The following is a 72,089-nucleotide window of genomic DNA, read 5'->3' as shown; positions in this document are numbered from 1 at the left end:
CGTTTTCTCAGATCGGATAGCTATCCGATCGTGAAAAGACCAGGTGTAAATGCCCTCCGAAACGCATTCGAGACGGATTTGAATCCGATCGCTCAAACCACTTCAGGAGGTGGTCTGGGCCGCATTCCAGACAAAACTGGACAAGTGTAAATGAATCTGGTTGTTGAAACCACATATGTAAATTGTACTCCTCCCAAAAATGCTAAAAAAATAAACGTGTGAGAGCGTGTTATAGGCTATATGTAATGTTATAGCCAGATATGACGACGCTACTGGAACACGCATCACCGCAGATGAGAAGCTGAGCATCTATTCATTAAGCCAACGTGCAAACTATCGCAAATCAAAGTGAAAGTAAGTCGCAGACGCTTAACACACAATCATCATCATTAAAAGTAGAGAAACGAAATGATCTTACCAGGGCTGTTGCCGCTCTCTCTTATTGCGGTCTTTGATTTTGAAATTTTAGCTGATGATCAATAAAATGCAGCTCATATCTGTTGCTTTCGGTGACGTGCACTCCATTAAATCTGCATATAGCGCGGGAATTGAAGATCGGATTTAAATCCGTTTCGCAAAAACACATTTATGTGACCAGGTGTAAATGGAATCGTTTTGATAAATCAGATAGCTATCCGATCTGAGAAAACGCATGAAGTGGCCAGGTGTAAACAGCCCCTAGGGGTCGCCTGCCTGAGAGCCCCAAACACTTCTGACGTATTCAGAAAAGGCCAATGGAATTGGCATATAATATATGCATGCCAGGCCACGCCCCCGGACATACGGGTATATAAAGCAGGCCGGCTTGCACACACACACACACACACACACACACTTCCGCTTTGTTCTTTGGAGCCTAAACCAGCATCTCTTCACAAGAGAAGCAAATCCTTTCACCTCTGCGATAGAGCTTCTGTTGCTGGATTTCAGCACAGTACAGAGAACTCCCCTGGGTGCATCAATTTCCTTTTATAATAAAAAGCAAATTCCTCTAATGGCGTATCGGATCTTTTTTAAAGATGCATTTCCGTTTGTGTATTTCCTGGGTGCGGTCGATATCTCTCATCCTCAGATGACCACGATCGCTGCCCTTATGTGTCTGGGCACACCCTGAGAAAGCTGTCGTGGATGGCTCATGTTCTCACTGCGTGAACATGACCATGCCAAGTTGCAATTGCATTTCTCTTTCCTGGCAAGAAAGAGAGAAACCTCTGGTTCTCAGGGGGATGTGAGGATCTTTGTCTGCTTTGGAGGTCAGCAGAAGGGGAAGGCTGTCTCTAAACAAATAATGCCCCATTGGATTGTAGATACCATTCTCTGGGCTTATCAGGCCCAGGATTTACAGTGCCCATTGGGAGTGAGGGTGTTTCATTTTCGAATGGTGTTTTATTGGCAGACATGTGTAAAGCTGCGGGCTGGGCTACACCCAACACTTTTGCGAGATTTTATAATATACGCATAGAAACAGTTTTATCTTGAGTCTTAGGTAACAGGTAAAACACGGACAAATTGGTTGGGTGTAGTACTTGCAATAGCACCTTTCCCCTCTCTGAGGTAATAATGTGCACTTTTCAGGTCCAGTTACAGTTTCCCTTCAATGGTGATACATACATACATACATAAAGTAGAACACCAGCTATTTAAAATACATACACAGCATCCCTCGAACGCTACAGAGTAAAAATAAGTCTTTAAACTACATCTAAAAGCATCTAGTGATAAAGATGCCTTGATGATCAGAGGTAGACTATTCCAGAGCTTTGGGGCGACTACAGAGAAAGCTTGATCACCTTTTGTTTTACGAGAACATGAGGCCGATAAAAGTAGCTGATCCCACAATCTTAGTGACCTAGAGGCTGTGTATGGCCTTATAAGATCACAAATATAATCCGGGCCAAATTGTGCAGTGCCCTGTATGCAAAAAGAAGGATCTTAAAGTTGACTCTAAATTTTATTGGTAGCAAATGCAATGAGGCAAGAATGTCTCGGTTACATATGGTAACCCTCGTTCCCTGAAGGAGGGAACGGAGACGTACGTCAGACCGACTAATAGGAATCTACAGCAGAGCCCAATCTACTTCGAGTGAAACTAAACGAACCACTGCACATTGGCGTGCAATCATTTGCATCAGCTGTTCAGCCACACAGCGAGGGTATATAATGAGCAGAAGGTGCGATTGCACTTCAGTTTTTGCTGAGGAGTCGAGCCGATGAGCTGGCTGCCCCGGCGGGTCCGTTCCCTCCTTCAGGGAATGAGGGTTACCATATGTAACCGAGACGTTCCCTATCAGTCAGTTCACTATCGACGTACATCGGACAGACTAATAGGAATCCCTACCAAAGCGCCACAACTGCTGCACCCCATCCAGCGCCCTGTGTAAGCCTCTACCCCTTCTTTCTTGGAAGGAAGATAGGAGAGGGCTTACACAGAGTGTATCTGTCACTGTTGTTCCATGAACACTGGGAAAGCATGCCCTTTCTATGTGAAGGGGAATGCTGCGGAAGCCACATTCTTCGAAGGAGTTATTTGGAAAAAATACATATGGAATAGCCTGACTAGCCCTGCATATGAATACTGGGTGACTTAGCCCAAGGGAAAGACACATATGGAACCCAGCCTAGACCCGGTTCTCAAGGATTCAACGGATAAAGGCCTGGCACCGGACACTCTGCCATGTCTGGGCCGAGGGTGTTGGAGGACTCACAGAAGGGTGCAGCAAGTCGTCAGAGCCGGACCTCTCAGTGCTTCTACCAGTTTAGGGTGAGAACACGGGAGGAGACCGGCTCTACACGTAGGCCATAAAATCTAGCCAACGTGTTAGGTATCGCCCAGCCCGCAGCTCTACAGAAATCTGTTAGAGAGGAGCCAAGTGCCAGCGCCCAGGAGGATGCAACGTCTCTCGTGGAGTGAGCATACAACCTGAGCGAGCAGGGCATGCCTTGAGCTTGGTAAACCAAGGCGATGGCATCCACTATCCAGTGGGCCATCCTCTGCTTGGAGACAGCCTTTCCCTTCTGCTGGCCTCCGTAACAGACAAAGAGCTGGTCTGAGGTCCTGAGACTGAGTTCTGTCCACGTACAGATGCAGAGCGCGAACGGGACAGAGCAAAGCAAGGCCTGGGTATGCCTCCTCCAGGGGCAACACTTCACTTGCAGGTTCACCACCTGGTCCCTGAAGGGAATGGTAGGAACCTTGGGCACATAGCCAGGCTGGGGTCTGAGTACAACATGGTTGTCACCCGGCCCGAACTCAAGGCACGATTCGCCGACCGAAAATGCTTACAGGTCCCCTACCCTCTTGATAGAGGCCAGTGCAATCAGCAGCAAAGTCTTCAAGGAGAGAAGCTTTAAGTCTGCTGATTGCAAAGGCTCAAAGGGAACATCCTGAAGTGCTCGAAGCACCAGGGAAAGGTCCCAAGAGGGTATGGAGGGGGGTCGAGGAGGGTTTAACCATCTCGCCCCCCTAAGGGACCTGATGACCAGGTTGTGCTTTCCTACTGATTTGACATCTAAGGGGTCGTGATTTGCTGAAATAACGGCAGCATGTACTTTTAAGCTGGAGGGAGACAGCCTTCGCTCCAACCCTTGCTGCAAGAAGGAACGTGGGGTTCTACACAAGGCACTCTGGTGGTACATCGGGGGAGGCGCTTCAGTCTGCTGTTGACTGCGGAGAACTGCTGGGCCAGTTCTAAACAGTGTCGCCAAGAAGGCCACCTTGTGAGATGGGAGCATCGAGAAAGCGTACTTTGACGACCTCTCGCACCTCTGCAATGACAGCCAGGGGTGCTTCTGGACCACCAAGGTGGACATTGTCTGACTGAGGGCCTGCTCTGTGACTTGAACACGGTCAGTCGACAAGCGCAGCTCAACCCCGGCTCAGAACTACCCTCGTGCAATAAGAGTGCCTTGGCCTCACATGCAGGGCAGAGGTGACCTGCCAGAGGCACAGCCACCCCACCATCGAGGGTAGTGAGAGAGGTGAAAACTTTTATGCAGAATTTGGAACTTTGGGCGTTCCACATTTTGGCACCAATATAGCTCCATACTGCTAAGTTTTCAATGCACATTCAAGAAAGACCCAGGAAAGCATGGCTGTCAGCTCTGAATCTGATTCAGCATAAGCACACACACTATTACAGTGGGAACTCAGAATCATTCTCATTTCCAGAATGAAACAGCCCCTCTCTCCGATGCAGCAATCGACATCTGCCCTCAGCTGGAGCCCTGAATGAAACGCTAAGGACCAGCAGTCCCATCCAGAAGCTGCACAGCCGTGACAACCCGCGCTGCAGCCCGGCAGCTCGACGGCACATGACACACCGAGGAGCAAGAGACCCGTTGGTTTTGCCAGGCGGAAGCTCTCGTTAATCTCCACGGCCTCCCAGAGTGTCGAGCAGACCTGCAGCTGTGCTTTTACACACAAGCAGCAGCTGGCCAACAACAGAGGGGACTCAAGTTTTACGGAGAAAGAAGAGTCAACCGGCATGCTGACGTGGTCATGTTCCCTTGCGAAAACATGAACCACCCACAAACACAGTCTCACATGTTTCCCAGGCATGCGAGACAGTGATCGTGGCCGTCAGTGAGGGCAGGAAACGACCGCATCCACAAACACAAGGGTGGAATGTCATCTTTAGAAAGACGCAACTCACACCCATGTAAGCTCTTTCGGGGGAATGCTCTCCTTGGAACTGAAGCACGCAGGGGAACGGTTGCAGCGGACACAGACAGGAAATGTGCAACCTGTTGTGCACTGTCTCTCTTCACGGCGGCCTTACCAGACGTAAGAACGGTTATTCAGCGCTCTTGGCGCACCGTTACCAGCTGTGAAAACAGCCTTTTTGTTTTTCTCAGTAACACCAAAACAAAAACAAAAGAGAGAGAGAAAGAAAGTCGACCTCGCTGTCGCGCTGTATCGCCCACACCAGACACGAGAGATCCTCCTGAAGAGCTTGCTCGTTGTTTGATCACTCAATAGATTAAACAGCATCGAAACGCTCGGCTCCGAAGCAAAAAGCTGAAGTGCAATCACACCTTCTGCTCATTAAATACCTGCGCTGCATGGCTGAACAGCTGATGCAAATGATTGCACGCCAATGTGCACTGGCTCGTTTAGTTTCATTCGAAGTAGATTGGGCTCTATAGCGAGATTCCTATTAGTCGGTCCCATGTATGTTGAGAGTGACCGACTGATAGGGAACAGGTCAGGTGAGATATGATCCCTTTTCTTAGTTCCTGTTAACAATCTGGCTGCTGAATTTTGAACCATCTGTAACCGAGACAGTGCAGATTGTGGTAGGCCATGTTACAGATAGTTACAGTAGAGGGCATTACAAGGGTGAACTCTTGTAACCTGGCTAGTGCTCCGTATGTAGTGGTTCCCTAACGGTGACCCCATATAATGTATTTTCCACAGTTCAGTTTCCCTAGTGGTGAACCCAGTGTCTTCCCCTGGACAAAGCTAGCTACACCACCACTCGCTGAAAAGCCGGTAGTTTCCCCATAGTCAGGTGGAGCCCGCCACAGGAACTCTTTCCTGTGTAGTACTCCCATCTGGTAAGGGTGAACATTATTTCACCAAGTACAACATGTTCCTGGATCAACATCTTTGATTCAACCAATCAACCAATCAGATTTAAGGGGCAAGTTTACAGTTTATGTCAAGTTTAGGCTTACAATCCCACATCAATGCTTCTACATCAGTGTTATTCTATTTCTTAAAATATGTAGATCCTGCACTGACCTCTTCCGAGGTTATTAGGTCCCCTTGAGAAGGAGACCCAAGGTCATTTACCCTGGGTGTTGGAAGGTTGTGAGTTAGTGTAGCTGCACTTGCCAACAGCATTTGCATTTGCACCCCCATGCCTCGTGACGCAGTTCAAGTTGTGGCATTTAGTATAGGGACCCCTAGTGTCGGTATTTTGACACAACGTCGAAAGTGACAGACAGAAAGAGAATGTCTAGGTTACTGGTCTAACCCTCGTTCCCTGATAGAGGAAACATAGACGTTGATCCTGGCACAACTTGCACTGTCACTGGGGGTTGAGACGCTGTCTCAGCTCTTCAGAACAAAACTGAAATGTGTGTGAATGCAGGCTGGCCTTATTTACCCATAACCTTGGAAATGGCCTGGCATGCAAATTCCACACGCCAATTTCATTGGCCTTTTCTGAATACATCAGAGGTATTTGGGGCTCTCAAGGACGACTCCTAGTGTCTGTATTTCGACACGAAATGAGGGTTACACCAGTAAGTGAGATGTTTTACCTAAAATATTTGTGTTGGGACAAAATCATTAACTGAACCAGGTGTTATTTATGCTTTGAGCAAGATGTAAATGGAGGGAAATTCGTAGTGTTAAATGTTCTGTTATGTTAGGACTTTGATAATGTTGGTAGTTAACATCATGCTGAAGAGTGGCACTGATAATGGTTTAACGAGTTTGTTTGTTTTTTATTGCTGAATGTTGCTTTACCCAATAAGATGTTAGTTTGTAAATATATCAACTAGCACCATAACTAGTCTTTTCTTTTGTTTTCTGTCAACCACTTGCTTTGCAAAAATGCAAACGCTGATCCAAAATGTATAAAAGCAACGGAAGCTCTGCCCAAACATGAATAAAGACACCTTTTTCAAACCAGTTGTAAATGTTTTCTCAAAAGTCCAATCTATTAAATGCAGTCTTCATCAAATACCAGTGTTGGGGAGTAGTTAACTACAAGTAGCGACGCTACTAACTTAACTACATTTTTCAGTAGCTTGGCAGTAGCTCAGTTGCTTTTTAAACAGTGTAGCTTTTCCAGTAGCTAACTACTTTTTGCAGCAAGTAGCGGTGTAGCGCGGGCAAAAGCTACATTGCGTTTTGTCGAGCCTGCGCGAATCAGCGCGATGCAAGGATATTCTTCTTCTTGTTAGATTACAAACTAAAATTTTGCCATTACCGCCACCTGTTGTTTAATCACGCATCTTGCGGCTAACGGTTCACTGACGTACAGAAGTGGGTTGACACACCCATATAGGCCTTTTCAGAATGTTTGTAAACAATAGGCACCGAGATACTTCCGGGTGGCAGAACGCGAGCGGCTTCCACTGACTAACTGAAGAGATCCAGCCGGCGACTGCAACAGTTTCCTACTTTTGTTGTTTTGTAACGGCTCTGAGTGGACGTCGTGTCGTCCAAACTAGGAAATCTTAACGATCCCCAAAATTATATGATTCATCCAACGTTTACATGTCTGCTGCCAACCCTGCTTGCCCTTCAACTCTGCTTCGTGTATTCTCAAAAAAACCGGTCCATCTACAAAATCACAGCAGAGCATTTATCTCCGCCGGGGAAATTCGAGACTAATATTAGTAAACTTGTCTCTTTTGAAGATCAGACTCATTGCCAGTCACTGCCTGAAGTAAAAGAGGGCTGCCCAGTGCCCACTCTCACGCACTGACCGTGAGACTCACGCTTCACACGCTCTCACGCCACACATCCATTTTCTCACGCAACTTACCGAAATGTATATTCCTCATACATAATATCGACCAATCAGTGTTTTTCAACCGCTCTGTCGCGTTCACTACGTCACGGGTGTTTCAACAGCAATGTAACGCAGGTTAATAAGTGGGAGGTTCACTTACCTGATTAAAGCACGGGCCAGTCAAGAGTTGAAACGTAGACCAGTAAAAAAAAATGGTGTGTTAGAATCCAGTATGAATGAGCACGAGCTATAAGCGGGAGCGAGTACTAGTTTTGGCATGTTGTTTCGTCAGGAGAGATGCGCCAACGGTAAGCTGCTGTTTCTATCCATTGAACCAGCGGTTTGTCTGTAAACAGTATATGTGCAAACTTGCGCTACCGCTGTGCTGCCGATTGTCTGTGCGCAATTGTAATGCTTGATAACTGTTACTTTGGTCACGCTGATAAGACCTTGTTTGCGGTCTGATGTTTATCATTGTCGGCTCGATAGTATCTGTGTATATTCCAGCGAATGTTTGAAATTGGAGCGTTTCACTATCACACGAGTTACTTCCTGGTTGCGGTGCTTGATGGGTAATGTAGTTAATCGCTTTACACTGGATGTAATGTAATGTAATGGATTGCTATGCTCAGCGTTGCTATTTAAAACTACACTCACTGGTTTTCACTTTAGGCCAACATACTGAGAACACTTTTGTGGTTTTGGGCTATTGGTTTAATGTGTAACATTGACATTCATGTACATTTGGTGTGTGTGAAATTGTTGCATTTCTGTGTTTAGATGCATGTGCTTTGTTTAGTCATTCAGTTTAAACACTAAGTATATTATAATATTTATAATACTAAATACTGACTATATTTGGAATTTATATTTTTATTTATATTTGTGTATTATTCGGATTTTATGGTATATTATGTATGTGGCTATCAATATTGTTGTTTACACCATAGCTTTTCTATTTCTACAGGTTTATAACCTGCTATTTGTGGACTAATCAACTGTATGTGAAAAAATTAATCAGAGTAAACAAAAAACCACAACGAGTCATAACAACGTGTCTTCTCCTGACGCCCCGTTCGGTGGGGAGATTCTTATAGAACCGAACACGCTCAAAGGTGAATATTACTGCTGGAGAACAATTATGTCACATAACATTTACCTCAGGAAAGCCATTTAATGACCATGATATGCTATAGCCTATAGCACGTTATTTTGGCTGGAAAAAAGAGCTAGAGAGAGAGTAACGTTATTTTGCTAATTATGTGTAGGCCTACTATATTACATATTTATTATATTTTTAACTTATATCATTAAACACAGTTGTTATTATGATTAAAAAAACACATTATATTAAAAAAAAAAAAAAATTATTACATTTTTGCTGTCGACGGTGGGTCTCCCTTCCAAGCAATTTACTAATTTTACTAATAAATTTACAATTTTGTTTTAAACACTAAATATTTTACTTAAAACATTCCTCAGACACTTATTCAGTTATTTATAATATACGTTGTTAAAAAAAATCAAAAGTAGTTTCAATGTAGCTAGCTACTTTTTTATAGTAACTTGTGTAGCTAACTACTTTTCCAAAAGAGTAGCTTGACTGTAGTTTAACTACTTTAACTTACGAGTAGCTTGTAGCTTGTCAAACTACAGTTTCAGAGTAGCTTCCCCAACACTGTCAAATACCAATTACTTGTGAAGTGTCTGTATAATATGGTTTCCTTTATTATTAATTTATAATGTTTCTTTTGAACAGTTAAAACCATATTTTAGACACTAGTTCATAATTGCCCTCTAACGGGAAACCATAAGAATTCTGAAACCAAGGTTCGAAAGTAGCCTTGTTTGCTGAAATCACATGATTTGCCAATTTTGATTTGTGCTCTGAACCACTGATTTGAAAAATTGATTTTTTTGTCACACTTTTGTTAAACCGAGTTCATAAATTTGATTTTATTTCTAAATTATATCTAAAGAATATCTGTCTCCCTTTAGCTCCTCTAGCAGCATGGAACATGGTTTCGATATCAGCTTTTAAAAATCACACAGAACAGACTGAAACATTTATAATGTCAAATTAAATAAATGCATTGATGGCATTTACTAAAGTGTTTATTTGCATCTGTTACACATTAACTTTGACAGTACTAATGCTAATATCTCTGTTAAACCTGTTCAGGCAATTCATTTAATTGTCTTTAGATTTGTCAATAATAATATTAGTATTAATAATAATAATAGCAATCCTTCGATTTGAGTCAACATGTCATCAATAGTTGCACATGCACATCTTTGAAATAACATCAGTATATCAGTAATATGAACAGCATTTTCACAAAGTCTTTCAAGCCTGTTTGTTCATAATTTTATTTTATAATTTAATTTAATTAAATCTAGGATTATCTTTTCACAAATCATTAACTTGATTTTAAATGCATGTGAAGCACCTCATGAAAAGCTGAATCTAAGACAATGTGCTTCTTGGATCCTGTTGAGTATAACAACAAATGAACAAATGTCTTTTTGAAATGTCATTCAGCCGGCAGCCTGAATATCAGTGAAATAAACAATAATCTGCTTTTTGTGCCAAAGTGCCTGTGGTGTCATCATCAAATGATGTTACATTTTGGAACACAATAAATGATCAATTTAGACCTTTTGAATTTTTTTCTGTAGTGAGTATAAGTCACAGAAATTCAAGAAGAACGTTTTGTTCTGTAATAGTATTTACTTGTCTATTTACTTGAGTTTTCTCACAGACTCTGCAGATATTCCACTGAATTTATAAAGCCATCAACATATTGCATTTATGCATCATTTGTTGTTCCAACCTACCATTAAAATATGCACAGTATGCTTGGTGAGGCAAATGGTTTGTCTTTTAAAGCTGATATTCTTTCACAATTCAACCAAAGTGCTTCATTGAATCTAATTTTCATATACTAATGCACATGCACAATGACACAGAAGTCTCAAACAGGCCCCCTGATAAAAGACATTTCTAGAATGTGCCTTAGTCCTGTTATGTCATAAATGGCTCCTGCTCTGACCACTAAAAATCCCAGATGAGTATTTGGTGTATAAGGGGATTATCTAATAAGAGATGCATTTAGAACCCAGCTAAGGGATCCCCAAAAGCAATTCGTTGGCAATTTGAAATCCAGCATAGATTGGTTCTTGTGAGTTGGGACTTATTGGGTCCTATTTATTTCTGTCAGGCTGAACTTGTCTCACAATCACCTCCTCAGCTATACCAGAATCAGATGTTTGGCTCACCAGCAACTCAGTGGGTCAGACCTCATGCTTTTCTGCTCACAAAAAGAACCCTAAATCGTCTGATTTTAGTAGGTTAGCAGGCTATCATAACCATAGCGCCAGGAGAACTTGAATGAAAATGCAATTAATTGAAAAGATTAAATGGTCATGCCTGTTGGAATGACGAGTTAGAATGCATAAATCCATAAAGCAACTTTTTGTTGAGTGCATATAGTATGTTAAGTATACGTAATCTGCCTTACTCTTTATTTCTAATTTAATTAATTTCTGATGCAGTTGCATTCTGGGAACTGTATGCTAATTTTCTAATTCCTCAGGCTCTTCATTACAGCAAAGCTCATCAAACAGTTCAGTTTGAAGCAGGTGTAGGCTCTCCCCTAAGGGAATGATTCCACTTGTTGTGATCAAGAGGGATAATGTAGGACTACATATTCCTTCAGGAGTGTAACATTTTAGTTTTCTGTAGAGAAACTAGAGAGGATGTAGTTTAAAGATAAAATTGTGCAGGTTGGGAATAGTACCCCTTTAGGTCCAAAAAAATTTATATATATATATATATATATATATTTTTTTTTTTTTTTCTTTTTCTTTTTTGGACCTAAAGGGGTACTGCGTATGCAGCTGGTTTTTAATGTTGAAAGCGGTAATGTTGTCAAAGTAACTTTTTTTTTTTTTTTTCTCAAGTCCAACTAACCACAGCTTTTAGCACAGTGGTGTCCTCTTTTTTTTTTTTACTTGTTTATGTCAGCCAGCAGAGTGCCCTGGATTCTTAAAATGGCTTTTTTGGAGGCAATACATTTCTTCAGTGTATCTAAGATCAGTGACCTCTATAACTTATTTTCTTAACTTTATGTGTTTAAGGATAATACTTTCTCTCCCTCTCTCTTTCTCTGTCTTCTAGCTCTTAAGAATGTCTTGTTTATTCACTGTTAGCCTAAGTAGTTTGTATTAGTCATGTTATCTATTTAAATCCTCTGTGTGTGAAAATTTGAAAAATTAGAAAACAGTTGCTTTTTTGTTTTTTTCATTTTTTCCCAAAAAAATGAAAAACAAGAATTCGGCTTGATTTTTCGTTCTAGAAAAATGAATACACAGCTTGAATATTCGATTTCTACATGTGGGCGGGAATGAAACGCCCCTTTCCTCTGATTTAATTTCCTCTGAAATAATTTGCTATTTTCCTATATTTTCCGGACTGTAAAGTCACGTTTTTTTTTTATTTATCATGAAGCACGCTGTGATTTATTCATAAGTGACTAATGCATTTTACCTCAAATAATCGAAATGTTGACTTTCAAAAATAGGCGCGCCAAGATCGAAGGCTGGTCCGTGTAACGCTTTGCAGTTCTTTGTTCAATTTGAAATTTAATAATCAGAAATGAGAAAACGGCCCCTTTATTCGTTTTTCGTTTTTTCAAAAAAACGAAAAAACGAGATTTCGGCTTGATTTTTCGTTTTTTGGTTCACACAGGCAAAAAAACGAATAAATGACTTCAAAATTCGTTTTCCACATCTGGGCGGCCTGACATGCCCCCTTCCGCCGATTGGTCAAGCAAATCTGAGCATGTGACGTCATCAGTTGTCGCTCAGGGGTGCGTTTCCCGAAAGCATCGTTGGCCAACTATGGTCGCAAGTTCCGTCGTTACCAATAGAGTTCAATGGACATTGCGATGAACTTGCGACCATAGTTGGCCAACGATGCTTTCGGGAAACGCACCCCAGGGGTGCGTTTCCCGTACAACTATATAGTTCGCTGCTTAACTACCATAGTACGATGCATCGTTGGAGAAATCAACTAGCTAGTCACGACTGTTTCCCGAAACCGTCTGTCGCAAAGTATCGTTCAACCACGTTGGTTTATGACGTCTCGCACGTGGTGGACTAATAACTTATTTTAATTCATCTGTTTGAGATCGACTTAACGCTAGATTTTGTCATATAAGTTACAGACATGGCATCTAAAGACCATTTCTAATTTTTCTCAGTTATTTTGCTTTATTACCAGACTCAATATTTGGCTCGTTCTTACATAGTAGAGCACGTTCGCACATGCGCAGTCTTCAAAAACGGTGCTTTAAATCTCTTGACAAACTAAAAGACGTAAATTACATTTATGTATTCTAAATAAATAACACGGGTCCTACTGAATGTCAGCTTGCTTATTTTGCTAAAGATAAGGATTTATTCAGTCTACATCTCATGTAAACTAGAAACTATGCTTCTAACGACAGCTCGAGAGCTGTCGTTCCAACCACACAAGTTTGCGATGCTGTTTGCGAACGTTCGTTGGAACGATGGTTTCGGGAAAGACCAAATCGTTGAACTATGCTGATAACGACGGAACTTGCGACCATAGTGGCTAACGATGCTTTCAGGAAACGCACCCCAGGTCAGGTCTGTTCAACAAAATAATAGTCCTCTACTATGGCTACAGATTCTTAAACTGTACAGGGCAGGTCCTATTGGGCTTTCTTCTGTGCAACTTTACACGTTTCACAGAAATCATTACATCAGAAATATTAATTATTAGTCTGCCACCAGCCTGTTTTATTTAGCTGTGTGTGGTGAAGCTGCGCTTGACAGCGCCGAGCGGGAGAGGCTCACTGACCAATGTCCAGTCAGCAGTCAGAACTTTTCTTTTAGACGCTCGATCCGTTTTGCCACGGGATGGTGATTGCAAATACTGTAATGCCAATCGGCTGATGGTGAAATACATTTTTACTGAAACTGTAATCATAGCCGCGACCCGTGAGAATGAGACAGATGATTGACAGGACGATAGCGGAGGCAATTAAAGGCGCAAGATAACTTATGTTAACAAAAACATAAATAAAAAAAGTGTTTAACCATTTCATGCATGAATTATGATAACCTAAGTCAGGATTTTTTTTCCTATGTGTTTTTATTGCTCTTAGGGCATGGAAAACAAGATTTTATTTTTTATTTTTCATTTTACAAATTTTTCAAAGAGATTTTCAGATTTTCAGGCGTTTATGGTTTAAACTGAAGAGATATTGTATTAAATATAATACAATAATCAAACAGATAAAGTATGTGTATTTAACAAACTAATCAATTAAATTATATCAAATCATCTGAAAACTATAAAATATAGCCTATACAAAAATATATAAATGCAAAATATTGCAAAGGCAATTGAACTCCATACGTTTTCTATGCAGTATCCTGACATTTCATCTCTTTTTGAACGTGCTGTCAATTTCCACCAAGAAGAGTTCCAAAATGCTTTGAAAATGTTAATTGATCCTGTTCATCGAGTTCATGCTTAATAGTTTGCCTTACTGTCCTCTGAATTAACACAAAGTAGTTATTAGTAAAAATGGGGGAAACTGTATCAAGTTCCTGTGGAATCAATAAATGTTCTTGATGGCATGCATTGTTTCTCGTTTTTATTGTTTGATTATACAGCCAGAACTGGACTTCTGTTTGGGTTCCACCAGTAAGTGACATACCTTCACACACACACACACACACACACACACACACACACACACACACACACACACACACACACACACACACACACACACACACACACACACACACACACACACACACACACACACACACACACACACACACACATATATAGCCTATATAATTTTTTTTCATGGTATAATTATGTAATCTGCTTATTGTGAGCCTAAATGAGTAAATTGGTATTCAATCATTATCAGGCTGACTTGCTTTTTTATATATTGAAAGTAGTGTTCCATGTTGTCACTTCACATTTAATGGCCGCTTAGAATGAAATTGCTATGCAAATTCACAGTGCCTCCTTTGAGCTGCATTAGACAGTGTGTAATGTACATCTAAAAATGCAGGGTCAGATGCTGCTTCTGTGCCACCTATACTGCAAAGCTGTGTGTTTGTTCATAGTTCATCAGACAGCCTAAAGCCTCTTACGTTGTTGATTTATATTTTAAACAACAATTCGACATTTGCTCGCAATGTTTTTCTTCCAAAAAACCTCATCATTCTGCAGGACAATTGTCTATTACAGTATACAACACGCTTTAAGAAAAGTTTATTTCCATCACACTGTAAAGTGTTTTTAAATATTACATATAGATATACCAAAGATTTTACATGTTAATTACAGTTAGTAGTAGGCCTACCATGGGAAGTAGGGGTGCTGAGCGTGGAGCATGAAGAAATATGGTTGGGGATGAAAGTTCACACAAACAAAACCAAAAAACTGTGGTGTTTTGCCTATATTACGTGTGTTTGTTTTTATTTATGCTGTATTATAAAATACCCATATTATAATAAATAAATAAAATATATTTGAAAATTGCCCTTTAAAACGAAGGCTCAGTTTGTGGTTCACAATTATTTGATTAAAAACAACAAAAACAATAAAACAAAGACAAAGTCACTTATATTAAACACTTTTTTTATTTATGTTTTTGTTAACAAGTTATCTTGCGCCTTTTAATTGCCTCCGCTATCGTCCTGTCAATCATCTGTCTCATTCTCACGGGTCGCGGATATGATTAGCCTACAGTTTCAGTAAAAATGTATTTCACCATCATCGGTAGCCACCCTCAGCCGATTGGCATTACAGTATTTGCAATCACCATCCCGTGGCAAAACGGAGCGTCTAAAAGAAAAGTTCTGACTGCTGACTGGACATTGGTCAGTGAGCCTCTCCCGCTCGGCGCTGTCAAGCGCAGCTTCACCACACACAGCTAAATAAAACAGGCTGGTGGCAGACTAATAATTAATATTTCTGATGTAATGATTTCTGTGAAACGTGTAAAGTTGCACAGAAGAAAGCCCAATAGGACCTGCCCTGTACAGTTTAAGAATCTGTAGCCATAGTAGAGGACTATTATTTTGTTGAACAGACCTGACCTGGGGTGCGTTTCCCGAAAGCATCGTTGGCCAACTATGGTCGCAAGTTCATCGCAATGTCCATTGAACTCTATTGGTAACGAGGGAACTTGCGACCATAGTTGGCTAACGATGCTTTCGGGAAACGCACCCCTGAGCGACAACTGATGACGTCACATGCTCAGGTTTTGCTTGACCAATCGGCGGAAGGGGGCGTGTCAGGCCGCCCAGATGTGGAAAACGAATTATGAAGTCATTTATTAGTTTTTTTGCCTGTGAACCAAAAAACGAAAAATCAAGCCGAAATCTCGTTTTTTCGTTTTTTGGAAAAAACGAAAAAACGAATAAAGGGGCCGTTTTCTCATTTCTGATTATTAAATTTCAAATTGAACAAAGAACTGCAAAGCGTTACACGGACCGAAGGCTGTTCGCTGTATTTTGGTTCATTCTTGGTGTGAGCCAGAAAGATAAAGCAGCGCATCATGTTGTTTTCTTTATTTTTTAAAGGCATGACATTTTGCAGTCATTTTGAATGTACACAAATAAAAATATACATTTTACTGTTTCAAATGACAGAGTATTAAACAACAGAGTATTACGTTTTTTTCCCCAGCTGAGGAACAAATCCAAGTGATGGCGCCTGCCCAGCAAACATGCTCCTTTGGGGCCCACTGCGGGCCCAGAGTGAAATGCGGGGCACATGTGGGCCCCACACTATGGGGCCCAGGTGGGTCCCCATCGGGACAGCCCAAAGAGTGAGCTGACTGTGGACTGGCCCACACTAAGTAGAGTGGGCCCCCATTGGGGCCAGTTGTGGGCCCACAGCAATGAAGCCCAATGAAATTATCAGTTCACTTCTGGCATTGCTAACTTGACATCGCAGCCTGTTCATTATTAAAATAAAACAGTCAACCAAACATATAAAAAGTTATTCTGCTTAATTTAATTCGTCTTTTGTACAATATAAAGGCTGTGCCAGTCAGTCATGACTTGCTGTTATTCCAAACTAATTTCCCTTGAAGATGCTGATTTAGCCTTTGTGTATAATATGACTCGACGGAAGTATGAAGCTTTTTTTTACATTAATAGTTAGCATCCAAATGTTACATTGCAAATATGGAAACGTTGGACCGAATGAGAGATGCGCGAACCCAACGTCAGTACAGTTTCAGTTTAGATTCAAATAAATTCGTTTAGGCTTGAAGTTTAATATAGGCTAAATGTTGTTTGTAATAAAGGGCACAATAGGCTATTTTTATAGCTAGCTATGTATATTTTACTATATATATTTTTATTCTTGTTGTTTTCTGATTACCATTTGGATTTGACATCTAGGCTACAGTAAAGGGGAAGTAAAATACGCATATGTTATCAATAGTGTTTATAATGTTCATTTTGTATTTTATTTACCGGTCTTTTACACTATTTCTGAATAGACTAATAATAAAATGTTACAATGTGACACATGCGTGTTTTACTCTCAACATGACCCGCTGCGCCGCACACAACAAGCGTGCATCCTTACAAATTATAGGCTAATAAATTTTAATAAAACACAAGGCCTACATCATAAAACCCAGAAGAGTATGTATTTAAATATATCTGTTGTTCTCTGTTCTCCGGTTGTTAGTCAGTCGAATGACAGTTCATGCGTGAATGTTAGGCCTGTTATATAGGCTAGTCAATGCATTATTCTTTCCTTTTTGCATTAGTGTTTAAAATATTTAATTTACAATTAATTAAATATATATTTTTTAAACTTACTGGGTGAGGGAGACCCAGTCATTACCATTATTTGAACAGTCAACATTTAGATTATTTGAAGTAAAATGCATTATATAGGCCTAAGTCACTTATGGATAAATCACAGCGTGCTTCATGATAAAAAAACGTGACTTTACAGTCCGGAAAATATACTGTAGGAAAATAGCAAATTATTCCACGGACCCCCTGGCATTTGAGAACTGCTGGTCTACACAGAAGAAAGCCCTGTCTAGGCTCTTCCCCGGTACGGGTTGCGTCGAGCCATTCGTCTGGTTATTTGATGAGAAAAAGATGAAATGTAGTTGCAATAAAAGAGATAAGAATCCGCACATCAGATGCAGCAGCGGAGGACTCTTATTCTGCTGTGCGGAACTGAGGAAGAACTGATGACGGAACAGTTTGATCTTCGGCTGACAAATCAGAGGAAAGGGGCGTTTCAAAAAAAACGAAAAAGGAACTGTTTTCTAATTTTTCTACTTTCAATATTAAATCAAAAAACGACTGAACAAATGATACACGGATTACTCGCAGATGTTTAACTTGATTCTGCTGTGACTTGTTTGGAACTATTCATTGGAGGAGCAATATGACTTTAAAATGTTTCTCAATGTTAACTGCCCTGATATTGCTTTATTATGAGAAAATCCTTAATTAAACATTATGTTTAGAGTGTGCATATAAAGTTCTGCCACAATGACAGCAAAGGGACTACAATGATGCAATTGAATGGTAAATTTTAATTGGATGTAAAATCGTGATTGATTTGTGTTCATAAAAACCACATCAAGTGAAAGGACAGTGTGAGTAATAAATTGATGTTGATGTGGTCCTGGCCCTGGACAACAAAATGCCACTGGTTTGTGAGTCGATGGTTCTTGATTGCATTGATCTCCCTGCAGATCCTTTTGTTCTTTCAGGTAATAAAGCTGCACATTGATTTATTGGCAGAAGACAGCTACCTTTTGCCTGCCTCCTGTTCACTGCAGTATCAGGCCCTCTAGAAACCTATAGTGAGGCCCAAGATAAAGTTTGTGTCAAGTTAGCAATGCATCTTCATTGTGAATTACAAGAACATAACAATATTTACATTGAAGAGATCAAGGAGGCAACACGACCACTATTGATCAAGCTTTGGCGCACTGCCTCAGAGTGCTTAGTGAATAAAGAGCTAACCTACTAAGTTGATGTATGCTCTTTCTTTAATCTCTGTCTGTGTTGGAAAGTTTTCCATCTTCATCAGAGGAGCTGCACAGTAAATATAATGCAATGCTCAGTCTTTTCTTTTCCACAGCTTTTTCACTACAAATGCAGCAGCATGATAAATTGTTTGTCAGGCTGCGAGAAAGACAGACTGCCTATGTAATGTTTTGCCATTTCTTATTGTCATATTTGTCATTACAAGAACGTGTCAACTCATTTCAGCACAACTGACAAGCTCTCATTTTACAGGCTCTCGGTGCAGCGCGCAGGTGATTTGTGTATGCATTCTGGCAGTAACTGCTCCCTTGGTCATTTGTGTTCGCAGAGTAATTGCTACAGCGTGGGGTGTTTCACATGTAAAAATGTTGCAGTAGCTGCATTGCGGTTAGATGCTCGAGGAAGACATAAAATTAGTGTTCTTCACTCTAAGAAGCTTCTTTTCTCTGGAAGCACAACTGTAGATCATTTACTCTTTTGGATTTTACAGAGTGCCTCTAAGATCTTATTATGCATCTAAGTGCATCTAAGATCTTTTCAAACGGCACATACAATTTCCTTTGGCGTACAATCCTTTGACCTTTACATTATGCAAACAGTGTAAATATCAGATTTTCTACATGTAAAACTTTCCTTTGTCTGCAATTTATATGGTGTTGTTCTTGAAACATTTTCTTTATTATTCTGCACAATAATATGTAAACTTTGAAAAAGGATGTAGCTAAGTGAGTTAGGTAAGGCTCATTTTATTTATTGTGCTAATAGGTAAAAGGTGCAAACACAGATTATGAAGAGGCGATTGACACTTTTTTGTTGGCATTAACGTAATCTGTCATCATGTGTTGATTTAACTAATTAGCATTCACACTGTCTAAATGAATGTACTGTAATGCAAGAAAAAGTGAGAAATAGCTGAACCGAAAAAAAAAAAAAAAAAAAAACCCACATTAATTTCCATTTCTGACAAGCGTGAACCGCAAAAAAATATGCATTATAAACTGAGGTGCACAAAATAAGTAAAGCAAAACTGTATACTGTGTATTCACAAAGGCACACTGGATTCCACAATCTTTGCCCCATTTTGGCATCACTGTTACATTCCAATGTAAGGCTCATCTGTAATCATATATATATATATATTATGGTTCAGAGAAACGGCTTTGATAAAAGTTCTGATGTAACAAAGTATGGTAAATATAAGCCAATTTTCAACTATGAAAGATATGAAAAGATATGAATTAAAAATAATGAAAACACACTTAGACAAATACAAACCCTGAATTCCAAATTGTGAAAATAAACAAGGTTTAGTTAGAATGTAAATAAAAACATACAGCCCCAAAAATTGCATATATGTGGTTCCATTCAAATTTGACAAATATTATATTCACAGACCCCTTTATATTTTTTAACCACCCTCCATGTCTTTAAAAATGACCCTAATAAAAAAAAGCAAAAAAAAAACCAACAACAACAACAACAACAACAACAACAACAACAACAAATACATCTACCTATACCTTCTCTGGGTCCGAAATCGCATAACTGTCTGAGTAGGTACTACATTTGAATTTGAATTTGCTTTGTGACCATTAAAAAGTATGTTCTAGGCCTATAGTATGAATATGGGTAGTATGAATGAATTTCAGACATACTACATCTGGCATGTTGCTGTCACATGACCTACAAGCATCAAGTTATTCTCTTCGCTGAAATTCATAAATCAAATGCGCACTGCAGAATATTGGTGGAAGCAGTAGGACATTTGTGTACTTTTCGCCTATTGTTTTTCGAATACGATGTACATTCTCTTTTGTCATATTGTTTTTTGCATACTATATAGTAGGGGAGTATTCGATTTCGGACACAGCGCCTGTCTTTTATTGAACTTTTTGAAAAAAAAAAAAATGTTCAAGGCCAACTTCTAAACGAGTAACATGCCAATGTGGTTCAGATGGGACATATAATATAGGGGGAAAATAATATCAATAAAATAACATCTAATAAAATCAACATAAAAAAAACTTCTACTGCTAATGTACAGGACATTGTTTCTATAGTGAATTTTAAAAAACACACTGTAATGCTTAGAGTAGGCTAAAAGAAAACTACATTCTCTCTTCCAATGAAAGATGAGACATGGATCTAACAAGCATAATTATATTAATAAATCTGTTTCATTATTATTTTATCAAAGTTGTATATCATGTTTAATGTATTTAATTCCTCATTAAGTGCACTCAATTGCAAATATAAAATGTGATTCATTTTCCAATAAACTAAACTGTCACATAGCAATAAAAATATGCTGATAAATAATGCAACCATTACTCCATTACAACCATGATGTTTTAATAACAATTTATCTACAAAATTGACTGACATCACTGTATTATTTCCAAGGAAAGTGCACTGTCACTGAAGCAAAAGAAAGAAAGAAAAAACATATAAAAATTACAAACAAACACATCATATATTTTTCAAACCTCCTCTTTGATCTCAGTGTACTATACAATAAAAATGAGTCTGTTCTTTTGAGCAAGATGATCTACTAGTGAACGTTAAGTCACAAAAAACTTTTGTCAGTGTCCAAAAGTGTCTCTAGCACTGAAAGTCATTGCAGCTTTGACTTTAACAGTCTACTCTGCATTTTTACAGTTGTTCTATTGCTTTCTGCTATGATGCTTTAGCCGTTAGCTACAGAGTTTAGTGGTCTCATAATCCAGAGAATTGGGGAGACGGGAATTAAAGGACTGGAGTGAGGCGTGAATCCGGACCACTTCATTAGCTGTCAGTTTGAGACGGTGGCGTAATAAGCAGGCGAACAGGTCCAGAGGTTGCTGGCCTGGTGGGGATAGTCGGTTGACCCGGTCTCGGATCTCCAGCAGCTGGAGCAAGGCCGAGTCCTGTGAGCCCTGCGTGTACGGGTAGTCCAGCTGTAGGATCAAGTCCCGTATTGCTTCCGGGTCAAAATGCATACTGTAACCGAACACTTGAATGCTGTTGATCTTCATATACCCCAGATTTCTTGTAGGGTCGGCCATTTCCAAAGGCTCCAGGTAAACGCTCTCATTGATGCCGGCGCCTGGAGTTTTGATGCGGCTCCTCAGGTAAATGTGGATCGTCTCAAAGAAGGTCTTCCACTTGTTGCCCAAAGTCAAGGTCCAGTTAAAGCACTCAAGCGGAAGGTCCAGCTTAGCAGACTTCCAGTCTGGAAAATTGTTCTCGTTCACAGGAATTAACCAGCTCTCTGAATGGCTCCCTCCGAAGGGATTGATGAAGAGAGTGAGTGCAGGTTCCAGAGTGCTGTTTTTAGTAAGGCAAATTTGCATGGAGATGCCTAAGAGCATATGGACTAGGTTGGATTTGTATTTGTTACTCTTTAGTGTTAGCAGCATCCTCTTCCTCCATGAAGGATCGAACCAGCTATTCAGACGCATGTCATTGCTGATGAAGATAGCATGGACCTCCAAGCGTCGATCGGCTCTCTGTAGGAGATAGCGTAGCTCCAGATCTTGAAGATCAGTCTCAAAGCCCAGGTAGTTCTCTGTGGAATCCGCCACCATTGGTCGACAGGACCCTTGACTTAACATGTAGCCGACATTGCAACTGCCGCAGCGAGTATGGTTGTCGCTAGCACAAGCAGCGCAAGCAGTACCTTCACCCACAGAGCATGGTGTAGGTACCTGGCAGGAACTGTGGTCATATGCACAAATGCAGGTGTGCAGCTCTTCTGAGAAGGAGCCTAGATGGTTGTTCTCAGAGCAGTATAGTAAAGACTGGAAGTAGTTCAGCCAATACAACTGTGGCCTATATTTTAGGAAAGATAATATAAAAATCAGTTAGTCTGCCTAAACGCTGATTGTTGAGATTAAATTGTCATGTATCCGAAACCGGTACAGCAGCAGATGGCAAGATTAAAACTAGCACAAACATAATTCTGTTCCACAAAAATAAAACTTTGTCTACAAAGAAAGACAAGTACAGACATATATTGTTCCTTTTAATAAAGGTGCCAATTTGGCAAAAATGTTACTTAGCATCTCACAATTGCTTCATGTTTTATGTTTGCAAACCTATAAATGTTCTGATACCAAAGGAATTTGAAAGCCTAAAAATTTCGAAGACTGCATTAAACCGCAGGTTCTCAACTGGTGGGTTCACAAAATGGGTGGCATCCATCCATCCATCCATCTTCTTCCGCTTGAAAATGGGTGGCAATGATACAATAATGATAAAATAATTTTAATTAATAATTTAAATGATAAAATAATTCTCTGATTAATTGATTTGGGTATTAAATATGTAAATAGTACATTTAGGATTTATTTATGAATTTTACTGTTAGACGAAATCCGTGATTAATCACAGAAAACTGTGATTTAATTAGTTAAAGGCGTAGTTCACCCTAAAATGGTTTTTACTCACCCTGGTGTTGTTCTAATGTAGTATGCCCTTATTTATTTTATGGACCACAAAAGGAGAATTTCAAAAAAAAGTCAATACAACGACAAAGAATAGCAACAAGCATTACACTTTTTTAAAAAGATGTACAAGTATTACAGAATGATCCCATATGACACATGCCATATATTCCAATTATTCTGGGGATATAAGATAGGGTTTTGTGAAAAACAAACCAAAATTGTATGTATTATTTAACAAAACGTTTGACCTATTATGGGTTTGGTCTTCTCTGCATGGCTGCACGGCGTGCACATTCGTGAGACTCTATTAGTGACGCAGTTCACTCAGTGTCGCCCAGAAAAAAAACACAAGTTGTGAGAAATCAAGATGAACAAAAACGCAATTTTTTTTAAAAATAACTAACTAAATAAAATCCTTTTCTGGGCCATAAAAGAAAAAAGGGCATACGACATTAGAACAACACCGGGTGATGAAATTATGATTTAATTTTCATTTTAGGGTGGACTATCCCTTTAACATTTTTCTTATTAACCATATAACTGTGTATAGTTTGGATAGCACAATAATCAGGCTTGTAAATATTTGAAAAGGGAGGAGAAAACACTTCCTATATCATTTGTTGATGTCAGAGGCTGTATGACATCAAATGCAAATGCAAATACAATCTAGATTACATATTGTTTAAACTATGTTGGTGTGAAGTATCCAATGTAGCTTCTGAAGCAAAACCAGTTGAGAACCACTATACTAGCTCTAGTCTTATTGATCATGGGTAAACACAAAAGAGACAGGAACACTCGTGCTTCTTTTCACTCTGAAGCACGCTGACAAACATTCCTCTCTGCAACCCATGGAGTCTGAAATGCGGGCCACTCAAGAACACAAGTAATGATGATAAACACTATGTGAAGACTTTCCTCTCTTGATGCAGTAAATGGGGACATTATTCCATTTCGGAATTAAGTATTAGTGTATTTATCATCACAACAATGAGGAGATAATGAGTCTGTTGTGTTCACCTTTCACGCGGTAAGTTGATGTGGGGCTGCTTTTGGCACCTCTTGCTGAGGCTGAAGAGCTTGTAAACCACTCGTTGGGCTCGCTTGAAGATACTTTTCATGCTGCTTTCCAGCTGCTCATAGCGCCGCTGAAACACACCATCCAGCGACCACAAATGCTGGATCATTGAGGAGTTGAGGAAGAAATTCTGCGGCAGCCTCATCAGAAATGTTTTGAATTCATCTGTTGAAGAAAGGAAAAGTTCTTTCAGATATAGGAGTGTTGTCATGTAAACTTGACTGAACAATGGGTAAATGCCTGGATGCACTGCCTTTATACTTCACTCTGCTTGACAATAAGAAGGAATTGTTTCACTGAAGAGACATTTTTCGAGCAGTTCCTTCAAAGCATTTCATTTTAGCTAATGGGAAAGAATGCTGAATGCCTTTGATGCCTAACAGAAGGACACATCTATGATACTTGAGAAAGTATGTATACCTGGCCCTTCCTGATAGCTTTAATAACATAAACGTCGAAAGTAATTGAACTCAGGGTTATTTTGGGAAGTCGGAAAAAAAGATGAGAGTGTGAAATAAAAAAAATCCATGCGTTTTAATTTTGCTCAAGCATTAATGGTCACTGTGGGTTGACCTCGACAGGCAGTAATACAGTACCTAAACATTATGCTAAGTGCTCTCATTCATACGCTTGATGAAAGATGCTGGATGGGCAATAAAGCATTTTATGGGTGATTAATCCTGCTCAACATACTGTAAGGCAATATGTTGAGCAGGATCTTTTTTCTAATCCAACGTGGTCTCTGAAGGGCATTGTGTGGCGAATGTCAGGATTCACAAAAAGTTGTTCACGTTTCATCAGTCTGGCCTATAGAGCAAATTACATAGAAATTACACTTTATTGAAAGTACTAGTTAAGTTAGTTAAGTAATTAATCATCAGCAATGATTGCACAGGAGTAAATTACATAATTATATAAAATACAATAACAAATATTTATGTTTATATTTTCTAAATATGCTATAATGCGCTACAATTAATACAAATGTATTGCTTTAGGTCAAAGAATGTGCAGCTAGCAGGGAATGTTCTCAGAACTTTGACTAATATTTTGGCAAGGTTCTCTCAGTTATGAACAAAATTATTCTTTTGTAACTTTACTGTCATTTTTGATCAATTTATTGCATCCTTGCTGAATAACGTAAATAGAATGTTCTCTCAAAGTCATCTGGTCTATAATAATAATGTTCTCAAAACGTAAGCACAAAAACAATATTTATCTTTTTTTTTTTTTCTGAAAAGTAAAACTTTGGATGTTCATCAAACTTTTTTTGAATGTTACTACAAGTGTCCGAATGTTCAGGGAACGTTTAAATGTAATGTTCCCATATTCTTTGCAAAATTATCAACTGTAATGTTAATGGTCATATAAACAAAACAAAAAAAGTTTTAAAACATTTAAAAAACTGGCCATTTTGAAAGTTCAGAGAACATTTAGAAATAACACTTTCATAAATTAATGGGAACGTTTGTAAAACATTTTTAAAACATATTTTTGTTAGCTGGGCTGGTGATTGAGACATTTCTTCATGAGGACAAATGAAACTGAATGAAAAGTTCAATTATTCAATTGAAATATGATTGAATTTAATCTCTTACCTGAATCTTCAAACTCTTTGTATGTAAGAGCCCATGATTCAGAGATTCGCAAAAGGCTTTCCTCCATGGCCTGAATATCCATGTATGGGCAGTTGCACTCTGGGAACTTGGGATCACACTTGCACCAGCAGTCATTGTCTCGGCAGACAAATGTTCCCTCTCCATTGCAGGCAATGTAACTAAGAGCTGCTTGGACGAAAGTGTCTCGGAGATAATCTGGCAAAATGACCTGTAAGCCTTAAGATACAAAGAAAAGAAAGATTGTTATGAGAATACTGGGTCACCTGAGTTAAGTGGTTTGATAAAGAGGGTCATGTGGTCACCTAGTGCACACATACGTACACTACCTTTTTAAAAGTTTTAAATCTATGCGATTTTTATGTTTTTTAAAAGAAGTCTCTTCGGCTCACCAAGGCTGCATTTATTTGATCTAAAATACAGCAAAAACAGTAATATTGTGAAATATTTTTACAATTTAAAATAACTGTTTTCTATTTGAATATATTTTAAAATAGAAAACCGTTATTTTAAATTGTAAATGAGCCTTGGTGAGCAGTAGAGACTTCTTTAAAGACCTAAAAAAAACAACCTTTTGAACGGAAGTGTGCATGATACTTGGATGTTTGTTGCGGTGCCTGAAATGTGGCACATGCCAAAACTTTTTAACAAGTACTTTTGCTATTACACTCTCAGAAAAAAAGGTACAAAAGCTGTCACTGGGACAGTACCCTTCAAAAGGGTTCTAATATGTACCATTTAGGTACTAATATGTACACGTTTGGTACCAATATGTATCTTTAAGGGACTTAAATGCACTCTTTAGGTACAAAGGTGTACCTTTTGAAAAGGTACCGCCACAGTGACAGCTTTTGTACCTTTTTTTCTGAGAGTGTACAAAGATTTTGACTCTGTTCCAAAACCTAGTGAGCTGCCTCTCAGCCTGACATATGCATACACTTCACAATGTCAAAATGGAGTTATGAGCAAAATCAGGTATCTTACACTATGATTTGTCCTGTCCAGAGCAGTAATTTTATGGGAGCTCCCTAGCTTTTGGAAAGAGCCTTTTGTGTTTCACATTAAATAAAATGTCTCTCACAGTATCAAAACTTAAAATACTAGATTTGAACAAATTATTTTATACCTTGCAAATGGACTTTGTTCTCGGGACTCTGAACCAGCACAGAACTGACAGAATCAAGGTTGTCATAGTTACTGCAGCCGAGAGGGCCAGTTCTTGTTTCAGTTACCTGGGAAACAAAATTTAGTCCACAGAAGTATCAGTTTCATCATACGGTTACTGTACCATGGTATTTTACATGAAAAATAAACTCATTTCCCCTGTGTTCCTTGTTAAAAGAGATATAAAGCAGCCTGGCTGTGAACAGAACACATTATAAGAACTTCCTGTGCTTGCTGACTCACTTGTCTCAGACATGGTGATAATGCACATGCAGTGATGGTCCTCTCACAGATAATCACTTACTGTTCTTCTCATCTTATTGAGAGAGCCAAGCAAGCTGTTGTGCAATGTTTTTTCCCCTTTTCCGTTATGAAATGTTTAATTGATTAGCTTCCCTATTCACACCCACATAGAAAACAGAAGTCCATTTCTCTCTACAATGCAGAACATTATCTAACCTTAGCTGAGGGTACTTAATAATGGTCAGACTCTGTGTAGCCCTATTGACTCAGGCATCTCAATTGACCTTTTCTGCAAGCTAGCCCCACTAATATTCGCATTTGCAATAAGAGATCACACTCGATTTTTTCCTTCTCTTTTCTAGTCATCCTTCTCTCTTCATGACACACAGAAGCACGCATAATTGATTCACACTTTTCTCTCTTATGGTGCCAGTGAACCTTCATCAATTCAGTGATCTCTTTCGATTCAGCCTGTCAGACGATATCTTTTCCAGGCTGACAGTTAGACAAGGTAAGACAAGGTTGTCTTCTGCCACTCCATCACAAACCCACTGAAGAGTCCAGCGTTGGTTACAGGGAACTCTGCAGCAAGTAGATTTGCACTATATGGGTGTTCGATTTTTGAGGTAAGGTTATTTTCCGACACAATCTTGACCTGTGATGTTGCACATGGTTATACAACCTATGTACTCTTTCACTGCTGTTCAAAAGTCTGGGGTCAGTAAAATTTATTTGGGAAATAAATCATCATTAATAAAATATAATTTTGGGATACAGTAAATTGATTAATAGTGACAGTAAAGACTCTTGAATTGTTATCAAAAAATTTTTTTTTATTTTTTATTTTAAGAATCTTGAAAAGAAAATGCACATTTTAAATCTATATATATATTTTTTTTACAGAATCTTGAAAAGAAAATGCAGTTTTCACCAAAAAAAAAAAAAAAAAAAAAAAAAAAAAAAATATTAAGCAGAGAACTGTTTTCAGCTGTGATAATAATAATAAATGTTTCTTGAGCAGCAAATCAGCATATTAGAATGATTTATGATCGTGTGACACTGAAGACTGGAGTAATGATAGTGGAAAGTCAGCTTTACCATTGCAGGACTAAATTACATTTTAAAATGTATTAATATTTCACAAAAATACAGTTGACTAAATTAATTAATTAAGTAACAATAAATAAAAATGCATAAGATAAATAACTATATACAAATATAGACAAGTACTTCACTATCCTGACCAAATCCTAGTTACCACAGAATATATGTCTTGAATCTATTGCTTGAATAAAAGCTTGAACTGCAATAAAGCACCAAGCTTAGCTCAGCAGCAATTGAATTTTTTTTTTACAAAGACCATACCTGATACAATCAGATGATACATCTATGCTTCATTATTTAATGCACCATATGATGTGCCATATGCTAAAGGGGTACTGATTGATGAACAACTGGAGCATGATATTAGATTTCCTTTACAGATAACAGCTGTTATTCAAAGCAAATATTTTGCATGTCACAAAATACCTTGTAATGGCAAATTATAGGCCACCTGGACTTGCGTGATCCTCTGCTGTTCTGGCTTAATGTGAAACATCAACAGTCTGCTGTTGATTCTCACGCGGCATAGCGAGCCGCTATTAAGGATCAATCAAAGATCTCAATAGACTTCAAACAATATTCTTACAGGAGGTATAAGCTACCAAGTTTTGCTTATAGGTTCTGTTCTTTTTTACTCCAATTTCACAGATGGACAAATACCACAGCTTCAGCATTTCTTTTTGAAAACACCACTAGACAAGACTACATATCCAGATTTTCAATGGATGGTCTCGCACAGTTAGGGTTTTGACCTGTGGCAAAAGTTTGGTCCTCTTTGCAGTTTACTTTGGTTAAGAACTGCTCACTGATACAGGAAGAGACCACTTGACGGAATAACCTGACTGAGTGCTGTTCAAATACAAAAACAGACTGGAAAAATGTCTCAATGAAGTGGATAGAATGGGGCATGTCAGCTGAGAGTAGCATCCCAGCTAACAAAATATGTGCTGAGAACATTTTGCAAACATTCACATTGTTATGACAACGTCATTTCTGAAAAAGTTCTCTGAACTTTCAAAACGTCCAATTTTGTAAATGTTTTAAAAAGTTTTTCCTTGGTTATGAAAACATTGAGTTAGATGAATGTCCAAGTAAACCATTCCATGAAGGTTGTATAAATTGTGTTTTTATGTTAACGTTTTGAGAACATTATTAAAGACCAGACAACTTTGAATGAACATTATATTACCGTTACTGGAAGAATGTGTTTGTTCATTACATTGAGAGCACCTTGCCAGAACATTAGCCAAAATTCCTGTTTCATGGGATGGATGGTTTTGCTTCAAAAAATGTTACTTATAACAGAACACAACAGTTAATTCTCTGCAAAAGAGTTTGTGTCTCCCTGCGGTTACAGATCTGATGCGGTGCGTGTTTCAGAAGGTATTGCAGCTGTAAATTCAATTCTGGCTTGGCATAGAGATGATCTGGTATGAAGAAATTGTCAAATCATGTGCAAAATGATCCTCGCCGATTGCAGAATGGCTTGAGATTTCACGCATTAGACAAACAACCTGAGCAGAACCACAAAGGTGGGATAAAGCCTAACTTTGTAAAGCGCTTCGCTCCTGTGTTTTCCTCTCACAGTCCCAGCATACCGCCAAACTAATAGGCTTTTCCAATGAAAGGAAATAACAAAAATTTCCCCACCACGGTGCCCAGTGGGGGGAGCTAGAAACCTCATTCTGTACTCCAGCTCTGTTCAATCTGGAATTCATATGGAGGAACGTTCGCCTCTGTCTGTCCCGTGAAATGTAGACATGGGTCAACGCCCTGTGGAAATGATGCGTGTGTCAGAGGCCCCTGCTGCTTCTGCGATTCATTCTCTTGCACGGTTGGAGCGCCACCGTCCTGCTTGGCAGGCTGCTTCCGTCACTCACAGAGCTCTTTTGCTTTTCTCACCAGCAATAGACAAACATAGCCTTGACACCTGAGATCTGCCCTCCCAACTGTAATAAAACCATCTAAGCACTGCAGCAGTTGTGTGCCGAGGGAAAGCGCTGTTGTATATAATGGGATGGGGGGGGAATCATCAAAGTGTGGTCTGGAATATATGTGTCAAACTGTGCGCTGCTGTGATAGAGTAAATGTCTGTTTGGGGGATTTGTACAGCTTTGTGTGACCAATTTTAATGGCAGTCAGCAAAAGTGTAACAGCAACTGCAAGTAGTGCATTGAATGAATCATTAAATATGACAAATATGAAGCATAAAGCTTTCTTTAGGTATTAAAATTAGTTTGTGCTGACCTGTGAGGATTTTTATTATCTTAATACAAAAATGAAGGAAGTAAGGCATGGCATTTGGCAAACATGATATCAAGACGTAATAAAGAAAATGATATTAAAAACGGGCAAATTATTAAAGTTATTTTTTAATTTTCTTCAAGTTTTATTTATCTTTTCATCTGTTACTTTCTTTTTCAGTACACTTACCCCTGGTTTCACAGACAAGTCCCAGACTAAAATGCATGGCTGAGCTGTTTTAACTGAAAGCAACTTGCACTGACATACCTTAAAATATGTCAGTGCCATTGTTTTGTCTCAAGATGCTCACTAATAATGTTTTTTTTCTAAGGCACGTTTATAAAAGCTTAATAATTTACTTGTTATATATTCAGTTCAATAAAAGCAAGCAATATATACATATACTAAAGTACTTTAGTTTATGTATGTATTGCTTGCTTTTATTTAACTAATATATAATAAGCAAAATATTGCTTGCTTTTAACTAATATATAATAAGCAAAATATTAAGCTTGTTCATCTAAAAAAAAAAAAAAAAAAAAAAAAAAAAAAAATATATATATATATATATATATATATATATATATATATTTTTTTTTTAGATGACCATCTAGAGCTGGTTATAGAATATACAAATCCATCATTGTTTCTGTATCATAATTCTATGTAAGCTTGTTTCCGACACAGAATAAAAAATAAAAAAGGAAATTGCGACTTATTATCTCACAATTCTTTCTTTTTTTCACAATTGTGAGTTTACGCAATTGTAAGATAAAAAGTCGTATTTATCTTTTAAAATGTTTTATTCTGTGGCGGAAACAAGCTTCCATATAATACAGTAAAATTAGGCAAAATACTGCTATGCAAAGGCAAAATGCAGTAACCAGACATTTTGTCAAGACTAATGACCAAAATCTCTTAAACTCTCATCTGAGTCAGTGAAAACTCTTTGACAATGTGATTATTGGGCAATCCATTAGTAAAATGGCAACACTGAAACAACGCCATAAACAACTCCATACTCAGCATCATAGGCCATATGTAAATCTCATTCTTGAATAACATGTAAAACCAGAGCTAGTTTTCCTTTCTCACATCGCAGAATCTGCCTGAGACCCAGAATATATATATATTGTTGTTGTTTTTTTTTTCATGTCATCCCATTGTTTAGACTAGAGCATAAGAAACAATTTTTTTTTTTTTTTTTTTATATTTTATTCATATGTTATGCTATGTCCTCTGTAGTGGACACCAGGACCAGGAAATTATATGTATAGGCAAAAACAATGGGATTTTTTTTTTTTTTTTCAATCACCAATAAATTTTGGGGTTTCAGAATTTATTTTAACTAAAATTTGTATAAATTGGATTCTCAACTATGTTATGAAAGATATAACGGAATTAACTGATTTTACTTTATGCAATATGTGGGTAAAATGGCCATAAATGAATATTCCCATTCAATGCAATGTATCTATACACTGTATCTAATGTGCACATTAATGTGTTCTTGGAGCAACATTTAATGAAAAAAGAAGTGTGATAATTGGAGTAATAATTAATTAGCAACATTTTAATAATAATATCTAATATTTCATAGGAATATTGATGTATCATTTATTTCCATATTCACTTGTTGTGTCTCCCAAAATGCCTGATAAACATGATTTAAGTCCTGATGTCCTCTACAGTGGACATGTATGAAATCAATGCCCTGTTCTGTAACAGAAAGTCATTTTTTGATTTGAAACTCCATAACGTTTTACTGAGATATTGGTTTATGAAATACAATTTTAAAAGTAGTCCAATTTAAATTATAATTACAATAATATCATATTTCCATAAGAGTGCTTCATTTGATCACTTAATTAATGTCAGATATGTTTAAAGACCAAGGAGAAGTTGTTTTCATGGTGAAACCTCCAAACATTTGGTATCTCTAAAAAGTCCTGAATGTGCTCTTTACAGGACACCTAGGTCGTGACATGTGACATGTATGGTGTCAGAGAAATTCACTAAAATATAATGTCCACTACAGTGGACAAAAGTCTATTACTGGGTCCCAGGAGGATATACAGCCGTGAATGGACATCTCTAGATACACACTCATATGACACTTTTCATAGCAGGATCATGGCAACAGGGATAGTGAAATGAAATGCACTTTGTTACACTGAACATTATTATTCTTGAGGAGTTGAAAGAACGAAGCTGTGGGCTCTGACTTGACTAATGACTTACCTTGATGGCAGTGGAAGCAATCTGGATGTGATGCAGTTTTCGCAGAGTACTCTCTCTGTCTATGAAATAGGAGGCAGCCAGCTGGTGCAGGGCCTCCAGAGTCACAGCCGTGCTGTTACTTGTGTAGTCACTCGCCTCTGCTTTCTTACTCAACTTCCTCTTGTCCACAAATATAGTCAGAGCCTCCTCTCCTAGACAAAATGAAAGAGACTATGCTTATTGATATAAAATGTTTTACAGTAAGAAATTATCTATGTTGTGCACCTGCAGAATGTATTATGGATTCTGATGTAAGCTGTTCCTCTAAGCTGATTGATAACTATTACAGGGCTAAGCAAAAATCATGATTTTCTAATTAACCATGATCTTCATTTGAACAATCCTTTATTATTTCATAAGGTTGATTATTCAAATCCCAAGATCATTCCTTACAATTTTTTTCAGTGGCTGTGTATCAAGTATCAGTGTATCCAGCACTGCTTTTCAGTATTGAAGACTCCAGTTGAATCTTCGGCTCCATGGCAAAGGAAATCATAATTTATCTTGGGTTGAGTTTGGAATGTGAGTTCACAGTTTGTATTGACTGTAAAGCAATAAACACCTTGTACCAAAAATTAATGGCTAGAAATGTTCTTTTGTTGATTCACAAACAAATGACTCTTATGAACTGGCTCTTTTAGTGAATCATAAACCTTTGCACAACAAGTGTAGCCTGATTCCCAAAACACATGACTCTTATGAGCTGGTTATTTTAATGAACAGTTAAAAAAAGACGAGTTACCGGTTTGAAAAAGCCTGAAACACTGCGTTTTATCATTTACAGCACTGGCAGATAATGTAAGCAGAATGGACATTTTAACTTCTATAAATAGAGCGAAATCGAACTGAGAGCTTGTAAAGCAGAATTAAATCAGGAAATCTGTATCAGTTCCCAGTCCTATACGATAAAGCAGATCAGTGTGATTTTATGGTTATACTGTATGCTCTGTGAGTTTGTATTCCAGGCAAATCTCAGCTGCAAAGCCAGGACTTGCATCTCCATTTTCATGCTCTAACCTTATACAATATTGTTTTCCAGAGCAGTGAAAGCCACAACAGTTGTGTACAGCCAATAGTGCTGCATTACGTGAAGCAACTTGTAAGCGTAGACTTTTACAAGTTTGAGAACTGAGCGAAATAATGTGTGCGGATTTCAGAAAGATAACCTATTCTGGACAAGATATCTTCTGTTTACACCTGCCTCCCCCTTCCGAACACGCAGTGGAAGAAGTGATACATTATGAGGCAGTAGGAGGCAAAACATGTCACAAGTGATTTTCCTTGGCTTGATAAGTGTAGAAATTGAGATGTGCATGAGATCTATCAGTGTTTCTTTTGAAAAAAAGAAAAGAAAACACCAGTTGGTTTTCAAGCTCTGTCAAAGTAGGTAATGACCTTTGTGTCACAAAAAATATATAAATTTCTACCTCCTAGTGTAGCTGACAGTAGAAAATGGGTCCCATATTTCTTGATCAGGTTGTCAGTAATTAGCTGGGCAGTGGGTCTGCGTCCCAGGAGTCTAATGTTCCTTATAAACTCCGGGGTGAGAGGCAAGGGGGAGTTCAGGAAATCCCGTCGCTCCACAGCCAAGTTATTCACTTTCCATCGGCCAAATTCCCTGCATGAGAAAAACAGAGACAGTAAACAGTCTTGTCCCTAATGATCTGTTTACATTAACATTTCTCGACTGTTTTGGACATGATAGGAGGCAGCCTGCAGGGCAACCAGTGCCCCTGCCAAGCTGCATCTCTAGCCTCAGGTTCTCAGAGTATGTTTCATTTGGGGGGTGAATACCATGCGTTGGGAGCTGCCTCAGAATGTGCAGCTGACAGGTGCTACGCTCAATAAACACTTCGTGACAGAAATCCGCCCTGACAGAAAGACTCATAGAAGCCTGCCCTGTGGTGACAACCAATACCTTTCATAAAAAAGGAAAAAAAAGTTAAATGAAAAAAAAAAAAAAAAAAAGGCCACAAAGCTCTGAAATCCTTCAAGGCAAAAGACAGACAAACAATACCCCAGGCTTTGGTGACTCGTGCATTTTTGTAATTTTTGCCACTCGGTTTCCTCCAGAGCACCACATGACATATAATTGACTCAATATATCATACATATGAAAAACAAATGTTAAATCTATATGAATGATATTTTTTATGACTAGTCAATCAGACAAATTAACTGCTGATCCATATGTCTACATATTAAATTAATCAAATCAATTTGTTCAAAGTCTGTGAAATATATGATTAAAATGTATTTTAATGGAAAGTATGAAAGGATACAGCAGGCTTGGCTTGTATTTAGAACATTTAGCTTGTTCTGTGCACCTACATTTTATATGCCAAATGAGTTCTTATCACAGTTTTATTTAAGCCGACTGATGCAATCCAAACTGCTCACAATGAAAACAAACAGGCCTTTAAATCTTGTAGTGAGACATTAATGCAAAGACATACATTAGAGCGCCAAGTCACCTTTTAAAGTAGACATAAATTGTTGTTTGAAAAATGGTATGTGGGCTAATAAACTGGAACCAGTAGTTGACGTAAACATAGCCTAGTAGACCAATGGATCTTCCTTAGAGCAAAATGCTAAAAGCATTTGTCCCATTTATTGCAAGATGAGTAGCTGATGAAGCAATTAAAAAAAACTTGTTTTTAATTAGCCCTGACAGAAACTATTTCGTTTCTTAAGCGACAGGTCAAGACTAATGTTCTTCTTTGTCTCACCAGCAGCAACTCACAATGCATACAAAAATAACAAATTTAATTCATGCAGTTACAGGCAATTAAATATTCAAGCTTTTTGTCTCTATAATTCTTTCAACCCCCGGTCCTTATTTTTAAGCACTGCGTTATGCAATTATGCATACGCTAAAATAGGCAGATGCCTCAAAAGGCATTGGCACAATCTCACACTCAATGTATTTCAAAACACCCTCCAGTCACTATGCGCCTTTCTTCTATAAGAGCCTGTCCTCTCAGTTAGCTGAGAAATAGTGAGTAACCTCATGCACAGGTGATGGATGGAGCTGGGGTGGCCTTCTGAAAGGGGATCTATCACATTAAATCAGGAGTAATGACAGAGGCCTCCCGACCCAGATGTTTGATTGATTCATTCCAGCAAACGCCCTTAATTCCATCTGCTGTTTTGTAATTCATAAGGGGCAAAAGTGATAGAATTATGTCAAAATTATGTCACAAAAACACACATTATTAATGTATGGCTGAAGCTGTTGTTGAATTTATGTCAGAATATAATTGTCAGTAATTTCATGAGCTACGCCCTCAGCTGCTGTAAAACATGGTAATATTGCATTTGGCATGTGCTATACCAGCAATTGGGATGATGACTGCTTGCTTGAATTTCGAATGATCTCTCTCAATTTCACATGGCACCATGATAAACCACTTTTTAAACTGGACAGTTCTTTGGGAACTGTGATGAGCTAGCCTTCAGGAGTTCAAAGGTGTCCACAAAGAGGAAAGTAAAGACGGAAAATCCTCCCTGTCATTCTCTTTCCCGTCACCGCTGAGCACGATAAGCTTGGATTGTCTTATCAGGTAAGGCTTTGTGTGAGAGCAGTTTAAAGGCTTCTCTAGGAAGCACTCTTTGGGACTTCTGCTGTGCTATATGAAATACTCATTATGACCATAGTCATCATCAGTCTTCTTCACACCGGCACTGAAACCGACCCTGCATTCTGTGCTTTGTTTCTCAGCTTTTTGTTGCAGAACAAAAAGTACTCAAGGCTTATGTCATAGGCTTTTATCGTTGCCTTTAAGATAAGTATTAAAAAGATGATTTGAATTTCATACAGAAGGAAGTGGACCAAAAAAAGAGAAAAATTTAGGGCAGCTGTCATCGTGAAAAGAAATAGCATTTTATGAAATGACCTTTTACAAGCAATTTCAAAATGATTTTCCCACTTACATTATTAAGATTGTGAGAGAGAATAGCCTTAGTCTGTGCGCACATCAGCATCTCTGGAAATTATCCCATGGAAGTGGTTCAGTAAAGCAGGTGGTATATTTGGACCCCGTCTTTGAATGTTATGACATGGCATTTCCCCAATATTCTACAAAGTGAAATCTCCCAAATAAAAAAGAGCTATTTCCAACAAAGAACTCATTAAAATTCTTTCAAATTCAATCAAGAAGAACGTGGAAAATTGAAGGAGGGATGAGATGGTGCACTTTCATTACCCGGACGACAGTGTTACACACTACTGTAAGTAGGAGAAGCACTTCTGGTAATTCATCTTCTACCTGTCATTACGGATTATTTGAATCGAGCAACGCAACAAAGCTGTCCTTGAAGGAGGAAAAGCTATCCCCAATATAATATTGCCACTTTTAATCTCTGTAGGTCTGCTACATGCATATGTTGTTATAGGAAAGAAAATGCACTGAAAAATAGATTGTTTGAATAAAATGCTCTAGGCTCTGCAACATATTACAGAGAATCTGCACTCGCATTAAAAGATGCAATCTGATCTACGGATGTCACAAACGTAATAGGAGATTTTATAGACACTAAGCTATATGCCGCATTTATCTTTTCTGTGCATTATCTGTTCACAATTCTCACACTTCAAAGAACAAGCAATTGATATCCAAATCAACATAACTATAGATCAGCTTATGAATTACTTTAAAAACATGTATGATAGATCTGTGTGAAAGTGATTTTAATCAAACTGTGTGCCCTGGATAGCTTAATTCAATTACTTAACATTTTCAATTACTTAATTAATATAAATAGATGTATTCACTGTACTGAAAATGTCGTCATAAGTTTAACCATTGAGATTAAGATTTAAAGATTTAAAAGCACTTTTTTCTTTTATTTACATTGTTTTAAATTACCCTATATGTTAATCTCATGTTTTGTTTTGTTTTAAGCAATGTGCAGTACATGTATAGCAAAGTGCTTTTTCTTATGCCGGGTTCAGACAACACAATATCCACCTGATTATGTCAAAATCTGTTTGATGTAGGGTGTCGTGGTGATTCGTAAATGACAATGGGTGTCAGGCCGCAAAAATCGATCGTTTTATCTTGGATAGTGTGTCATAGTGGACGACAACTGACCCTGCGTCTGTGACACTTCACAACGTCCCGCCAGAAAGACTAGCGTGTTTATTTATTTTTTCGGTTCTCCACAAAGGGTTCCATCACATTTGTGACATTGACCAATAGGAGCTCAGAAGCTCTTCCGTACACAGCTTTTAAACATGGTAAAACAAAAGAGAGACAATGGTTTTGGAGCTGCTAGGTGGAATTAAGCAATGGAGGAAAGGTTCATGGAGCTATGGCAACAATACACCTGCCTTTATGATGTTTCCACGAGGGACTACCATGACAGAGTGAAAAAAAGATAAAGGCTGTAGAACGATAGCAGAGGCGCTTAAGCAACCTGGTGAATACTGGAATGAGCATTAAGCTAACACGCTGCTTCGGTAGCCATTGTTTGTTTTAAGTTCTTGTTTCCGGAAGCCAGTTACTAATTCCACCTTTTCGATGACATCACACACATCATTAAAGATGGCAAGCGATGATTGGCCGGGAAGCAACGTGCAGTCTGACATGATTCTTGTCCACGACACAATAATTTATGAAGTCAGTGACAGTGACTTTAGTAACAGACAAAAATACATACAGACATATTTTGTTATCTGGTTGAATCTCCAGGTAAGACATCGCAGTAGCTGTAGCGGTAACATTAGCCTATAACTCAATCAACTTTCGTATATATGTTGCATACTATAACTCCATAAAACCTTGTCACTTACCAATTGTACGTATGCTTCACTCCAAACTATTAATACTTTTGTAAAACGGTGATCAGTAGTACGAAGTTGCCGAGGGACTGTGCTGACAGTTATCCCTAACTCACAGACTGCAGTCTGTATTGAGTGTAGACCTCGAACTACTCCATAGGTTCACGGCTCGCGTCATTGCGTAGCGATAGGCCTATCAAGCGAGCCTTCAGCTGATAACGCTAATGTGAATGAGACATCCCTTATGAAAAACAACTATAGGAATCTTGTAGTATTTTGGGACAAAATATTATAGTAATCCTATAGGAATACTATAGGAATACTATAGTATTTTGGGACATACTATAGAAGTACTATAGAGGTATTACAGAACATCACAGAAGCATGTAGCCGTTTTGTCCTCCTTTCCAGTTCTGTGTGTTTATAAGGAAGGATGTAGAACTTCAATTCATAATTTGTTTGTTTATTGGCGGTACAGAAAACGACACAGCAACTCTTCGGCATGATTGTCCCGTGTATTTCAATTAGCGCCAAGGCAATGTTTTCCCCCACGGGCTAAATTCACATCACGTAACGGGGCGTTCCCGGGGCGTTCCCGGGGCGTTCCCAGACCAACCGTCTGTATGTATATTGTGTAGTCTGAATTTGGCATTATGCTAAATCACAAGATAACATCAAATGAAAAGTCATGAAACATGAAACCCTCATAAAACACTTGGTACATGAAGCATGGCTAGAGTAATTATCAACAGAATAATCTTTTTGAGTGAAGGAACAAACTCATCTCGACATCACAAGACAACAAATAACTAAACATGACAACAAGATCAACAACAACTGTGTGAATACAAGTGGCAAATTGTCAAACAATGCAACTGTAATTATTCATAGCCCAGTGCATGTTAGGGAGGATGTGAATGAGACTGAAATGCAAAATAATTTTCAGGCTAGGCCTACTTGAACAAAGTACAAATAATACAGTATCATAATATAAACGGTGCTTTTAGATGCATTACTTATGGTCCTATAAGTTGAAATACATTTTGCAATAAGAAATATAATATAATATAATATAATAAATTATTGAAACATTGCCCTAGTTGTACTTAAATAGTCTATTTAATGAGAAATTACCATATTTAAATGTTTTACTTAAACTCTGGCATGCATGTAAAAGCTGCACCTTTTCAATTAGTATTTTGTTATAACACACTTATTTAATCAAGGAGTGGTTGTAATCTTCCCCTAACACAGCCTTGCCGCCGACAGTAGTCATCTCAAGGGAACAGGTGATAATGCCGAGTAATAAGAATTAAGAGCGCACTAATCAGTTGGCCACATGATAAGACTATTAATCTTGCAGAGGGTGCGCTGAGCACCAGGTTTAGCCAACAGACAAAAAAAAAAAAAAAAAAAAACTCCAATGTTTTGATGAAGGGCCAATCAGAGCAGCCATGAAGTAGCTCCCATAAATTAGAAGATGTCAAATGTGGTTTCTGAGAACAGATGAAAATTCGATAACTGTCCCTGCAATGATGGGAATTATGTATGAGAAATCATCAGTAATTTAAGAGCTGGAATGTCTGCTCACCTTCTAATGGACCAGAAATGCAATTCAACATAAAGTATATATTATATAATGTTACTACTAACAAGTTCACTTCAGCAAATCTAAGGCTTTTAGAGTACACTACCACTCAAAGGTTTGGGGTTGGTTAGATTTTTTTTGAAGTAATCATGTTACTCATGTTCACCAAGGTTATATATATAGTCGTGCTCAGAATTAATCATACCCCGGTAAATATGATCAAAAATGGCTGTAAAAAATAAATCTGCATCGTTTATCCTTTTGATCTTTCATTCAAAAAATTGGCAAAAATCTAACCTTTCATTGAAGTAAAAGAATTGAAAGTGGGGGGGAAATCACATTATGAAATAAAGTTTTTTCTCAAAAACAAGTTGGCCACAATTATTCATACCCCTAGAATTTTTTATGCATAAAATATCTCTGAAGTATATTCCCATTAATATTTACCTTTTTTAGCAGACCAGGGTGACTAGGAATATGAAATTGTTTAGCTATGACTTCTTGTTTCACAGGAGTTTAAATATGAGGAAACACAAAGGCCAAATTCCCTTAACCCTCTGAGGTCGGCAAACGCGCGGGCGCGTTTTGCTGGATTTTCTTCACATTGTAGCACAATAAACTTAAATTACTCCGTCATTTATGGTCACACAGAAAAAAGAAATATGAAAAAAGAATCTGTGATATTTCTACTTTTATATGTGTCCACTTACAATCAAATCAAAACATTGTGCTTTTGTAAAATAAAGAAAATAAACAGGGTGTGTTTTCTGCCTCTCCGTCTAGCTGAACTTTTTTTTCTTGAGCACGTCTATAAACTGAAACAAAACTCAGCGAATACTTGTCACACATTTATGAGCCATATATCTTTATAATCATTTAAGTGTGTACTTTTAAATGATCGGAATCAAACTGAAAACAAATATTCTCTGTTTAAGTAATTTGTATAAAACCAACAAGATGTCCAGCTTCTCAAACGCTTGCTCATTATTTTTAATTCGACCACGCCCACGCGCGCAAAAGAGATTCACATGCAAATCTCCACATGGAACGCGAACGCGCTCGTTATCTCAAAAACACTATAGTACAAGGTTTGGGAAGCCCAAACCTGAAGAGTGCGGCAAAAGGAGTGATTTTCAACTGTGGTTGTCATGCCGCCGAAAGGAAGAAGTGGAGATGACGATTATGTGTCTCAAACCCAGGTGCGTGAGCTGATGGAACAGCAGAAAATATTTTATAGAGAGCTGCTGGAGCAGCAGGAGCGAAGCTACAAGAACTTTCTATCAATAATGATTGAGGGACATAACAAGAGACTTGATGAACTTTCCAGGGAAATAAGTGGATTGCGTGAAAGCCTCCACTACACGCAAAAAGAGGTGGATGAGCTAAGTGCTAAAAATAAGCAATTCTCCACGAAGCTCTCAAATCTTGTTTCAGATATATCAATGACTCGTGAAAATATCAACTCAGCTTTGCCCAGGATGGACAACTTGGAAGGTCAGTCCCGACGAAACAACATAGTGATTGACGGGATCCAAGAGTCTGGGTATGAGAGCTGGGCTGACTCAGAAGCTAAGGTACGGAAGCTACTCTCTGAGAAGCTCAATATCACGGGGATTGAGCTGGAACGGGTGCATCGAACTGGGCGATCAGTGGGAGAGAGAGCCAGGCCGATTGTCGCAAAGTTCCTTAGATTTAAAGATAAAGTTAGGGTTATGGAGAAAGCAAAAGATCTAAAAGGAACGAATGTGTATATTAACGAGGACTATTCAGATGCCGTTCGTAAAAAACGCAAAGAACTCATCCCAGCTATGAAGGCCGCAAGAGAGCGAGGGGAGATAGCATTCTTACGATACGACAAACTTATCATTCAGCCTACCTCCCAAAGACAGAGGACGGACTGAAAAGACTAAAGAAGTGAGTCAATAATTCAATGTTGACTACCTGGGTACCCATTGTCAATAACAATGAAAAATTCTGAAGAAAATATAAAAGGTGGGAGTAATGTAGATGTTGAGTATAATTGTTCTGATCGGGTTTTCAATCCATACCAGCTAAATGAATTTAAGTACATGGATAATATTGATTCATGTGACCCAGATACGCATTTTTACTTAAATTATGCACACAATAAATCTCGTTCCTGTAATTATTATAGTGAAAATGAGTTCAGCAGTTTATCTGGTAATTTCACAAGTAAGTCTGAAATTTTTTCTACATTTCACCTTAATATACGTAGTTTACCTAAAAATAACGATCAGTTAATTCATTTTTTGTCTGTTTTAAATCACACATTTTCTGTTATTGCTTTATCAGAAACATGGGTCAAGGATGATATAATAGATTTTTACAACATGTCTCAATATAATTCTGTTCATTCATGTAGAAAGGAAAAGGTGGGAGGTGGAGTTGTTATTTTTGTGCACAGTGATTTTCAGTTTATATTAAGGAAGGATCTTACGCTAAACTCTGACGAAAGTAATGTTGAATCTGTGTTCTTGGAAATACTCTCTTGCTCTCAGTTTGGCGGAAGAAATGTTATTATTGGATGTATATACCGCCCACCTGACAGTAATGTTAATTGTTTCAATGTTGCACTTTCTGCTGCTTTGGATGTTATTAATGATGAAGGTAAACTATGTTTTCTACTTGGTGATTTTAATATCAATCTTTTTCAAAGTGAAAGCCATGCTTCAGCAGCTGATTTTTTAAATGTATTGTTTTTATCCTATTTTCATCCTCTTATATGTAAACCAACCAGGGTGACAAACAAAACTGCCACCCTGATTGATAATATTTTTACAAACTCTTTTGATTACGAATCTAATTCAGGAATATTGTATACGGACATTTCAGACCACTTCCCCATATTTAATTTGAATTTAGGAATTAGTGGTAGCTCAAGAATGTCTGCAGATAAACCAAGCTATCGAAAATTTAGTGAAATGAATATAGATCGTTTTAAATCCATGATTGAGCGCACAACATGGGATGACATTTATATTCAACATGATGCTGAATTGGCTTACCAGTTATTTTTTCAAACATTTAATTCTATATTTCATGAGTGTTTTCCGCTAGTTAAGTATAAAGGCAAGTCAAACAAAACTAAACCATGGTTCTCTTCAGGATTATTGAAGTCCTCAATAAAGAAAAACAAATTATATAGAAAATTTCTTAAAAATCCAACTCCATATAATTGTGATACATACAAACAATATAAAAATAAATTTACTCACCTACTTCGTATAGCTAAGAAAAATTACTATTCATATCAACTTAAAGAGTCTGCTAGTAATATAAAATCTACATGGAATATCATTAATGAATTACTTAATAAAAAAAAAGGCTCTGTTAAAATTCCAACTAATTTTACTAAAGATGGTATTTCTTTTGTCAACCCTTTTGATATAGCAAATGGATTTAATGATTACTTTGCTAATGTTGGTAGGCATCTTGCTGAAAAAATCGTTTATACAGATGGTTGTCCAACCGACCCAATTATAGGTTGCTTTCCTGCAATAGGTCATTTTGATCCTCCGACATCTAGAGAAGTGTTTGATATTATAAAAAACCTGAATGACACTGCAGCAGGTCATGATGAAATTAAAGCAAAACTTTTTAAAAAAGTGGCATTAACAATTAGTGAACCATTAACTCATGTACTTATGCTTTCTCTAAAAAGTGGGGTAGTCCCAAAAGATTTGAAGATTGGAAAGGTTATACCTTTATTTAAGGCAGGGGATCCTAGCCTTTTCAATAACTATAGGCCGATCTCCATTTTACCTTGCTTCTCTAAAGTTTTGGAAAAGCTGGTATATGTAAGAATGCTAAAACATCTGAATAGCAATGAGATCCTATATAAACATCAATATGGATTTCGACAACAACACTCAACATATATGGCTCTGTTACAACTCATAGACAAAATTTCTGTAGCACTGGATAACAACATGTTTGCAGTTGGTATATTTTTAGACTTGTCAAAGGCTTTTGATACAGTGGATTATGAAATTCTGATTTCCAAACTTTACCGTTATGGGTTTCGGGATGTTGTACTCAAATGGCTTAAGGATTATTTGATTAATAGAGAGCAATATGTATTTATAAATGGCAGTACCTCCAGGAGAATTAAGTTATGTTGTGGTGTACCTCAGGGATCTATTCTTGGGCCACTCCTGTTTCTCATTTATATAAATGACCTAGCTTGGATGTGTGAATCTGCATTGCCCATTCTATTTGCAGATGATACTACTGTTGTTATATCACATGCAAACTTTGATTCCTTGATGAATGAAGCTAATGATGTTCTACTGTATATCGCAAAGTGGTTTCAGATGAACAAACTTTCATTAAATATAGAAAAATCTAATTATATAGTTTTCAGGAATAAAAATAAAAGGTATTTAAAAGAAGATGCTAAATTATTTATTAATAACGTTGAAATCAACCAAGTTACAGTAATACAATTTTTAGGGGTATTATTAGATGAAAAACTTTCATGGAAAAACCACATTGATTATGTGTGTGTAAAAATCATGAAGTCACTTGGCATCATTAGAAAAGTTTGTTCATTGGTAAATCAATCCTGTCTTTTAACTCTTTATTATAGTCTATTATATCCTTACATCTCTTACTGTAACATTGTTTGGGCCAGTAATTACCCTTCTTCTCTTCAAAAAATCCTTTTGATCCAAAAAAAGTTTGTTAGATTGGCAACAGCATCAAATTGGTGTGAACCATCGGCTCCTCTGTTTAAGCAATTAAATATTTTATCTATTTTCAGCATAAATATCTATCAAACATGTATCTTTATGTATAAATATATGGCTCAAAATCAAAGCCTCCCAAAAGTGTTTAAAAATTATTTTTTAATTAACTATGATGTGCATTCATATTCAACACGACAAGCAATGAATGTTCACCTTCCCTATTATCATACAACTCTTGGTCAATTTTTCTTAAAATATAGAGGACCGTCACTTTGGAATACTATTCCCGGTTTTATTAAAACCAGCTCATCATTGTCAGTATTTAAGTCAAGAATGAAAAGACACTTGTGTGATTGTTAAAATTTTCTGTATGTGTGGTGTCTTAAATTGTCTGCCATTATTGTGATGATTGTTGTTATTTATTATAATAATTTGGTGTGGTATTAACTGGAAAAACCAGAGGGGAGGTCTCATTATAAGCCCTTGGGGGTTTCGTACCTCTCCTGCACAATCCATATGAATTGTTTTAACAGTTATTTGTTTTATTCTTTTCTGTTCTTGTTTGTGCTAAATAAATAAATAAAAAAAAAATAAAAAAAAATAAACAAAGCACCAAAAAACTTCACAAGTCTCTGCTTTTCGTCGAGTTTGGAAGACGCGCCGTGAGCTTACATTGGATTTACCTCAGAAGAAGAAGAACGCGATTTGAAGACAAGAAAGATGTAAGGTAAGAAATTCTTAATTATATTAGTTGAATATTATTGTTGCATAAACTTCACATTGCAGTTGAACTGTTGCTAAATATATGGTGAATATTATAATATTTAGACCCGTGTTTACTGTTAAATACTGTTTGTGGATATCTGCTCAAACGTAGATATGTATAATATGGTAACCATAATGTTTCATATTTTGGAGCACGCTGTGTTTGAATGTAACATATTTTGGAGCACGCTGTGTTTGAATGTAACATATTTTGGAGCACGCTGTGTTTGAATGTAACATATTTTGGAGCGTGCTCTGCGTTTGAATTTTTCATATTATATCATCATAACGAATGGAAACATTTGAAGTAACATATGATAATCAATTTTTTTTTTCTAGTAGTTGTTACTGAAGTGATTTGTTTGAAAGATTTATAGGCTGCTATAGGTTATTGTTATTATTATTATTATTATTTTATGTAGCACTGAGCGTAGCTTATGCCTACAAGGCACAACAATGGTGTTCATTATTTATTGTTGGAAACATTTGTGTGTGTATTCTGTGAATTTTAAAAAGCAATTTTAACCAGAAAAAAAATAATTTTAACCGTACAGCCCTATAGTTTCTCTTGATATCAGTATGTTCACAGTTTTGTTTTATTTATTTTTTATACAGGGACCAGATGCCACTGAGTCCTGCTGACTTCAACATTCATATGAGTCTCTGTACATGAACATGGTAAAGTGAAAATCAAACACTTTGGAAATGAAAGGTATGTACAATGTTTTTAGGAATGGCACAAAGGTCTCTGTCTTTGGATTGTTGTTTTCAATAGTGTGCTTTTTGTCATTTGTTGTGTATCTTTGGATTATGTTGTGTTGTAAATAAATCCAAACAATCAAAAAGCCATTATTTTTTAAATCTCCTCATTCTTTGTGCAAGGTTGCTCAGAATGACAGGGCCTGATAGCTCCTAATAGAGCCATTAGGGGAGGGTCTTTGTCTTTCTCAGGTGTGAAAGCCATGCATATTAATGATAGGGGAGGGTCTTTGTCTTTCTCAGGTGTGAAAGCCATGCATATTAATGATGTGATCACGCCTCCTGCATAAAGCTTTCTTACACAAAACACGTCTTACAATTTTTAAATCAATATATTGTCTTATCTGAATGAGCAGTCAGGATGATTTTCACATAGATTTGGAGCAAATATTCTAGGCTACGTGATACCATTTTCAAAAGTCTTGTGAAGAAATAATTAGTATGGGTTTCATGGCCTTATTTCAGTGAGAATTTTTTTTTGTATTTTCACAAACCACGCATAAATGTCATTATCTCAAAACTACAAACTTTTACATACATGCTGCTGATATATTATTGTAGCAGAGTTTGTGCTAAATACAGTGTAATCAGACTTTAGCCATGAAAATGTCACAAGTAACAGAAATAAGCACAAATGTCAGAGCATGTCAGAACACCTCCAGGGCCAGAAAACACCTCAGACCCCAGAGGGTTAATCATCCATCACAATGAGTAAAACCAAAGAATATAGTTCTGATGTGCAGCAAAAGATTGTTGAACTTCACAAAATAGAAAGTGGCTGTAAGAGAATAGCTAAAGAATTGAAAATCCCCATTTTGAACATCAGGGCAATAATTAAGTAGTTATAATCAACTAAAGATGTTACGAATCCTCCTGGAAGAGGACGTGTGTCTATATTGTCTTAATAGGCGGTGAGGAGGAAAATTTGAGTGGCCAAAGACTCTTCAATAACCACAGATGGAGAATTGCAGAGATTAGTTGAGTCTTGGGGAAGGAAAGCCTATTAAAAAAATAATCAAACAACCCCTACATCCCCACATGTTGTTTGGGAGGTTTTCAAGAAAAATGCTCCTCGTTCATCCAAAAACAAACTCCAGCATATTCAGTTGTCAAACACGACTGGAACTTCAAACGGTTCTGTGGTCAGATGAAACTAAAAAAAGAGCTTTTTGGCAGCAAACACGCTAGATGTGTTTGGTGCACACAAGGATAAAAAGTACCCCATGTGTACAATTTAATATACCATTCGATCTTTAATGTTGTGGGCCTATTTTTCTGCTGGAGGTCCTGGATTTCTTATTCAGATACATGGCATCGTGGATTCTATCAAATATCAACAGATAAAAAATCAAAACCTGACGCCTTCTGCTAGAAATCTTATAATGGGCCGTGGTTGGATCTTCCATCAGGACAACGATCCAAAACAAACATCAAAATCAACACAAAAATGTGTTAGGGAGCACAAAATGAATCTTCTGTCATGACCCTCCCAGTTCCCTGACCTGATGAGTGGAGTGAACTGAAGAGAAGAAGCACCAACATGGATCTGGGAATCTGAAGGATCTGGAGAGATTCTGTATGGAGGAATGGTCTCTGATCTCTTGTTAGGTGTTCTCCAAACTCATCAGGCATTATAGAAGAAGACTCAGAGCAGTTATCTTGGCAAAAGGAGATTGCAAAAAGGTATTTAATAAAAGGGTATGAATAATTGTGGCCAACGTGTTTTGGAGAAAAACATTTATTTTATAATGTGATTTCCCCCCACTTTCAATTCTTTTACTTAAATGAAAGGTTAGGATTTTGCCAATTTTTTTGAATAAAAGATCAAAAGGATAAACGATGCAGATTTATTTTTTACAGCCATTTTTGATCATATTTACCAGGGGTATGATTAATTCTGAGCTCGACTGTATTTAATAAAAAAAATACAGTAAAAAGAGTAATATTGAAATATTATTACAATTGAAAATAACTGCTTTCTATTTTAATATATTTTAAAATTTTATTTATGCCTGTGATGACAAAACATAATTTTTCAGCATCATTACTCCAGTCATCAGTGTCACATGATCCTTCAGAAATCATTCTAATATGCTGATTTGGTGCTTAAGAAACATTTCTTATTGTTATCAATGTTGCAAATAGCTGTGCTGCTTAATATTTTTGTGGAAGCCATGATAGATATTTTCAGGATTATTTTATGAATAAAAAATTAAAATGAACCATGTTTATTTGAAACACTTTGTTTCAGCAAGGATGCAAAAAAAAAGCTATTAATTTCTTTAAAAAAATAAAGAAATACGTGTAATGTTTTCATTGCCAGATTATTCTTGACTAATTATTTTTATTTTATTGCAAGCCCGTTCATTTATTGTTCATAGATTTAAAAATAAATAATAATCAGTTGACTGATCATTTATATAGCAATTGAAAATACACAGAACATCATATATTTTAGAACTTCTATCATATTGCACAACAAAATATGTTAAGTTAATAAGTAAAGTATTTTTATCCAAATATGATACTTCTAGTTACTTTATATAGATAATTCTGTGCTGTAAATAAAATGTCCCATTCCTGTCAGTTAAACGGTTTAAGTTCTTTACATGTTCTGATTTCTGCACTGGTTATAACAGAATTGTTTTATAAAACAACAAACAAGAGTAACAGAATTGGGTAAAATATATATATATATATATATATATATATATATATATATATATATATATATATATATATATATATATTAATAAAAATAAATAATAGCCTTCCGATTCATGAGTTGGAATTTTAATTTAATTGTCTACACCCACAGGAAATTGATTTGGAATGAAAGAAGAGGAAATTACTACTTGTTCTGATTCAAAGAAATTCAACACACACAATGCATTCTGGGAAACAAAGTTCTATAAAAATGTGAGTGTGGTCATTCTGATCATTCTGAGAAGGCTTCTAAATGTGGCTAGATTGATAAATTCACAATGTTTAAATTAATATACAGTATATATACTGTTACTGTGTATCAGAAAGTGGGTCGTGATCAAAACGTACGTAAAACCTATCATACAGGCCTCAAGTCAAATACAACTAACCTGTAGATCTTGTATCTCGTGGAAAATCCCTGACGATTCCTCTCCACAAATTCAGTGTACTCTTGTGAGTGGTGAAAGGGGCCCTTATCAGAGAGAAGCCAGTCCAGGGGGCCTGCAGGGCCTTCTTCAGCTAAACTGACAGAGCTTGTCAGCCAGCAGCGGAGGCTGAAAGTCAGCAGCAACAGCTCCCATAGAGCCATGGGGGAGCAGCACAAGGCTTCAGCTCTGGTGCAAGACCACACTCCACCACCCGGCACTGAAGATCAGCATGGCTTTGGCCCCACAAACACTGACCTAAACACACACAGCAGGCAGATTAACACAGAAAGGACAAAGATACATTAGTAAACACTTAGTCACCTTCACCTCCACAAACTCACCAAAACAACTGTTCATTTAAGTGAAAAGTGCACAGAGAGAGAGAGGAGAAACAAAAATAGGCAATTAGCAGGAAATTCTGTTTCCTTTGAGGCCACAAAAACTATTTAGGACTCTGGAGCGATCTTGTCAACACAGACAGGGGACAAAAGTACCATGATTCTTTGTGGGAATAATCTAGTAATTGTCTGTAAGTGAGAAGTGTAATGAATTCACATAAAAATGTTCTCTGCATGTTAATGAGTGTTTTAGTACTTCGGAGGAACAAAGTATCACCAAATTAACAATAAAAGAATGTAAGTGAAATAATAAGATCCTCCTGTGCACATGCTTCCAATTTTAGCATCCGCTGTGCAACTGCGCTGGTATATGAAATGGAGAAGTTCTCCCTAAAATTTTTTACTGCTTGTATTAATCCAAATTATTTGTAACTTCACAAGATTTTTGCTTCAAGTGCAAACTGTATAAAAAGGCAACAGCATCAGTTGTTTAAATGCAGGCACTGAAATTCAGTGCCAACAGATGCCATGAGAACATTTTCGACATCTCTTTCAGTAGTTAGTTCTCAGCGTCTCCCGCAGTCCCGCCCCTTGTTCTAACCCTGTTATTATTTCCATATTTCCACTAAGTGCTGTCAATCATTCTTCACGGCCACGACCAAACCAGATGTTGGAAAAGAGTCTCGTTACTGTTTTCTGATGACAGTCTGTCAAGTCATGTGTGTCATGTGACCATATGTGTGGGCGACATTCAAAAATACGCATACTTATGGAATAGTGTGGAAAGAAATGTAAATACAGATGAAAATACAGACCCTAAGGTAACATGAAATATAAATGCACCACACTGACTTGTGCGTCAGTGCTTAGTATAGCCTAACCTCTAATTACTGTGATGTGCATATCAAAACAGAAGCGCTATTATGCCTACATTTATTGCAGAGCAGATAGTGATGGGATAAGTTGTTGGTCAACATATTAGCTCATTAAATATTTTCAAGCTTAAAATTTCAAGTCATAATCATAAGATGTCCACCTTTGACATTTAGTCCAATGGGAGGCCATTCTTGGATGATGCATCTACACCCTTATCTCCCACAGAATATAATGTATGTTACATGCTGTCACACATTCATAACAGTGTGAATACAGCTCCGATCCGGGCTACAATGCTTTCTGCTGTGATTACAGTAGATTTAAAAGCAAGGCTTTTGCTGCATGACATCTAATTCTTCAACGCACACATCCGTACTTCTCCATGCATATTGATGAGGACGTCTCGGTGGAACACAGTAACCACTCAGTAGGGATCTTACAATGCGCTGCACTTCAGCGCCACAGTGCACCACAAAAAAAGGGCCTTTCAAATGTCGCAACCTACCCGTTTCCATCAGCAATTCTTTTGACTTGCTATTTTTCTGCCTTGAGTAACATGCGCTTTGCCTTTGTGTAAAATCACTGTTTACATTTCTCCCAAGAGCAAACCATTGTTATATGTGTTCTAGTTCTTTTTTTCCCTTTTTTTTTTTTGGATCTTTTTTGCTTGGAAAGTGCAACATAAAAAAAGTGACGATTAAAAGGCGTGTAATGTAAGTCACAAGGGCAGAGCAAAGCTTTGAGATAGATGGTGCTTCTGGCTCATGGTCTCTTCTGTACTGTTGAGCTATTTCAGCTTACAGTAGTTCTTTATGAAGAAGAAAAAGACACTAATTTCAGTGTATTTCTTGTAGTTAAGAAATACTTTATTCAAAAGCAAGGTTGTGATCTCTTTAATTCTCCAATTCTTTTAAATCAAACCTGCAACCTTGAATCAACAGCTCAGATCTTTATCTGAATGCTATCTTCAAACACCAAATACATGTAAACATGTGTTCATTGAGAGCACTGTTCATTTCAAAGCAATCTGCTGCTATAATCACATTATCTACCCCACCCAGTGCAGTGTAACAGGATTTTGGTTATTATCTGCAGGAATAATATCAGGTATGTGTCATTCCCTTTTTACAGGGGCATCATCAGACAATATCTGTGGTTACAAAAACAATACACTTCATCAAATGCTGTTAAACCAATCCACCCTGAAAGAGGAGCCGAGGTATATTTTTATACCACAAATAAAACATCTAGCCTGAGAGATAAATGCATTTTTTTTTATCATCAACTGCGGACGCATGAAAATAACCAATGGTGCCACTTAAATATAATTGAACACCAAACTGGCTTGAAAATCTCTTCAGGCTGGTGTAAAATGTCATAAAAGTGACAATTCTGTTGGTTCCTACACAACTTTATGTTGATTAAACCACAGCTTGGAACAATATGTAGGAAAAGCGCTTTTACAAATAAAACTGATTTGACTTGACTTGACAAGTGTGACGTGTGGAGGGAATGAAAGAAAATTGATGTATAAAATGTGTGGGATGAACAGAGAAATAAATGATGGAGGAGAAAGTGTAAACACATAAATGAGGATAATTAAGAAATGAAATAAGTATCTGCATGAGCCAAATTAAGAAAAGGTCTGGTGGGAGAGAACATCAAAATATTAGCTAGTTTTCTGGGGAACGAAGAGAAAACAATTATTTAGAGGCATGTTGGATTAAAATTTGTGTAACCACTGTAGAAAAAAAAAAAAAAAAAAAAGGTATTTTAAGCCCTTTATAGAGAGAACATTATGTATACAGATTTAGAAGATCATCTTAGCCTTGCTACATGACATGGCAATTTTTCATTTAAACTAGATGCTCCAAGAGTATTTGTATCATAACCTGCAGGGCTTGCAATAGCAATACAAACACTGGTATTGTAATTTGTCATGTAAATGGTGAATATGACAAGGTCCTGAGTATTCACCTAGAGGGACAAATCATTTTAAAACTACAGCCATGCCTGGTAATAAGAGAGAAACAGACTAGACAAAATAGCTGTCTGAATGACAAAAAGCCAATCTGTTTTAAACGGTATACCATTTTGCTCAAGCACATTGAGTCATATTCATTAAGCAGCGGTGCAACTCAGTCATTTTAGATTATACTCATAATGTGATTGAGAGCGGATTATAAATAAATAACTGACTAAAACCAAACAGATAATACAAAGAATATCCATTTAGCACCAAACAGAGAATTTTTTTATTTATTTTAGGTATTAAAAATGCTATATCCTTCCCTTTGTTGTCTACAATGAAGATGAACATCCCTGCAAGGTCGCTGAAATGGGAATCTTTAGAATGAAATGACTACAGGTGTTCAGAACTAGCCGAATAAATATCTTTCACAATTTCTTAGAACATGCATTTAACTGAGGAATTGTATCAGTTTCTACAGGTGCGCTTTATTGACCTATAGTATCATGTTTCCTTGTGTTTTGCAGTGGAGATGACAATTAATGTAAAATTAATTTGCATGTTGAATTGTGAATTCAACAACAAACTTAGTTTGAAGCCCACTAGTCAACAAATCATTAATCATCACAAGTTCAACAAAAGGCTAAGTTAGCTTGTTCAAAACAATTGTATTCTTATCAAACTGATATTAAAGTAATATGCCAGGTTCAGTACTTAAAGGTAGGGTAGGCAATGTTTTTCAATCAACAGTTTGTGTTATACAAGTTGGAACTATTCACATCCTGATAGCAATCAATAATAGAAATGGTCTAAATATTCAAAGGTACATATTTGTGGAAGTCTCAGTACCAAAAAAAATTGTCCAATCATTGCATTTGGTCCGAATGCAATGATAGGATGTCCTACCTGCCTGTCAATGTGTATTTCCATACCTCCACGCACCCTGCTCAAGCAGACATCACGTCATCAGAGTGTTCCATGAGGCTATGCAGAGTAGAAGACAGACAGTCACCCAATGCCACAAACAAAAAGCAGACTTTTACCTTTTACTGTTCCTCCTGAACCAAAAAAGCAAGCTTATGCTGCTTGTAATGTTGTAATTACCGTGATTAAGAGAAGGCAACCCGTGACGATCTACCAGGAGCTGTGTTTCTATGACAGCACTATCAACGCTGAAATCTTTTTTTCTTATGAAAATATTATGCTTTCGCAGATATCTTGCTATTAAGGCTAGCCTCTCCGAAATTGCCTACACTCCAGTTAAGCAAAAAAATAAAAATAATTGCACATACAAAATTTACAATTGCAACACAACACTATAAACCCCAAAATTACTTGAAATTATTAAAACAGCTTCACAGCTCAAATTTTAAACAGAATAGTTAATAAACATCATAAGCTTCACATTTCCTCCAAAAATGATTATTATTTATTTATTTATAGTTGTTGTAGAAATCATGCCACAAAGGCTGATGACTGAACTTTTGAACCTGGATTGAACCCAGAATATCCTTTTAATAATAAATGAGTTTATTTCCTCAGAAAACCATCAATCCTCCATTGCCATTTACAACTCCATATAGCCAACCATCTCCAGGCACATAAACTTAAATTACAACTAAGAACAAGAACTAAAAGTAAAACCGAGCTCCAATTATTGAAGTTGTTTTGAAAGGTTAAGATGATGAGATTTGGGATCTCTCAAACTTGAGATCTCAATGGCATTTGAGTCAACCATGTTCAGAGGATAGATTCAAGTGTGCACTTTGGACTCAGGGCATCTGTTCAGTTCTTTCATTAACAACCTGTGCAATTGCATTGAGCTTTGGCTGTCTCTGCTGGAAGCATGCAAATGAAGCTACATTCTCTGAGATATTTCCTGCTCTTCATCTGTGTCCGCAGGGTGGATGAAGCGTTGTCTGACTGTTTGCAAAAGTGTGTATCTTGGGTGCGAGTTGATTACAGGGTTGTATTACAATTTTTACAGTAGGATCCCACTATTTGTAATTCTAGTTCTTTCAGGCTTGACTTCAAGTCATCCCTGAAACCACATTCAAAGTCTGAAACAGGAACCGATAAGCCTCACATCCTCCTCTTTCCGCTGACTAATGAGCTTTTACTCTTAATTAGATATGTTATTCTCTAACCCATGACAATCAACAGTGTCTTTCATTGTGTGCCAGAGGGTAAAAGGTTTCTTAGTGAAATAATGCGACTGGAAGTCATAATTATTTATCCGTGTTTCGTTTGAGAACAAAAGGATGTGTACAAAGAGATTTGTGGTGTGTAATGTATCAAAGAGAATATCCTAGGCAATAAAAGAAATATGAAATACTAGCTTATATCAGTTCATGGGACCAGAAGGGGGGAAAGGAACGACAGCCATTGTGTTGAGTGTTAAATGCAAATCAAATATTCCCTCTTATCTTGCTGTCACAATGAGAAATGGACCTCTGGGAACAGACAAGCCATGAAACTAAAATAATTGTCAGATTCTAGATGAAACACTGAACATCATAATAAATTATATCAATTTGTTGTGAATGTTCAGGTACATTATAGCGTATACTGCCAATAGCAAACAACTGATCTTGTGTGGTCATATGCCAAAAAAGACAATTATATAGTTGCATCCTCTTGGTCCATAAATGACAAACTTATAAATATGCATGTCTTTGCACATTACTCAGAGCATTATTTAAAAAGGACAATGGAGGACCCAAAGTATTGTGGAAAAAGCAAACAAAGAGATAAAGAAAAACAAGAACGAAAAAGAAAGAATAAATGTAGCATTGTTTGCTCACAACACTTTGGCAGACACATTTAATACCAAATGTCCCTGAGAGTATAATGCCTCTATGGACATGGCACACATTTTAATATGAGGGTTTGAAAACACTCAGTTCATGTCTCTACTCTAGGGTGCAATAATTAGTCTTTTTTTTATATATGAGAAGACTAATTGTTATACAAATCTATATTAATAAAGCCTTTGATCTTTTAGGAAGCATGATCAACAAGGTAGACTTATTTTGATCATGCATGTAATCATTTGTTTGGATGATCCATGTAAAAGGCTATAACTTCGTTTTTACGAGTTGTCCAGTTTAAATAGCTATTGCTAATCAGGTCAGGACATGTGCAAAGTGTAAAGGTTTATCAGTTAACCATAATAGCTATTAAACAGAGGGGTGCATTCCATTAAATGTCCGTAAATCCCAACAAAGAATTGATTACAGGTTAGAAATAAACCTCACAGTAATAGTGCACCAAGCCAGTGGTAATATTCACAATTCTTCAATATAATTGCTGCTTAAATTATTGCCTTTTTGATCGTAAACTTCGTAATTTTACATTTTTATTTGGCCACATATCAGAGAAAGGCTCAGCGCAATACAGGGAAAAAAGCAGCAATTAATCTCAGAAAACAACCCATGGTCCTCTTTTCTCAATTCAGCCAGACATAGAGTCTCCTCTTCAAACAAAGGCCATTACGAAAACAAAAGCCTTCCAAAGTACTTTACATTTAAACTTAAAGCCATAAACTAAAACATTTATAGAAATCTGTAGGATTTAAATGATCTGAATAATGCTGCATACATAAAGTTGTTACCATCTTCAGAGTAATGATAAATCAATTTTGCACATCTGACACCATGTACAACACTGTCTGTCCACGTTGAAAGTAAAAATGATGTGCAATGCAACATAATGCTAGCCAATTAGAATGAAAGATTTCACAGGATTTTGACCTTTCAATTGACGCTTACCACTTGTTAGGACAAAAACACAAATTTCAATGGAAGTGAATGCTTGTGGCTTTATTGTGTCCCTTTTTGTTAGGACCCAATGTGACACTGAGGTTTAAAAGACACATAGTTTTGTAAAAATCAAAAAAATTCTATGCGTCAAGAAATTCCCGATGACAGCTGAAACCTTTTAGCAGCATTGCTTTCTTGCATTTCTCTTATTGCTTGTCATTTCGTACACGCATCAATGTTTTTGTTTGCCTAGTTGAAAGGTGTCATGTCACATCTTTACCTTCTTTTCAACTGCATACTCCCGAGGGTCTATTTGTTTTCAAGCTCTAATCAGAGAGCCAATGTTCCTGCGCCTGTCTTTTCACACGTTTGTCTCATTGAAATCTCAGCATCAGGATGGATACGGTGATCCTGCTCATTATCATAAAATAATGGGCTACGGCTCACAATCATAAAGCTTTGCTCATGTTCGGGCCTGTCTGCTTGCTGTATGTTCAACCAATCAGTCGTTGCTGTGAAATTTCTGATGTGCTGGAATTGCTGCAGAAGGGCCTTCATGCATGAGTCATTCATTAATTTGAGGACTTGTTAGGGAGCCACTTTACCTGCAGACAGCCATTTGAAGAAAAAAAAGGCCCCATTGAGGCATATTTACAAGACTAGGAAAGGTTTCACCAGCTCTCTTGGGCTATCATCCATGGCTATATCGCACATCAGTATAGGATGAATGAGCCATTGAGCTAGCACACTACTGGATGCTGATGTTTGTGCTTATTTGTGTAATTGTCCGTGTGTGTGCGCGCTAAAAGGTCTTTTTTTGTCTTTTATGTGGCCGCCAAAAGCTCTAAATGGTGTTTTTGGAAAATGGCAAAAAATGTGCCAGCGGATAGCAATGATGAGAGACAGCTGGGATACAAAGGCACACACACACACACACTTAGTTAGACCCTTCACACAGGGAAATGTGAATGCAGCATTAGATTGTCAGTATTGTGGTGCCAGTGACTGTTTTGTGTTTTGCAAAGACATCCACTGTGCAGGGGTAACAGCATTCCGCAGTAACTGATACATAAGGTTTGTGTGCCTCCATGAACCACAGTATGAAATGTAGTTTCCAAATGTGCAGTTTAAAGATCTATTGTCTGATCCAAATAATTAAAAAAAGACTCAAGAATGCAATAAGATGGTTAAGTTATACAAAATAATAATAATAATAATAATAAGAAGAAGAATGAATAAAAAATGTTTATTAATTAGTATACATAGTAAGTGCATACTTCAAAGGCATAGTTCACAAAAAAAAAAAAAAAAAAAAAAAATCTGTCATCATTAACTCAGCCTTGTGTCATTCTATCACTTCCTTTCTTCTGTGGAACATAAAATATAGTTTGAGATTTTTTTTGTCCTTACAATGGAAGTCAGCGATCATACCAACATTGTTTTTAAATATCTTGTTTTGTGTTCGGCAGAAGAAAGAAAGTCTTTGGAAATATATGAGGGTGAGTAAATGATGACAATTTTAATTTTTGGTTGAACTATCCACTTAAGAGCAGAGACTCTATCAGAAAGATGCTTTACAGCATGTCTGTTGTGGATAATGAAGTCATGAAACACTATTCTGCCAAAATCATTGGCTTTTTCTGCACTCTCTCCATTGCTCAGAGACAGGGATAATGGCACAGTGGTTTCAACTGTATTGTGTACTACATACACCACATTATTTCTTCATCAAAACCCTTACTACTGCTGTCATGTAAGGAACATTTACTTCTTCTTCTTTTTCTTCGCATTATGGTACTGGATTTTGCTATAATTAAATGTAATTTACTTTTAAAGCAGTTCCAATTAAGCTATATGCTATTTTTAATAACAGGTGCAGTTGATAATGACACAAATTTTAGCAATATATTAGCAGCTGTTTTACCTGGCAGCAAACTTATATGTCTGATTTTATAGATTTTCTGTAAGCATTTAACTTTGTAGGGTATAGTAAATCAAGCTTGCTTGATTTTCACACAATGACATTATCCCTCACTGTTGTTAACTGTTTGAAAAATGGTTCATGGGTATTGTATGCATCACTGACAGGAACAGAATCAGCTAAAGACTGGTTAGTGTGTAAAATATTAATTAAACGAAGTAGCCTATAACACTAATAACCTGTAACCTGCATCACAGGTGCAAAAAAATATAATACAAAAAAATAATCAGTATTTTTGTCTTCTTTCCAGGAAAATATCTGAACCCCTCCCCTCCCCCGTATTTACTTTAATAAGAAGCACAAATGTATAAAATATTAAGACTTGTTTTCAGAGAATATATATTGAATTAAGTTTTCTTGCTTCAAGCATACATGTGACAAAAAAAAAGTATTTATGCTTAAAACGAAGAAAAAAATTAAATAGGAAAATGAACTACATTTATCTTGTTTGAGAAAGTTTTAAAAAATGATTTCGGCAGTATTGCAGAAATACCAGCATGGTGTGTTAAGAGAGAGAGAGAGAGAGAGAGAGAGAGAGAGAGAGAGAGAGAGAGAGAGAGAGAGAGAGAGAGAGAGAGAGAGAGTGTGTGTGTGTGTGTGTGTGTGTGTGTGTCTGTGTATTAAGCACCATGGCATAAATACATGAATGGTCATGAGGGATCACAGTTGTTACTTGTGTAAGGAGTCGTGTAGACTTGATGGGCTGCTGTATGCTCATCATTCACGAAACGTTGTGACGATCATGTTGCATTTGTTCAAAGTTGCCCCGCTGCAGTATGAGGCAACGATTATATTTGCATTGCATAGTCAACTAGCAACAATTTAAACCATGTCCAGACGACCAGACCAGCATTAAAAAAATAAATAAATAAAAAACTCACCACAACGTAGATCAGTGTTGAAACTTCATCCGAACAGGTCCCATTCTTCGCTGAATCTGTTCAGTTTGGAAAAAAAAAAAAATCTGTTTTTTCTTCTCTCTTTCTATTTTTCTTCGATATGTGAGTATTTAACGGGCACCAGCGTAATACCCACGAAAATAATGAAAACTGTTTGGCGAAAATGGACGAAAGGTCGCTCGGGCAGCACCTAGGCTATTTTAAATTGGTGCTACTTCACAATAGTCCAACTTCGGTAACAAATCGTCCCCATTATAAAGCGATGGTAAGGTTATCCGTGTAGAGCTCTGAATTGTTCCTTGAAGAAGAAATAACCGCATTTAGTCAAACAGTGCCGAATATAAATCCACTAGCCGCACAGACAGTTAGAAACAGATCGCAGCTATCAGTTAAAGCGCGTGGCTCAGTTTAAAATCCGCCAACGGACTGCGACACTGAGGCTTCCTAGTCTCTTTTTGAAGTGCCTGTGGATATTCCTCTATAAAGTCAGTCCCATCACATAGCTCTGCTTGACCCTCCTACTCTCTGCATCGTTGTCCGTGTGTGAGAGAGACACAGCCAAATTTCAATGGATAGAGACGCTGGCAGACGCGAGCGCGCGCCCTCTCTCACCAAAGTCACATGCTTAAAACACAAGTAGCCCTCTGTAATGGCTTTTCGGAGGACATGCATAAAACCCGAAACGAGGGTGGAATGATAAACAGGCTGTTACCAAATCTAGAGATCCCTGTAAGTAAGTGCTTAAAGAAAACGATTTCCTATTTCGTTCTCTTTTCTTCTTCTTCTTCGTTAAAAAAAAAAAAAAAAATCCGCATAAGTTTAAAATGCTTAAGCGTTCTGCTCATGTCCACTGGGTCAGCATGTTAGAACCCCATGTCATTTATTTGTGCAGGCAGTGTTGGTGTGTTCTCCTTTTCTAAATTAATAATAGAATAGAATAATTCTTATAAGAAGTGTTATTCAAACAGCATAAATTACAATGCACTGTAAAATAATGTTGTAAATTATACAGCTAAAAAGTGCCACCCGTGGTTGCCATTGCCATAAAAATGCTGTGACAATGTTACAAGCATTATGAAATGACATTTTGGTTACTGTATATTTTATAGCCATTAGTCATTAAATCATATACTGTAGCTTAATGCTAATTTAACAACCAATTTGAGCTATAAAAATGTGTTTGTTATTGTAAAATGTAGTTTTATAACATAACTGTCCAGTAGAAAGCAAGAAAGTTTATCAAAATTAGCCTCCCCAGCAAATTTAGTTTATCATAAAACAGAGCACACTGTTATGTCAAAATGCCATAAGGTAAACATGAACTAAATAAAATAACATGCAGCATAAAACATTCCAATTTATATAGTTGATAAAAAAAAAAAATATTTTAAAAAGATGAATCGCACAGGGAATTCTGGAAATGCACATTATACAGTTTAAGGCGAAGGTTGAAACCAATGAATACTTAACAACATTAATCAATACATTGACATTGAGCAGTATTTTGTTTTGTTTTTGTTTTAATCATTAACTATTAAAGTATAAAAGAAACAGTGTCCAGTGGAGGAATGCCACTCAAATTTTGCCATGACATTTGCAAAATGGCTTTGTAAATTTAGCTAAATTTAAACTTCAGTGACTGCACTCTTGCAGAGAAGGTACCTCCAAGATCCATGAAAATCTTCTGAATTACTTTGAATGTATACTTCAGTTCTTTTGGATACTCCATATTCAGTGCATTCATGAGTCCGAACAAATAAGCGTATGCTGCTGGCAGATCTGTAATGTCCTCAATGGCCTCTTCCAGTATTAGTTGGTCAGAGTTGGTAGTAACAACGGCATCTTCGACCACAGTAAGGATTCCGATATCTAGATCTTTGGTGCCTTGATCTAAAGGATCAGTATCCTGGGAGAACAATTCATGGGATAGGGTATTAATGGAAGTGTAAATATAATAAAAATAACAACAACAACAACAACATTAATATTATTGATGTTGTTGTGTAAATAACCTGAATACATGTAAAATGTACATAGTTTAAAAAATGACCAAGAAATGAAAATGAAAATGGTAATTTACCAGACGCATCCTGAGTAAACTTGAGTTTTCATGCTGGAAAAGGCTATGTGATGATGTGGGGCTATTTTAATTTCAAAGGCCAAGGGAACTTTATCAGGATGCATAGTATCCTGGATCCATGAAGTAACTGGCCTTTAAAAATAAAAATCTGCCTGCCTCTATGGGAATTTAACATAGGGGTGCCCAAACTTATGCACCCTGTATTTTAAGGAAGAACATTTATTTATTTACGATACATTATTCATTCACAAAGAAAATTGGTGTCCTTAAAGGTTGGATTTTTCCTAATTTTTTTAATTAAGGCATTAAGTTCAATTTCCAAAAGATGATTTTTTATTCCTCTTTTTAGTCAACTTTAGCATGGGTGTCTAAACTTATGCATAGCACTGTAAAATCATACAATTTGTCAACAAAACATACACTGTTTCCCAACTGAATGAAAAACAGACTGATGCCATTATGAAGTTTATGATATTGATAACTGATATTATAAAGTTATTTACTGACTATTTTCCTCTATATATGTGTTCATTCAAAGTAGATTCTCATGCTAAAAAACAACTGGTTATTGCTTAACCTCTGAAATACTGCAAAACGCCACTGGTTCCTGCATGTCTTGAGACACCATTTTGAATGAATGCAAAAAGGCCTTGAAAACACTTCAAATGTCACTGTACATAAATTACTGAAATTTGTTCTATCTAAAATTGGCTTAGTAATGGATTTTCTTAAAGTGATAATTTCCATGTGATTAATCTTGCAACACAATAACATTAAATTGGACAACAAATGTAATTATATAGAAACAATATGCAAACTTGCATTAATGGTTTTATTCAGAAAGCTGTTAATACTGCAGTGTTTTGAATATATTAAAGGAACTTAAAAGAGTACCTGTTCATCCAGCTTGTCCAAAATAGTACAAATTTCTTCTCTAAATGCATTCATTCTCCCTGTAGAGTTTTAGGAGAGGTATTGTGTACTTTTCAAGGGATATGTAGAACTTCCACAGGAGGTCGACATTATAGATAACAATATTTCTTTCAGCTAACCTAGTTATTGTAATTAACAGTGTTTTGAACTTTCAAAGCGGATTTCTACTTCAAAAAATGTCTAATTTATTACTTAAATCATTAATGAATTAATTTAAAATAAAAAAAGTATTATTTTTAAAATACATAACATAATGCCATTTGGAATGCAGGGAGAGTCACCACGAGAAGAAGAAAAAACTAAACGTGCAGTGTTTTTTGAGCTATTTGACTTGCCGTAGTTTGCTGTAGTTCTAGGCAGTGATGGGTAATGTAGTCTTCCAGTGAGCGCCGGCGGTAACAAACCCCTTGGAAACAAGCGATACAGTAAACAACACAAAGAACAATATTCCCGTCAGTGTGTCGTTAATACATGCCAGTGACTCTTTAGAAACGCTGGATTGAATAGGCAGGACACCGCTAGTTAACATCAGCATTTGCAAAAGCACTTTTTTACAGTGTGGGTCAAACTGTGCGGTGTTTCCATTGAGGCATAGCAGAGGGGGTATACATTCTGTAATGGGAACCATTTGTTCCTCTGGTAATGTATGTGTTCCTATGGTAATGTAGTTTTTTTTTTTTTTTTTTTTTTTTGGTCAGTAGTATAAAGACCGAGCCCTTTTTGTCCGAAAAGCAGGAAGAGATGCAATGCTGCTGAATGAAGACCTCTGTTTGTCTATAGTCTCTTCCTATAATCTTATACATAAATAACAAGATCTCTTGGCAGAATAACTGGTGTCTGCTCAAATTAATTAACAACAAGGGGAAAGCAAGATTTCTAAATCTACAACTAAAAATATTTTCCAGTAAAAAATAAATATTTTATTTTTATATATATTATTTACTGTATGTGGTAAGGTAAAAGTCAGCTAATTAACAGGTCTTTGCTGTGGCATTTACACTGAATTTTCCAAGAAAAATTACAGAGTGGCATATAAATATATCACCTGATTCATTTTAGGTTATTCTGAAATGTTAGTGTCATGTGTGGGTGCTGAAGTCTATCCCTGGCATAAAGCCCCGATATATCTGTGCAGTAGGAGTGATTCAGACTGAAGTGGCAAAAACTAAAAATCATACTTCTGATTCAGTCTGTTGCAACAGTGTCCAAATTTTACTATCAGTATAAATCAGAAAAAGACAAGAGACATTTAAGCAGCAGGACTTCACTACAGTCATGCTTTGATGTAAAGCCAATAGGATTTCAGACCGGGAATAACTTATTTTTTTATTGGCGTTAAAGTATTGGTTAAACCCAAAGCTGACTCCAATCAAAATGGCTCACTAACCATGGACAAATGCAGCACAAATCCATTACAGAGGTTGGCAAAGTGAGATTGTTTGTCTTCTGGCAATCTGCTGGAACACGCATCAGTCCTGTGTGTGTTATCAGGGAGCTGCTTGTGATGGATTAGATACATGGGCAATGTCCCGAGTGGACATTCTCTGAACGCAACGCTGTGCTGGAACTGTCCATGGTGCTGAACTGCAACAGAGCCATTGGATTACATACACAAACTTTTGCCATTGTCATTCATTTTTATAGGTGTATTAGCCTAATCAACCAAAATAAATATTTCTACTGACATAATTATTGATTGTGCATGTCCAGTACATAAATACATCTGTGGACTTCAAGGATTAGAGTCATAGCTCTTGGGAAGGCATGTAACAGATGGAATGTTGTATTTCTGCCAATCCATCATTCAAAGGCCTCTTAATGGTTTTTCTTACGTTTACAACTGTAATCAAGTGCAAATGGCTTCTCAATGTTCAAACTATAGTACCAACTATGATCTATCCTAATGCGTAAATTAATCAAATAGTGCCACGAGTGTCTGAAATATGTCTACTTGGCAGAGTTTCAGTAAAACCTGTGGATATGCACTTATGTTTGTTGGCATTTTAAAACCTAACTTGGTTTGATTTGTTGGTATGTTGGTCATTCCCTGATTACGAGATGTTGTGTCGATGTACTGACACTATGGGTGGCACCTCCGACTCTTGAGAAAAGGCCAATGAGAATTGGCAAGTGGAATTTGCATGCCACTCCCCCGTCATATGGGTATAAAAGGAGCGGTGTGCATCCACTCATTCACGTTTCTGCTGAGGAGTAGAGAGTGTGCCCCGGCCATTTCAGCGGGTAGTTCATCGCTGTGGCAGGAGGGAAACAATGTCTCGTTCCCTCCATCAGGGAACAGAGGTTACATCAGTAACCAAGATGTTCCCTAACTGTCAGTCACTTTGACACTGTGTCAATGTACTGACACTAGGGATCCCTATGGAAAGTGCCACAACCACTTAACTGAGTAACGAGGTTCTGACAATGAGATGTCGGCAAGCCTGCCCAGCTCCCCTCGTAAGCTGTGTAGTTCTTTGTACCACTCAGGGACTGAAAGGACAGTACTTACAATAGGAATAGGTCACTTCAGCCTGACTTCCTTGACCTTTTCTTGTTCTTGTTTTCTGTTTTTTTGTTTTTTTAATCTACAGCAGTTGCAGACCAGAGCGCTGAGGAGTGCTCACTCTCCCAGATGGGAGAAAGAACACCACAGAGACAACATCCTACCTGAAGGGAGGTTAGTTTGTGGAAAATACATCACATGGACTTAACACGCAGGAAGTACCACACATGGAAAAAGTCACAGCAGTAGGTTAAAAGGTGCTGTGTGCAAGCGGAGCACCGGCAAGTTGCCCTCAACTTACCTGCTCATAGATGACAACACACGGGATGAAGCTGGCTCCACCCGGAGATTGTAGAATCTCTTGAAGGTATTAGGTAGCTCCCTGTCGGCCCAGCAAGACTACATTGATATCCCATGAGGGAATAAGGCATGGCCTAGGAGAATTCAACCTACTGGCTGCTCTGAGGAACCTGATGATCAAGTCGTGCTTCCCTAAATACCATCCATTGTGTCGTGGTGTGCCACTATGTTGGCCACATGCACTTTCAGGGGTGGAAGGGGACAGCCAACCCCCAATCTCTCCTCCAGGAAGCACTGACCTGACAGTGCATTTCTGTGGGTCTTCCCCACGGGAAACACACCAGTTAGCGAACAGACTTCACTTAAAGGCATAGGCCCGCCTCATAGAGGGGCTCTAGCCAGAGAGATAGTTTCTATCACTACTGGTGATAGCCCACTCAAGTCAGAGGTGGAGGTTCCAGAGGCCAGGGTGTGGGTGCCAAATTGTGCCCCATTCCTGAGAAAAGAGGTCCTTCCTCAGGGGAATTCACTAGGGATGGGCTATCATAAGGAGCATGAGCTCTGAGAACCAAGTCTGGGTAAGCCAGTAGGGCGCAAACAACAAGACCTGTCTTTAGTCGCTGCTGACTCCAAAGTAAGGAAATGGCGGGCGAGTTGAGACATGCAAAGGGAGCTCGCATCCACCATGATCAGGCTGCAAGATGTTTGACCCAGAGAGTGCGGAATCTGTTCTTTCTTTGAAAATGTGGGTACCACTGCCCTTTGGGACAGCTGCAAAACAAAAACATAAGGGAACCAAATATTCTCTGCCCGGCCCTGTACCGGGGGAAGGAGCAGTGTGTTCAACAGTGTGAGCAATGCCTGCCATCCCTGGGTCGCCCGTCTCAGGGACACTTCGAATAAGCCTTCTTGGGGTTCTCATTCGTCTGATGAGCAGGATGCATCACTCTCCTGCGGTAAGCTCAGTGTGGGGTGGAAGCCACAGACAAAGGCCCAAGGTGACGAGCAGACAATGAGCGCGACCTTGGCGGCCTGTCTGATGCTCTCGGCAGCCCGGGCAAGCATGGCCACCAACTCAGCATCATACGTACTCTGGGCGGTGGAGAAGGTGGGAGCCTTAAATACACAATACACAGTCGGAAAGGCATCTTTAAAGATGTACTATCAGTCTGTGTTTTGCTCTTTTAGAGGAAAGCTGCTATTTTATGTTGTTGAAGCACCCAGGGGAACTCTCTCTGCACATATCATCCACTTATCCTTCTTCCATAGGTAAATGAAATGAGCTTGTGTAGAGAAGACACTTGCTTGGCTCCGAAGAACAAATCTGAACGAGTGGATGCACGCCACTCCTTTTATACTCATATAACGGGGGAATGGCATGCAAATTACATTCCACTCGCTGATTCTCATTGGTCTTTTCTGAAGTATCAGAGGTATTTGGGGCTCCCAAGACCCCTAGTGTCAGTACTTCTACACAACGTCGAAGTTACTGACAGATAGGGAACAAACTTCGTTTGTGTACTGCTGAAGAAAGAAATGCATAAAGGTTTGAAATGGCATGAGGGCGAGAAAATTATGACAGAATCTTCATTTTGGGTGATCCATCCTTTTAAGAGTATGGAAAGTTAGTATTGCAACAGTCATGTCACTTTATACACTGAAAACTATTTCTCAGTAAACCTAACAAAGTCCTGAAGGACCTAAAGGTCCTCATGAGGTAACATCTAAATTAACTGATTTTATCCAAGTCAACATATAATTTATTATGACTGAATCAACCTAATTTATTTAGGTTATTTTTTATTTAGTAATTTAAGTAAAAAAAAAAAAAAAAAAAAAAAAAAATCATGTTCACTTTACAGTGTGCTTATGGTAGACCCTAAACACAACAGACAGCCATGACATCACATCTTAAAAGCAAATTATTTGAGACTCTCATTGAACCCATTGCATTTCTACTGGTAATCAAATTATCTGTTTTCTTGCCTAAAGCACCAATTTTACGTGGTCTGAGGATCCTATCAGTTTCTTAAGCTTTTTAGTCCCTGCTGAGCACAGTTGGAGATTGAGATTATCTCTGACTGAGTTGGAAAACTTTCTCTTGCAATGGAGTCTAATGCTCTCAGATTTTGGTGTAATTTGACCTTGGCCTTCCTCAATATCCTGTGGTGAATATAGAAGAGAGTTGATCAGATACTGTTACTCCATTTCGTGAGCTAGCAAAATTAATTTAGCTCTGTTGGACTAAGCACTGTTTCACCCCAGGTTTGTTCTTCCTGGTTTATCACTTTCCAGAATAGCACCATCCAGAGCTGTTATCTGCTTTACATTTAAACAGGAGGAATTATTCCGTACCCTCTGAGCTGATGAGAAGCACACAATACCTCCGATAGATTAACACATGCTATTTATTTTATGATAGACTCAACTACTCTACTGGGTAGAGTATTGAAATGAAAAGCACATTTTGGTCATTATGATATCATAGGGTGAATTACAGCACCATCTTATCTGTTCCTATCACTGCAGAAGGTTTTTATTTTTTATTTTTTTAGCATTATAAGTCTCCCTACTTTTATGTACTCATACTGTTTTTAAGTTTATCTCAAAGGAGATGTTCCTATTGATTTTGGCATTGAGTTTCTCTTGCTGAGAAAAATCTCCAGACACTTTGGTTGTAAAGGATTTTTTCCCCATTCGTTTGCATCATAAAAGCTGCTAGACCCCTGCTTATGACTGTAAAATGTCCCTATGGATGTGTGTTAAATATACTAAAGATGTGATATAATGATATTGATTTCAACTCAAGTACAGTCTTCAATAATCTCATTGCTCAGTGTGGCAGCTAATTTCAATGTATTTTTAAAAAAAAAAAACTCTAATTTTCTGTTTCCTTATGATGGTTTATTTCATAAAATATATCATTAAAGTACTCATTTATTTTAATACTGCATGATTTAGATTTGTATTTTTTTTTTTATTATTATTAAGTTATTAAGTAATAATTTTATTTTTCGATATTTTGTTATTTAGGGCTTACATATCAAGCGTACGTTAGTTCTGGCAGGTCACGTCAGTTAAGCTCGCATGAGCTGACTCTCAGCTGATCCATGTCTACCTACTGTATAGGAAAACGACGCCTATCACAGCATTCCTATATATAAGGTCCATTCAGTATTATCAGCAGCTTTATCGGGTTGCTCAGGAGATAATTACCCTCCTCCATCCTCAGATCCTGTCAGGACTTGGCCTTCTGATATTCTTCTTTGAGACTCATTTCTTGAATTCTGTTTTACATTTAATTATAGAACATTAATGATATCGGTAACACTTTACAATAACTACATTAGTTAACATTAACTAATAATGAACTGCACGTATACAGCATTTGTTAATCTTTGTTAATGTTAATTTCAACATTTACTAATACTTTATTAAAATCTTGTTAACATTAGTTAATGCACTGTGAACTAACATGAACTAACACTGAACAGCTGATAAATGTATTAACTAATGTTAACAAAGATTAACAAATACAGTAACAAATGGATTGCTCATGGTTAGTTCATGTTAGTTAATACATTAACTAATGTTAACTAATGAACCTTATTGTACAGTGTTATATCTGCAAACATTTATGATGGTTCTTTTCTGTTTACCCTATAGGGGGGTTATCGCTGCTTTCCCTGCTTTTTTTGCTTGGCCGCATGGATGGAATGCTCAGAACAGAACCATACTGCCAATCCAAACTGTACAGTATGCTGTATAATAATTAATAATATATAATTGTCTTCGAGAATAGTGGTCCTGGCATATTTTTTAATATGCATTGTTTAAGTTTTAGCATTACAGAGTTTCATATGTAATTGTCCTATACAGTGGATAACATATAAGCACAAGTTATAATTGTAAAGAGGGAGCAACAAAAAAAGAGGTCTGTCTGAAAGATAGATGCATTTAAAGCTTGAAAATATGATATGATAGGGGAGTGATGCACCATACTTCTGTTAGAAAAGGTTTTCTGTTCAATTTTGAAACCCGGCAGGCAACAGTGGTCCTAATCTGGAGGCAAATAGTCTTTGAGTTAGAGAGAAAAAAAAAAAAAAAAAAAAAAAAAAACATTACACAGTTCACTGCCTTCTCTCAAACAACCACACGATCAATAGTCTGAGTGGTAGCCTGACAACTGAACAAACAAATGTTATTCTAGATTTATACAGTCAAAACACCCCCCAAATAATTGTTCTGAAAATGCACTGGTTTTAACAAACACAAAATTATTTGCCATTGCTAAATTAAAACTCAATTTTACGTATTGCACTTGGAAATCGAGTGCTGTGCGCTTCAGAGGTTGTTTGGATAAATCTTTGAAGTCCGCAATGACGGGAATAATTCAGGGTCATAAGAATGACTGCTTTGTGACAACGTTGAGAAGAGAGCTGGCAAAAAAGTGCATGGCTCAGCATATTATATGGTGCCATTAAAATTCAATTTATAACCAGTTTCAGGCATTGCCTGTACTTTCAAGTAATATGAAGGCAGCCCACCTTCCAAGTCGAAGATGTGGCAGACATAGCAAATTGACATGGCATTTCAGTGCCGTGGAGCTATTTATTAACCTTATCACTGCTTGAACTTTCTTAACAATACCCTTCCACTGTGGAGACCTGGTCAGCATTGTCAGCTGCTGATATTAAAGTGAAATTCATTGAGAATAGGTTGACTGCATCTTCAAATTCAAAAGTATGCATGTCTCTAAGAAACGGTGAGATGTGCCATTGACACGAAAACCTGCCAGGACTAGTGAAGTGCATCTTTACAGCAATAATAGGTCAGGAAATGCAGCAGGCTGAAAATATTAAATACAATTATTAATCACTATGACCTGAATGTTCAAGATGTTCTTGACTGTTTAGGGATTTTAGGGCTTTTCACACTTAAAAATGTTAAGCCTGGGACAGGTCTTTCTAAACTCAGGGTTAACGGAATACTGTGTTATCTTTTTCCTTTTTCACAGTTCAGTCTTTACCCAGGGTTATTTACATACTTGTCAGCATGAAATGGAAGTTGCGAAAGTCTTTTGTGATGCATTGTGATGCATATCTGAGTGAAACAGCTTATTGGGCAAGAAAAAATGTAGGGCGGGACTTGATTTTGTCCATCAGGAATTGATTAGACACTTGAATCATTGTGGTTTGCTATTACTGTGATTTCATGCGAGTGACAGGTTGTCCAAGTGCTGTATCGGGAATAAGTCACGGCTTCGCGTCGTGACTAACAACACCCTTCAGACGTCACCTCCTCACGATACAGCACAGCCTCTTGTACCTTCTTGCTTAAACATTGTTGGGTGAAGCGGTCACAGCCGTGTTTTATTGTGAATAAAACACAGCTATTGACCAATCAGAATCAAGGACTGGAACGAACCGTTTTATAAGACTGTATAAAGCACATGAATATTTATCGAGGCAAGTTGAGTGTATTATTGGTCATTTGTTGCTAAACAACTGGCCTTTACATGATGTACTGAGCAGTGTTTCACACTTTTGAAACATTTACTATTGTCAATTTTAACATACATATTTTTGTTTGGGAACTGTAATACAGAAACATACTTTGATAATTAACATAAGGGCATTTCTGGAGTTTTCCAAATATGTTGGTGTTTAAAATGCCACATCAGGACACAACTGCATCTCATCCAATTCCATATTAAGTTGTTGGCATTAGGAGTGAGACACCTGTTCTGCTATTGGGAAATGTGAGCAATGACCATTGTTTCCTCTTCCCCATCTCTGTTATTCTCTTTTCCTGTTACTGCAGAGACATAGAGGGACATTGAGCAAACCGTGATTGACAGCACAGTTAAATTACTGCGAAATTCCAGGAGAGCCTAAGCCACTTGGGAGGACTGACTGCATTCTCTGCAAATCAGGCACGGGCATCCCCATGTTCCTCAGGCCTAAATTAACTGTTCTAAAACAGACCCATGAGCCCGGTGCTAAACAAAATGAACGTGGAAAATGCCAAGTTAATTAACACAGACCCAGATGCTCAGCCTTATGAATACTTGGTCTGCCAAAGAGGGAATATTCAGCACTAGATATGTTTATTTTGACGTCAGTGCCTCTGTGTCAATGGGACAGGCTGTGTTAGCCTCTCTCAATGCTTTGCTAATTTAGTTTTACTCAATTGTTTTTTCTTGAGTTGTGTGATTAATTCCAGCATCCTGGCATGTGAGGACACTGATGGAGGCTTGAAGCTTTTAATGGAAGAGCTGTTGTCAGGGGTGAAATTAAACCCACAACTTTGGCTGATGTTAGTGGGAATGGAATTGGAGCCATCTTTTTAAAGTTATAACTGTGATACACGATCTAGTGGATGAAAGCATTTTATATTTATTGATTTTATTATAGTATTTGTACTTCTTAGTCAGACTCTGCAACAACAGGGACAATGCATCTGAGATCATTAGTCTCGTGCAAAAATTAGATCGCACAGCATGATTCACCTTTAAAGATCCCTTCACTAATGAGTGATTCATATGCATAGTCATTACAATTTAATCTAAAAACCAAGCACTCTTATTTCAATAACATTAACAGCTTATATGAATCAGAATAGAATACCTTAGACTTGCGTCATTCAGACAAATTAAATGTACAAAGAACACTAATTGTGACTCTATAAAAGTGGCCCTTAACTTCCCCCACCAGCGTTTTGTTGTTGTTGTTGTTGTTGTTGTTGTTGTTGCCAGCCACTGCACGCATTTTTTATAATTTTCAAAAAACTTTCATGGCCCCCAGAATATTTTGTTGTATTCATATCTGAACATGCCATACATCAAGAGAAAGAGCAGAAGCGCTGCTTTTAAACAAAAACATACCAACAACATACAAACAAGCAAACAAAATGTTTTATTCTATCTACATGCATTATTTTTATCAACACTTAAATGGGGGTAAGTTTAATAAAAAAACAACATTTTGA

The 72,089-nt window shown here is 37.5% G+C and overlaps 1 protein-coding gene across 1 annotated transcript; it reads right to left on the bottom strand.

Annotated features, from left to right (window-relative positions):
* Nucleotides 1–19,311: 19,311 nt before the first annotated feature.
* On the bottom strand, nucleotides 19,312–59,959 carry brinp3a.2 (bone morphogenetic protein/retinoic acid inducible neural-specific 3a, tandem duplicate 2). Its single transcript, XM_079884819.1, has 8 exons — nucleotides 59,266–59,959; nucleotides 49,421–49,714; nucleotides 34,150–34,340; nucleotides 32,684–32,874; nucleotides 26,814–26,919; nucleotides 25,670–25,906; nucleotides 24,014–24,236; nucleotides 19,312–22,376 (listed from the first exon to the last, which is right to left on the bottom strand). The coding sequence occupies exons 2-8, from the start codon at nucleotides 49,618–49,620 to the stop codon at nucleotides 21,260–21,262; spliced, it is 2,265 nt and encodes a 754-aa protein (XP_079740945.1). The 5' UTR covers nucleotides 49,621–49,714; nucleotides 59,266–59,959; the 3' UTR covers nucleotides 19,312–21,259.
* Nucleotides 59,960–72,089: the final 12,130 nt, after the last annotated feature.

Source organism: Squalius cephalus (assembly GCF_949319135.1).
Source record: "Squalius cephalus genome assembly, chromosome: 10".
NCBI classification, from domain to species: domain Eukaryota; kingdom Metazoa; phylum Chordata; class Actinopteri; order Cypriniformes; family Leuciscidae; genus Squalius; species Squalius cephalus.
Note: the sequence above shows the minus strand (reverse complement) of the source record. Positions and strands in the feature narration are given on the sequence as shown.

Bases quoted from the DNA above. Each gene is read 5' to 3' on its own strand.
- brinp3a.2 (XM_079884819.1), bottom strand. From the start codon at position 49,620: ATGGCTCTATGGGAGCTGTTGCTGCTGACTTTCAGCCTCCGCTGCTGG. The intron at 32,875-34,149 runs GTAGAAATTTAT...CATTTTGTCTAG, and splicing joins ACTGTCAGCTACACTAGGAG to GAGAGGAGGCTCTGACTATA. The intron at 22,377-24,013 runs GTGAACACAACA...CCTAAAATATAG, and splicing joins ATCAACTTACCGCGTGAAAG to GCCACAGTTGTATTGGCTGA.